The following is a 72,089-nucleotide window of genomic DNA, read 5'->3' as shown; positions in this document are numbered from 1 at the left end:
GAGGCTGTCAGACAGACAGCAAACCGGATTTTCCTGCAGAGGTCGAACCCTGAACAGTTGAGCAAGTATGGACACTACATTTAAACTTAAAACAGCTCTGAATTTGGATTGTGATTGAATATTTGACACATCATAGGTTTGTGACACAAAATGAATGTAGTCAAAGAACTGATATATTTGAAATTGGACATTTAAATACCTATTATGGTCCAATATCCAAAATCTAAGTACATATTAGAATCAGCATATCAGAGAACCCCAAGAATTCAATTTTTGATGAAATCAGACAAAAGTTTAATCTAGGACCCTTTGGACCTCAATGTGGACCAATTTGATAAAGGAGCCCACAATCCAAAATCTCTCAATACATGGTTAGATTCAGCATTTCAAAGAACCCCATAAATTCAATTTTTGTTGAATCAAACAAAGTTTAATTTTGGACCCTGATTTGGACCAATTTGAAAACTGGGCCTAAAAATCTAATATTTAAATAGAGTTTAGATTCAGCATTTGAAAGAACCCTATATATATTTTATAAAGTTTAATTTATGTTGAAATGAAACACAGGTTAATTTTATCCATAATATTTTCTGTGCAAATGGAAATAACTCAAAACTGGATAAATAGTTCTCTAAGATAAGATATGATGCAATTTTTCAAATTATAATCAATAATATAATAACAACAACCAGTGATGACTAAGTTCTCTAAAATTAGATATGATTTAACACTCAAACATTGTTAGAATCAGCATAGCAAAGCACCAAAGAATTCGATTTTTGATGAAATTAAACAAAAGTTTAATTTAGGACCCTTTGGACCTCAATGTGGTATTATCTTATTAATAATGAAAAGCTCGACCGTTTACAAGTTCTTAAATAGGAGGGGGTGGGGTGACCCAAGGGGACTCGCCTTATATTTCATTTGATTTGTTTTATTGTCCCATTCAAGAATAAATATGGTTTAGGGGTGGGGATCTCGACCATTTACAAGTTATCAAAAAGAAGGGGGATGGGGGTTACCCCAATGGACTTTCTCTATATTCCATTTGATTTGTTTTGTTGTCCCATACAAGAATATATATGGATTAGGGGTGAGGATCTCGACCGTTTACAAGTTCTCAAACAGGAGTGGGTGAGGTGACCCCAGGGGACTCGCCTTTTATTTCATTTGATTTGTTTTATTGTACCATACAAGAATATATATGGTTTTGGGGTGGGGATCTCGACCGTTTACAAGTTATCAAAAAGGGGGGTGGGGGTTCCCCCCATGGACTTCTTCTATATTTCATTTGATTTGTTTTATTGTCCCCTACACGAATATATATGGTTTCGGGGTGGGGACCTTGACCATTTACAAGTTTTCAAAAAGAAGGGGGTGGGGGTGACCCCCATGGAGTTCCCCTATATTTTCATTTGATTTGTGTTATTGTCCCATATAAGAATATATATGGTTTAGGGGTGGGGATCTCGACCGTTTACAAGTTCTCAAACAGGAGGGGGTTGGGGTGACCCCAGGGGACTCGCCTTTTACTTAATTTGATTAGTTTTATTGTCCCATACAAGAATATATATGGTTCAGGGTGGGGATCTTGACCATTTACAAGTTTTCAAAAAGAAGGGGGTGGGGTTTACCCCAGGGGACTTCCCCTCAATTTCATTTGATTTGTTTTATTGTCCCGTTCAAGAATATATATGGTTTAGGGGTGGGGATCTCGACCGTTTACAAGTTTTCAAAAAGAAGGGGGTGGGGGTGACCACACATGGACTTCCCCTATATTTCATTTGATTTGTTTTATTGACCCATACAAGAATATATATGGTTTAGGGGTGGGGATCTCGACCGTTTACAAGATAAAAGCACATTCTCAAATTGAAGAGGGGTGGGGGTAAGAATATATATGGTTTAGGGAGACTTAATTATCTACAAAATGTCTAATAATGAACAGTAAATTTTAAATTTCATTTATACAGGTCTACTAGTAAATTTCTAACTTTATATATACAGTCCTACAGATCTTATCAGGAAACAGAAATTTTTCAAATAAATCTGTCACTCCAATGATTTATATCATATTCTAAGATATAACCCAGATCTTATTAATAATTAATAATTTTAATAATTTTCAAAATGTCTAATAATGTAGCTTATAATCATCACCACTTAGGAAATAGATAATTTTCAAATAAATCTGTCACTCCAATTTTTATTGTGAGATAAGACAAGTCATAAAATGATAACAAGAGTAAAATATTTAAAAATTCTGCTTTTGGATATTAAAAATGGCGATAACTCACAAAGGAGATATACTAAAATCTTGAAAATTGAACTAGACCTTCATTAAGTCCCAGGAAACAACATATTTAAATTTGAAAAAGAATTGGTAAAGCGTTTTCATGTTATTTTGCTGACACTGTTTGGCAGCCGCCCGTAGATCCGCCCAGCCGACCGCCGTACATCACCATTTTAATAACCGATATTTCCTTCGAAAATCCGGTTAAAAACGAGGGGTCCGTGTACTCGTTTTCAAGCTAATGATTAAAATCACTCGAAAAATGCATCTTTTCTAGATATGGTCGCAGTTTGAAGTCGTGAAAAATAACATTTTACGTTAGCCACGTCATTACCTCCCCTGTAACTGTATCGTATGCCCTTAAAACAAAAATTTTATTCCTTTATTTTATTGAAAAAATAGATTATGCTAATCAAAGTCGCAAACAAATTTGTTTGTCCCGAGAGAAAAAGAAACATGTCCCACCCCCAGAAAAGATGACTGAATGGTCTGTGCCTTTAATACGATATCAGATTCAGCTCCATTACGCTCAATATAACAAAAGTGAATTAGTAATTTAAGCACTTGTGAATTTAAGTATAATATTGTCTTTTTTCAAATGAAACAAATTTCATGACAATAAAAAATGTATCCCGAATTCACATCAAGAGAAGTCACGTTATTAAATTTGATACTATACTAGTAATTTCGAGTATACACTCCTCCTTAAAGAGTTCAATCTAAAACTAAAGCCAAATACATTGTTGATTAACACTTAAAGATCTCGTTTTTCTGAATTTTGATGTTTCATTTTCACAATATTTTATACTGAGACTACTATTACACAGTTATAATAGTCTCAGTTTCATACGATGATCGATTTTAGAGCTCTATATATATTATCAGAAGTCCGTGATATTATCAGTGACTGCTGCTACTAAATATATGTTATTTCTAGAATATTTATGTAAATATGTCACAGAAAAACGCAAAAATATTTAAAATTAGACGAAAACCCCCCCAAAAAAAGGATTTTGGAAAAAAAGGGGGAGGGCCAAAAATATTGCCCTGTCCCCAAGTACCCAAGCTAATACCCGCTTTAACTCATTATGTAGGTTACTCCATCGCCAGCTATGGGACATAATCGTTACACTATGGGGAGAGTAACATACAAAGGGTTTCACTATCGTATCTAAGAAACCCAAAGGGTTGACTGGGATGTAGAAATTTGGTCATCCTTTGGTCTTTTTCTGACATATAGTAAAATTCTTGCCAAAGTGGGGCGTCCGTTAATTTTGCTGTGCGGAATGTACTAGTATATATTCGCAGTCTCGTCGGGTCGGAATGGGGACGTTAAATCTGGTGCCTCGTGTAGTGACAGTGCCATGCTCTGTGCACGTTAAGAACCATTGGAGCAACTCCTTGCGGGGTGCGAATTAGGCATGTTACAAAGCTAAATTTCTGTCCCAATCCATTATACCCTCATTTTATAGTGGCATACAAAATTTCCCACCAATCATCCCGGTCGACTCCCTATTGCAGGACTTTCCTATTGTATTTTTGTTAACTTGTTCTCGTCCTGATCATGCATGAACTATTTGCCACTGGACAATAAGCCAACAACAATCAATCAATCAATAGGATGCCGGAGTGTCTCGCTCCATGCCCGTTATAGCCTTTGCAACAACGTTCCTCATTTTCCAGTGGCAGACCAAATTTCCCGCCCTTCATACCCAAGGACCTATCTTACAGAACCTACCTATTTTGTAAATTATCAATTATGTCTTTTCGTCTTGACTTTGATAATTAACAATTCTATAAACATTGATCAGCTGAAGCACGCCTCCGGCTGCGGGATTTTATCGCTGCATGTGTTGAAGACCCATTGGTGGCCTTCGGCTGTTTTCTGCTCTTTGGTCGGGTTGTTGTCTCTATGACACATTCCCCTATCCATTTTCAATTTTATCAATTTAAATATTTTATGTGAATAATGTATTGTAAAAATTAACTTTTGATACAGCAAAAGGGCTTTCCTCCTAATTTAAACTAATAATTTTTTATCCGATTTTATGATGAATCGATAAGTCCGTTATTTTACCTATAGTGAAAATAAATTGCTTCGCCGAGCGCAGCTGGATACGACCGCAGAGGTCCAACCCTGAACAGTTGGGGCAAAAATGGACACAATATTCGCCCTTGATATAGGTCTGAATTTGGATTGTAATTCAATATTTGACACATAATAGGTTTCTGACACAGAATAACTGTAGTCAAAGAACTTAGAATTGATTATATGATTTGAATTTATATTCAATTTTTTGCTTTTGTGCAAAACACTATGCTGTTGCGAATTGACCCCCTCCATTTTTTTCAAAAAAAAAAATTTGAAGGATTTTATTTTTGATTTCTGAAATCTTCAGGAGAAAAAAATGTCCTCAAAAAACCAAAGCATTTAGAGCAAATCTGACATGGGGTTAGAGTGTTCATTAGGTGAAGTTCTATCAGCCATGAAATTTTCAGTTGAATCTGATAACCCATTTTTGGGTTGCTGCCACTAAATTGGTAATTTTAAGGAAATTTTGCAGTTTTTGGTTATTATCTTGAATACTATAATTGATAAAGATAAACTGTGAACAGCAAAAATGTTCAGCAAGGTAGATATGCAAATAAGTTCATATGATCAAAATTGTCAATTGACCCCTTAAGGAGTTATTGCCCTTTAAGGACAAGTTTACACAATTTGTTTATCATGTTTTCTAACTTAAAAAAATCTTCTTCTCGGAAACTACTGAACCAATTCCAACCAAACTTAAACTATGATTCTAAGGCTATCTAGAATAAAGTTTGTGTTTTATTTTCTGTTTCGTAAAAAAACATAGCCGCCATGGCTAATAAAATGCTTTGCTGGGCGCAGCTTGATACGACCGCAGAGGTCGAACCCTGAACAGTTGGGGCAAGTATGGACACAACATTCAAGCTTGATACAGCTCTGAATTTGGATTGTGATTAAATATTTGACACAGCATAGGTTTCTGACACGGAAAGAATGTGGTCTAAGAACTTGATTTTTTTTAATTTACCTATTATGGTCAAATGTCCAAAATCAAAATACATGGTTAGATTCAGCATATCAAAGAACCCCATATATTCAATTTTTGTTGAAATCAAACAAAGTTTAATTTTGGACTCCAACTTGGACAAACTTGAAAACTGGGCCCATAATCAAAAATCTAAACACATGTTTAGATTCAGCATATCAAAGAACCCCAAGAATTCAATTTTTGTTAAAATCAAACTAAGTTTAATTTTGGACCCTTTGGACCTTAATGTAGACCAATTTAAAAAACGGGACCCATAATTAAAAATCTAAAAACACGGTTAGTTTCGGCATATCAAAGAACCCCAATAATTCAATTTTTGATGAAATCAAACAAAGTTTAATTTTGGACCCTTTTGACCTCAATATGAACCAATTTGATAGCGGGGTCCACAAATAAAAAATCTAAATACATGGTTAGATTCCGCATATCAAAGAACCCCATTTATTCAATTTTTGTTGAAATCAAACAAAGTTTAATTTTGGACCCCAATTTGGACCAACTTGAAAACTGGGCCAAAAAATCTAAAATCTAAATACACGTTTAGATTCAGCATATCAAAGAACCCCATATATTCAATTTTTGTTGAAATCAAACAAAGTTTAATTTTGGACCCCAACTTGGACCAACTTGAAAACTGGGCCCATAATCAAAAATCTAAACACATGTTTAGATTCAGCATATCAAAGAACCCCAAGAATTCAATTTTTGTTAAAATCAAACTAAGTTTAATTTTGGACCCTTTGGACCTTAATGTAGACCAATTTAAAAAACAGGACCCAAAATTAAAAATCTAAATACACGGTTAGATTTGGCATATCAAAGAACCCCAATAATTCAATTTTTGATGAAATCAAACGAAGTTTAATTTTGGACCCTTTTGACCTCAATATGAACCAATTTGATAGCGGGGTCCACAAATAAAAAATCTAAATACATGGTTAGATTCAGAATATCAAAGAACCCCATATATTCAATTTTTGTTAAAATCAAACAAAGTTTAATTTTGGACCCTTTGGACCTTAATGTAGACCAATTTGAAAACTGGACCCAAAATTAAAAATCTAAATACACGGTTAGATTCGGCATAACAAATAAATAAATGTGGTCAAAGATTTTACAAATCTAATGCGCCATACTGTGCAATTAAATATAACTTCTTGAAATTTTTCAATATTTGAAATTTGAAAAAAAAAAAATATTTGAAGAATAATTCTTTTTAATTTCTGAAATCTGAAATGAGAAAAAATTGACCCCCACAATTTCTTTTTACCCCTCCCCCCCCTTTTTTCCCCAAAAAATTCTTTCCCTCAAGATATGGTCATAATCTCAATTCAAATTTCCAATGGAGTTTGCAACCATAATTACCCATTTAAATTTACCATAGTGCTAACTTAATCTATTTTATAATAGAATTTAAAATATAGTGTCAAATCTTTCATATGGATTTTTTTGTAAAAAAAAAAGATGCAACATTTGCAGATATTTTTACTGGTCTTCCTTTATAAATATGCATTTCTTTAAACATAATTTAAAAGCAGTGTAAGGGAAGTAACCAAAACGTTGTATTTGGATTACCTCCCTTACACTGTTTTAAATTATCTTAATTGTTCATTAACCATTACTTTATACATAATTTAAAAGCAGTTTAAGGGAGGTAATTTCAATGATGTATTTGATTTATCTCCCTTACACTGCTTTAAATTATGTTTTGTACTAAAGTATTTGTCCATTAACCAGGACAACCTTGTTTTTCCCCCTTTTTGCCCCTTATTCCTAAACGGTTTGAGCCATAACCCCCCCAAAGCAAATCCTAACCATCTCTTTGTGGTATGGAAACTTGTAGTATAATTTCAGAGAGATCTATACACCGTTCCACAGTTATTGTCTGGAAACTAGAAAATGCTTATTTTTGGCCCCTTATTCCTTAACTGTTGGTACCATAACCCCCAAAATCAATCCCAACCTTTCTTTTGTGGTATTTAACCTTATGGATAAAAGAGATCCATTCACTTAAACTAAAGTTAGAGTGCGAAAACCAATGTGTCTTCGGACGACGACGACGACGACAACGACGACGACGCCAACGTCATACCAATATACGACAGCAAACATTTTTCTTCATTAATATTTTTCAATAAAGTTTTTAGATTTCATGTATACCGTTTGACTTTTTATGTATTGTTTTTAACAACAACAAATAATGAAATAAACCAACTTGATATTTTCCGCATATGTGAAGGATTTTATAATTTGCTGTGAAAATAATTCTATCATATATGCAAAAATTTGTAATAGCACTCTTAAGACATTACTTAAGTATTGAATGTGTTAATAGCATGGTTTTAAATTAGAAACATATTATTGACGGATATACGTCATTATTTTCCCTCTGAGGGCCTCTTACATTATTTAAGTGTTCTGCTATGATGACGTTGTTGATGTTCCAATTGGGATAAAAATGTAGTATTTACCCCGGCAGTTTCCTGAATATATACCGACATCTCCGTGTTGTTATCCAATTACAAAAATTGACACATTTGTAATCCATAATATATCGTTAATAAATTGTAATATATCGATGTAAACGATGTAAACATTTTATTATATTTCAAACATTATAAATAATGTTGACACCATATCGTGCACACTACAATGCAAACGATGTAAACACGATATTGATAATACATTGTATACATCGCGATGTTAACGATGTCAACGATGTACAGTATATAAGAGTTGTTACAATGTAAACGATGTTGTCAATATATCTTGTTTACATTGTTAATATAGCAATGTAAACGATGTAAACAGTATAAAACAGATGTTACAATGTAAACGATGTAAACACGATATCTTAACAACATTGTATATATTGCGATGTTAACGATGTCAACGATGTTAACAATATATAAGAGTTCATACAATATAAACGATGTTGACACGATATCGTGTTAACATTGTAAATATCGCAATGTCGACAATATTGTTTTAACATTGTGCACTGGACATGGATGAAAATACCGAACTCCCAAGGAAAAACAGTCCTTTATCAAATGGCAAAATCAAAAGCACAAACATATCAAATGAATGGAAACAACTGTCATATTCCCGACTTGGTACAGGCATTTCATTTTGTAAAAAAATGGTGGATTACACATGGTTTTATAGCTGGCTATAGTCAGGTTTAATCATTGCTTTTATTGCGGTCTTTCTTCTCCGACAGTGAGGCCTTCAACACGCAGCAAAAAAAGAAACTTTCACATCACTGCAAGTTTAAGATTGCCACTCGCACCAGTTGAGCGGAATTCTTTGCAAACTGACGAACACGCTACAACTGTGAATTGAAGAACTAAGCCATGGGTAATAGTCAGGTTTTAATGAACTTTTCTTTTGAATTAGTGTGGTTTCACAAATAACATTACCGTCAATTTTCTGGGATTTTCGAAGATAACAGATACCTCAAAAAATTAATTTGCATATTGGTTGGAAAATTCCAAACCTATGGAACTCTTCTCGAGTGCAAATGGTAACATTCCGTGTGTAAAAATTGCTTGAAATATGAGTTTAAAGACCAATAACTCCGGATTGACAAACCAGAAAATTTTCTAATTGACAAGTACACATCACCAATCCCAAAAAGTGTTAACGATTGTAGTAAATTAACCCATGCATACTAGAATTAGTGCAGATGTATAAATTAATTGATTTATCCAAACGTCAAATCTTACAGTTAGTCAAGGAACCAACTCAGGAGCAACCAACCAGAAAATTTCATGGACACACCCCCCATTTATTTAATAAGCATCCAAGCTTCATCTGGAAATGCTACATCATGTGGCATGTTTACCTGTTTGCTGAAGACTTCTGTAAACCGTGTATATGTACCGTACTTGAAATTTTGGTCACATTTCAACATCGAGCTACTGTATAAGTTGAGAAAAAGCTTACAGAACATCTTGTTATCGACTATTTGTAGAGATTGAATTTATGATCTGAAACAGAACTTTAAAGGGCAATGTATGGAAAGGATGGTAGTTTGGCCATTTTCCTGGTAGCTTCTGATTAAAAACATTCATTTAAACATTTTATTTGCTATCATCAGACACACCAAGATGCATACAACTCAAATTCCCATGAAATTTTTTTTGCATATCATATAAAGTTATAAAGGGTCATAACTGAAGAACAGTAAAAGTGACGCTACCCAAATTTGTACTTGATCTGAGTTTTGTGGTAATAAGTATTGTGTATGTCTCATAACATTTGGTTGAGGCTAACTTAAGAGAACAGAAAAGAGAAAATTTTATGTTTATAAAGGGTTATAACTCCAGAACGGTAAAAGTGACGCCACCCAATTTCAAACTTGATCCGTATTTTGAGGTAATAAGCTATGTGTAAAAGTTTCATTACATTTGGTTGAGGTAAACTAAAGTTAGAGAACGGAAACAAAAATTCAGCAATTTTTCCATTTGTAAAGGGGCATAACTCTAGAACGGTTATAGCAACGCCACCAAAATTCAAACTTGATCTGTGTTTTGTGATCAGCATTATGTACAAGTTTCATAACATTAAGTTGAGGCAAACTTAAGTTAGAGAATGGAAATCACCTTTGGGACTGTGTACGGAAGTACAGACGGACAAGGGTAAAACTTAATGCCCCCTCCGCTACAGCGGGGGCATAAAAAGCTGAAGCCAATAGCTCCTGAGAAAATGTTTAAGAAACTGATCACCAGTGCAAAAGGATATATGTCACGAGATTTTTAATGAATGCAGCTGCAACGGACATATTGGTGCAAAGTCAAAACAGTACATCATCTTCATTTGGAGAAAAGGTATAATAAAGATGCAAGACCTTTACGTCACTGCACTTGTATTGTCTTGACTAGCTCTCCCTCAGTAGTTGGGTAAAACTTCATACCAACAGTACAATATTGCATGATAAGAACGAACCTAATTATGTCACAGTAATTTGAGCAAATGTTCCCTGTAAAAACGATCCAAGTCCCTATTGGCATATTTCTATGGTGTTGCTTTTTTATTTTCCACTATAGTAGAATATGTGTACCATTCAAATTTTGTGGGAAATACTTCCAGTAATGGAATGTGCAAATTTGATTTAATTACTGCAACAAAAAAATTAGATACCAGTTTCTTGCACAAAACCTTGAAATAATAAAATGCTCCGCAGGGCGCAGCTTGATACGACCGCAGAGGTCGAACCCTGAACAGTTGGGGGAAGTATGGACACAACATTCAAGCTTGATACAGCTTTGGATTTGGATTGTGATTAAATATTTGACACAGCATAGGTTTCTAACACAGATTGAATGTGGTCTAAGAACTTAAAAATTTTAAATTGGACATTCACCTATTATGGTCCAATATCCAAAATCTAAATACATGGTTAGATTCAGCATATCAAAGAACCCCAAGAATTCAATTTTTGATGAAATCAAACAAAGTTTAATTTTGGACCCTTTTGACCTCAATGTGGACAAAGTTGATAACGGGGCCCAAAAATCAAAAATTTAAATACATGGTTAGATTCAGCACATCAAAGAACCCCATATATTCAATTTTTGTTGAAATCAAACAAAGTTTAATTTTGGACCCCGATTTGGACCAACTTGAAAACTGGGCCCATAATCAAAAATCTAAATACATGTTTAGATTCAGCATATCAAAGAACCCTAAGAATTCAATTTTTGTTAAAATCAAACTAAGTTTAATTTTGGACCCTTTGGACCTTAATGTAGACCAATTTGAAAACGGAACCTAAATTTAAGAATCTAAATACACAGTTAGATTCAGCATATCAAAGAACCCCAATAATTCAATTTTTGATGAAATCAAACAAAGTTTAATTTTGGACCCTTTGGACCTCAATGTGGACCAATTTAAAAACGGGGCCCAAAATCCAAAAACTAAATACACGGTTAGATTCAGCATATTAAAGAACCCCATGAAATCAAGAATAAAACCCCATTGAAATTGGTCAAGAAATAAGCAATTTATAGGAAGTATCTTCTTTTGCACAATCCTGTGCTATTAAATATTTCTTGCTATTGCGCAATACTGTACAATTGACAATTTCTTGCTATTGCGCAATATTGTGCTATTGGATATTTCTTGCTATTGCGCAATACTGTGCAATTGAAGATTTCTTGCTATTGCGCAATACTGTGCAATTGAAGATTTCTTGCTATTGTGCAATACTGTGCAATTGAAAATTTCTTGCTATTGCACAATACTTATTATATAATAATTTACACATCCTGTTTGGTGTGTGTATCTCCTACCATATCATTATTATTTGATTTTAAATATAAATCAGAAATAACCAACTTAAAATGGAAAATTTTAAAAGAAACAAACTAGAGGCTCTCAAGAGCCTGTGTCGCTCACCTGTATTTACTGATGCTTTGGAAATCATGTAAAATAAGGTTAAAATCATAATTAATAGTATTAGATATTAGATATTATAATGATATCTAAGATAATAACAAAAAACTGCAAAATTTTTGTAAAATTACTAACTCAGGGGCAGCAACCCAACAACGGGTTGTCGGATTCGTCTGAAAATTTCAGGGCAGATAAATCTAAATCTGATGAACTTTTTTGCCACCAGTCAGATTTGCTCTAAATGCTTTAGTTTCAGAGATATAAACCAAAAACTGCATTTTACCCCAATGTTCTATTTTTAACCAAGTCGGCCATGATGGTTAGAAGGCGGGGTCATCGGACAAATTTTTCAAAGTAGATACCCTAATAATGATTATGGCCAAGTATGGTTATATTTGTCTCAGTAGTTTCAGAGAAGAAGATTTTTGTAAAAGATTACAAAAATTTACAAAAAATTGTTAAAAATTGACTATTAAGGGCAATAACTCCTAAAGGGGTCGACTGACAATTTTGGTCATGACAACTTATTTGTAGATCTTACTTTGCTGAACATTATTGCTGTTTACAGTTTATCTCTATCTATAATAAAATTCAAGATAATAACCAAAAACTGCAAAATTTCCTTAAAATTACCAATTCAGGGGCAGCAACCCAACAACCGGTTGTCAGATTTGTCTGAAAATTTCTGAGCATATAGATCTTGACCTGATAATCAGTTTTACCCTGTCAGATTTACTCTAAATGCTTTGGTTTCAGAGATATAAGCCAAAATCTACATTTTACCCCTATGTTCTATTTTTAGCCATGGCGACCATCTTGGTTGGTTGGTGGGGTCATCGGACACATTTTTTAAACTACATACCCTAACAATGATTGTGGCCAAGTTTGGTTAAATTTGGCCAAGTGGTTTCAGAGGAGAAGATTTTTGTAAAAAGCTAACGACGACAGAGACGACGACGACGACAGACGACGGACGCCAAGTGATGAGAAAAGCTCACTTGGCCCTTCGGGCCAGGTGAGCTAAAAACAGCAAAATTACCTTAAAATTACCAATTCAGGGGCAGCAACCCAACAACGGGTTGTCCGATTCATCTGAAAATTTCAGGGCAGATATATCTTGACCTGATAAACAATTTTACTTCATGTCAGATTTGCTTTAAATGCTTTGGTTTTTGAGTTAAAAGCCAAAAACTGAATTTTACCCCTATGTTCTATTTTTAGCCGTGGCGGCCATCTTGGTTGGTTGACCAGGTCACGCCACACATTTTTAAAACAAGATAACCAAATGATGATTGTGGCCAAGTTTGGTTTAATTTGGCCACGTAGTTTCAGAGGAGAAGATTTTTGTAAAAGATTACTAAGATTTACGAAAAATTGTTAAAAATTGACTATAAAGGGCAATAACTCCTAAAGGGGTCAACTGACCATTTCAGTCATGTTGACTTATTTGTTAATCTTACTTTGCTGAACATTATTGCTGTTTACAGTTTATCTCTATCTATAATAATATTCAAGATAATAACCAAAAACAGCAAAATTTCCTTAAAATTACCAATTCAGGGGCAGCAACCCAACAACAGGTTGTTCGATTCATCTGAAAATTTCAGGGCAGATAGATCTTGACCTAATAAACAATTTTACTTCATGTCAGATTTGCTCTAAATGCTTTGGTTTTTGAGTTATAAGCCAAAAACTGCATTTTACCCCTATGTTTTATTTTTAGCTGTGGCCGCCATCTTGGTTGGTTGGCCGGGTCACGCCACACATTTTTTAAACTAGATACCCCAATGATGATTGTGGCCAAGTTTGGTTTAGTTTGGCCCAGTTGTTTCAGAGGAGAAGATTTTTGTAAAAGATAACTAAGATTTACGAAAAATGGTTAAAAATTGACTATAAAGGGCAATTACTCCTAAAGGGGTCAACTGACCATTTTGGTTATATTGACTTATTTGTAAATCTTACTTTGCTGAACATTATTGCTGTTTACAGTTTATCTCTATCTATAATAATATTCAAGATAATAACCAAAAACAGCAAAATTTCCTTAAAATTACCAATTCAGGGGCAGCAACCCAATATCGGGTTGTCCGATTCATCTGAAAATTTCAGGGCAGATAGATCTTGACCTGATGAACAATTTTACCCTATGTCAGATTTGCTCTTAATGCTTTGGTTTTTGAGTTATAAGCTAATAAAATGCTTCGCTGGGCGCAGCTTGATACGACCGCAGAGGTCGAACCCTGAACAGTTGGGGCAAGTATGGACACAACATTCAAGCTTGATACAGCTCTGAATTTGGATTGTGATTAAATATTTGACACAGCATAGGTTTCTGACACAGAAAGAATGTGGTCTAAGAACTTCAATTTTTTTAATTTACCTATTATGGTCCAATGTCCAAAATCAAAATACATGGTTAGATTCAGCATATCAAAGAACCCCATATATTCAATTTTTGTTGAAATCAAACAAAGTTTAATTTTGGACCCCAACTTGGACAAACTTGAAAACTGGTCCCATAATCAAAAATCTAAACACATGTTTAGATTCAGCATATCAAAGTACCCCAAGAATTCAATTTTTGTTAAAATCAAACTAAGTTTAATTTTGGACCCTTTGGACCTTAATGTAGACCAATTTAAAAAACGGGACCCAAAATTAAAAATCTAAAAACACGGTTAGATTTGGCATATCAAAGAACCCCAATAATTCAATTTTTGATGAAATCAAACAAAGTTTAATTTTGGACCCTTTTGACCTCAATATGAACCAATTTGATAGCAGGCCCACAAAATAAAAAATCTAAATACATGGTAAGATTCAGCATATCAAAGAACCCCAAGAATTCAATTTTTGTTGAAATCAAACAAAGTTTAATTTTGGACCCCAATTTGGACCAACTTGAAAACTGGACCAAAAATCTAAAATCTAAATACATGTTTAGATTCAGCATATCAAAGAACCCCATATATTCAATTTTTGTTGAAATCAAACAAAGTTTAATTTTGGACCCCAACTTGGACAAACTTGAAAACTGGTCCCATAATCAAAAATCTAAACACATGTTTAGATTCAGCATATCAAAGAACCCCAAGAATTCAATTTTTGTTAAAATCAAACTAAGTTTAATTTTGGACCCTTTGGACCTTAATGTAGACCAATTTAAAAAACGGGACCCAAAATTAAAAATCTAAATACACGGTTAGATTTGGCATATCAAAGAACACCAATAATTCAATTTTTGATGAAATCAAACAAAGTTTAATTTTGGACCCTTTTGACCTCAATATGAACCAATTTGATAGCGGGCCCACAAATAAAAAATCTAAATACATGGTAAGATTCAGCATATCAAAGAACCCCATATATTCAATTTTTGTTGAAATCAAACAAAGTTTAATTTTGGACCCCAATTTGGACCAACTTGAAAACTGGGCCAAAAATCTAAAATCTAAATACATGTTTAGATTCAGCATATCAAAGAACCCCATATATTCAATTTTTGTTGAAATCAAACAAAGTTTAATTTTGGACCCCAACTTGGACCAACTTGAAAACTGGGCCCATAATCAAAAATCTAAACACATGTTTAGATTCAGCATATCAAAGAACCCCAAGAATTCAATTTTTGTTAAAATCAAACTAAGTTTAATTTTGGACCCTTTGGACCTTAATGTAGACCAATTTAAAAACGGGACCCAAAATTAAAAATCTAAATACACGGTTAGATTTGGCATATCAAAGAACCCCAATAATTCAATTTTTGATGAAATCAAACAAAGTTTAATTTTGGACCCTTTTGACCTCAATATGAACCAATTTGATAGCGGGTCCACAAATAAAAAATCTAAATACATGGTTAGATTCAGCATATCAAAGAACTCCAAGAATTCAATTTTTGATGAAATCAAACAAAGTTTAATTTTGGACCCTTTTGACCTCAATGTGGACAAAGTTGATAACGGGGCCCAAAAATCAAAAATCTAAATACATGGTTAGATTCAGCATATCAAAGAACCCCATATATTCAATTTTTGTTGAAATCAAACAAAGTTTAATTTTGGATCCCGATTTGGACCAACTTGAAAACTGGGCCCATAATCAAAAATCTAACTACATGTTTAGATTCAGCATATCAAAGTACCCTAAAAATTCAATTTTTGTTAAAATCAAACTAAGTTTAATTTTGGACCCTTTTGACCTTAATGTAGACCAATTTGAAAACAGAACCAAAAATTAAGAATCTAAATACACGGTTAGATTCGGCATATCAAAGAACCCCAATAATTCAATTTTTGATGAAATCAAACAAAGTTAAATTTTGGACCCTTTGGACCTCAATGTGGACCAATTTAAAAACGGGGCCCAAAATCCAAAAACTTAATACACGGTTAGATTCAGCATATTAAAGAACCCCAAGAATTCAAGAATAAAACCCCATTGAAATTGATCAAGAAATAAGCAATTTATACGAAGTATCTTCTTTTGCACAATACTGTGCAATTGAATATTTCTTGCTATTGTGCAATACTGTACAATTGACAATTTCTTGCTATTGCGCAATATTGTGCTATTGGATATTTCTTGCTATTGCGCAATACTGTGCAATTGAAGATTTCTTGCTATTGCGCAATACTGTGCAATTGAAGATTTCTTGCAATTGTGCAATACTGTGCAATTGAAAATTTCTTGCTATTGCACAATACTTATTATATAATAATTTACACATCCTGTTTGGTGTGTATCTCCTACCATATCATTATTATTTGCTTTTAAATATTAATCAGAAATAACCAACTTAAAATGGAAAATTTTAAAAGAAAAAAAAAAGGAAAAAAAGAAAAAAAAAGAAAAAAAAAAATCCCCCCCCCCCCAAATTTTTTGAACCCCCTTATGATTCATCACCCCCAAACTCAATCCCAGCCTTCCCTTTGTGGTATGGTACCTTGCAGTACAATTTCAGAGAGATCCATACACTTGAACACAAGTTATTGTCTGGAAACTAGAAAAATGCTTATTTTTGGCCCCTTTTTGGCCCCCAATTCCTAAACGTTTCGGGCAATTACCCCCAAACTCAATTCCAGCTTTCCCTTAGTGATATGGAACCTTGTAGTACAATTTCAGAAATATCCAAACACTTACACACAAGTTATTGTCATGAAACTAGAAAAATGCTTGTTTTTTGCCCCTTTTTTGGCCCCTAATTCCTAAAATTTTGAGGCAATTACCCCCAAAATCAATTACAGCCTTCCCTTTGTGATATGGAACCTTGTGGTACAATGTCAGAGAGATCCATACACTTACACACAAGTTATTGTCTGGAAGTTACAAAAATGCTTATTTTTGGCCCCTTTTTGGCCCCTAATTCCTTAACTGTTGGTACCATAACCCCCAAAATCAATCCCCACCTTCCTTTCGTGGTATTGAACCTTATGGTAAAATTTCATGGAGATCCATTCACTTAAACTAAAGTTAGAGTGCGAAAACCAATGTGTCTTCGGACGACGACGACGACGACAACGACGACGACGCCAACGTCATACCAATATACGACCAAAAAATTTTCAATTTTTGCGGTCGTATAAAAACTGCATTTTACCCCTATGTTCTATTTTTAGCCGTGGCAGCCATCTTGGTTGGTTGACCGGGTCACGCCACACATTTTTAAAACTAGATACCCCAATGATGATTGTGGCCAAGTTTGGTTAAATTTGGCCCAGTAGTTTCAGAGGAGAAGATTTTTGTAAAAGTTTACGGACGACGGACGCAAAGTGATGAGAAAAGCTCACTTGACCTTTCAGGTCAGGTGAGCTAAAAAGGAAAAAAAGAAAAAAAATTAAAAAAAAATAAATCCCCCCCCCAAAAATTTTTTGAACCCCCATTATGATTCATCACCCCCAAACTCAATCCCAGTCTTCCCTTTGTGGTATGGTACCTTGCAGTACAATTTCAGAGAGATCCATACACTTGAACACAAGTTATTGTCTGGAAACTAGAAAAAAATGTGTTTTTTGGCCCCTTTTTGGCCCCAAATTCCTAAAAGTTTAGGGCAATTACCCCCAAACTCAAAACCCAGCTTTCCCTTTGTGATATGGAACCTTGTAGTACAATTTCAGAAAGATCCATACACTTACACACAAGTTATTGTCATGAAACTAGAAAAATTCTTGTTTTTTTGGCCCCTAATTCCTAAAATTTGGAGGCAAATACCCCCAAAATCAATCCCAGCATTCCTTTAGTGATATGGAACCTTGTGGTACAATGTCAGAGAGATCCATACACTAACACACAAGTTATGTCTGGAAGTTACAAAAATGCTTATTTTTGGCCACTAATTCCTTTACTGTTATTACCATAACCCCCAAAATCAATCCCAACCTTCCTTTTGTGGTATTGAACCTTGTGGTAAAATTTCATAAAGATCCATTTACTTAAACTAAAGTTAGAGTGCGAAAACCAATGTGTCTTTGGACGACGACGACGACGACGCCAACGTCATACCAATATACGACCACAAAAATTTTTTTGCGGTCGTATAAAAATCTATTTTGACATTTTAAAGGATTGAAAGACTTCTGGTGATACAACTCCAGGCCACTTCATCTTTATAAAATGATTAAGTGCTGGCTGTGTTTAAGATTGTTTGTGTTAATATTTCCATAAGCAGATATTACATTAGTGAGGAGTGTGTTTGATAGAAATAACTGGCAAACATATTATACATAAGCTTTATACATTGCAAATCTTCTTCTTGGCATTTATATACATACATGAAAGACACAACTTGTTCACATTGTTTAACAAAAGGATGGCATATGTCACACTGACATGGAGGAAGATTTTCCAAAGTAACGTCAATTTATCAATGTTTACAATTTCATTTTCTTATATATTTTTATTTGCTTTGAAAACAAAATCATGAGAGCACCATCTTTTGCTCCTGTGGGTATCGCTAAAAAATTCTTTACATAGACACATCACAGCTTATTGCATACCAATCATATTGATTTTAATCAATGGGTATAAAGGACATAAAAAAACCCAAACATCTGTATTATGAAATGTCTAATGTTGGTTTGAATTTTTCTTTTCATGCGTTTTGCCTAACACAATCTGTTTGGCTTCTCTAATTAGCTTGCATTGGTCAATTGCTGTCTCATTAGTTTTTAACTCACACATCTACTTGTATATTTGATCAAAAAGCCTTCAAGCTGTTTATCAATGACACCACAAAAGTGAAGTCAATAAAACATTCAACAAGAATACAATATAAAAGTTTTACTCATGATATCTTAAGTATAATTGAATGATGTTGATGTTTTAATGACAATGGCTGGCAAATCTCCATGATGATAAAAAAAACATAGTAAAACAGATAAAATCTGGACAACAATAAAAGTCATGTTCAAGTCAATGTCTAATGATTTAGTATGGCTTTGGTCTTCTATCTCCCCTATCACCTCCAGGTCTGAAAAATTGAAAAAAAACACATCCATATTATATCAGTAAATTAAAACTATTCAGAGAATACATTTTTTTAAACAACTCATAATGAAGAGCATATGTGGTATATATTTTCCTCTGGATAACAGCATTTCAAAGCTGCTTACATTTAAGCTGAATTTATTATTTATTATCCATAATTATTTTAAACAATTTAAGATTAACAAGTCTTCCAACTTAAAAATATAAATACTATCAATTTTCCATGTGTGGTCCCAGATTCAATAACACAAAATCTGAAAATCTTTTGATTTTTCCCCATTAATTTCATGTATATCAATATTAAAACCAACATCAATTTATACATGAAATGCTTCATCTATACTTTTTTATACCACTAAAGAGCAGTTGAAACATAGAGTCATGTCTTACCTGTCAGGTCTGCCTCCTCGATCTCTTCCTCCTCCAAATCCACCGCCTCCTCTACCACCACCACCACGTCCACCTCTATCTCCTCCATAACCACCGCCCCCTCGGCCACCACCAAATCCTCCACGTCCACCTCTATCCCCACCAAATCCACCTCTACCTCGTCCTCTATCTCCACCTCTTCCACCACCGAATCCTCCTCTACCACGTCCTCGACCACCACCATCTCCACCACCCATTCCTTCTGGTCTGGCTGTGTTACATCTGTTACAACTGTCTCTCCAGGCAAAATTGTTGTTCCCACAATCACTGAAAAACATAACAGAAATATTTACATTATTTTTTTCAGCATGAATACACAAGAATGACTATTTGCACTCTTTTTGATCAATATTATATTATTTCTATGCCTTTTGCAATAGAACAAATTTTTTTTCACAAATGCATAAAATTTTCCAGGTTGGCATTGTAAGTAAATGAATATTTCAAGTAATACTTCCAACAATTTAGATTTTGCTATGTAATCACCAAAACTTCTCTGCTAGGAACAATTTCTTGTTTTTAAAATACTGTCTTCATGCACTCCAGGGATCAAATTATCACAGCACCTCCTGCATATAAATAATATCTTACCCGTTGGGACAGGTCCAGTCACCATCTCTGGAAGGTCCACCACTTCCACCTCCTCGATCACTTCCACCACCTGAATATAGACAAATCAAAGGTCACAACACATGTGATTCCCACATTTTGAGTAACTATTAGATATATCATAGAAAACTGTGTTTAATAAAATCTGTATGTGACTTGCAGCTCAAATAACCACCATTCAATCTGAGAGCTCATAGGAAACAGAACTTAAAATCTAACAGTACGATATCAGTCCTGCATAAGATTTACTGCTAATGTCATGTAATAAGAGTTGAAATACTTTTATATTCTCTCTGGGTAAGGCCTCTGCCAAATTATCCAATGAATACAATCAAATGAAGAAATTTTTTTGAAAATAATGATACTGAGGATTCATCATAATTCGTTGGTCACAAATTTTTCCTGGATTTTGTGGGTATAAACAAACCATGAATTTTCTAATGGATTATATGTAAATTTGGCAAAACCACAAAACCAATATTCACTATCATACATTTTTTCTGCAATCCCAAAAAATTGGTAGCCAACAACAATAAATTAATTCACAGAAGAATTAGTATTCAAAACCAGTAGTTTGAACTTTGGCACGTTATGATCAACACAAGAAAACAAATGACAATATTGCAGTTCTGATATACTTTACCCTTACCTCTTCCTCCTCCAAATCCACCGCCACCACCTCGGCCTCCACCTCCTGTAAATGCATATGTCTAGCATGAGGTCTAATCATACTTAATATTTCATTACAGGACTTAACTACCACAAAGTGTGTTTTAAAAGGTAAAATCCCCAAATTTGAAAAGTATCAGTGGCTTGCCCTAAACATCTTGAACCATCACATTTAGAAATCAAAAAATAGGGTTTATCATGATCAGCCTCTAATGCTAGTTATTCCCCTTGAAATTTTTGGTATTACCTGCGTCTTTAACTGTTTAATAATTCGTTCCCTAGTCATTTTATCCGTCTCTTGTATTTAATGTCCGGTAATTTGTGCAAGAATCAGTCAAGTTGCCAATTTATATATTTACAGATTTCTCATAAATAATAAACTAATATCAATTCAACTCCAGCTCAACAACTATATGTTAATAATTCATTTTTTTCTTGATTTCATGCATGATCTCAATTCATATCTTGGGACACATTTCTAGTTTTAAAAATGTCTACACTATGCCTACTTCAGAAATTCTTGCTGTTGTAATAGTTATAATACTGTTAGGATTCCAGGACTGTTTATTTCCTCACATCCAGCATCAAATATTTCATGCATATTCTGGAAGAGACAACTTCTGGATTTAATATTGAACATAAAATTTCCTACCTCTGCCTCCACCTCCACCTCTTCCACCGCCACCTCGGCCTCCTCCTCTTGTATCAAAGCTCTTCTGTACTCTTCTAGCTATTTCAACCTTGATAATACCGCCATCAAAATCTTTTTCTATAAAAGCACAATATTCATTTAAAATAAATATATTTAAAGGTGTGTTTACTGTACACAGATGGACCCTAATTTTTGAGAGCCTACACAACTTTATACAATTTGAATAACCTCCTACATCCAATATAATGAAACAGCCATGAAAAGAAAACAAATTTCAACAGAACAGTACCTAACCAAGTGTGGCATCACATCATCAAGTGCTTGGATTTTCATTAGAACTACCATGACATATCATGCAAGCGTACATGTATTAAATCAAATCTAACTTTTATCAAGGATTACTTCCTTAATGTCCACTACAAATTTCTTTAAGGGCTGTTTTAGAATTACTCATAGGGGGCATTGGACGCATTTTTTTAAAGACCGCAACCACCCATAAAATAAAAGTTTTAATTTTAAGTATAATTCTTACAAAATTCAAAATACAACCATGCATAATTAATTAATTAGAGTGCCTTTCATCTCTCAAGGATTAACTTCTATTTTATCAACTACAATCTTTCTATAAATGTTTTCAATATTCTCAAGTCAGGGATCTGCTAAAACATCTTCACTATACATTAAGATTGTTTTTTTCTCATGTTATGTATGAAGATATGAGAAATCAATCTTTTATAGAATTTTGTTCACTTAAACCTACCATTGAACCAGTTGATAGCTGCCTGTGCTGTAGCAGAATCATCATATGTGATGGTTGCTTCTCCTTTTGGTTTACCAGACATTTTATCTTTGTAGATCCATACCTTTGGTTTACCAGTTCTTTTGTCCATCTACAAAAATTATCAATCGACTATAAATTTTTACAGAAACATACAACTTGAAACTTGTATTGTTATGAAACATAGAAAATGTATGTTTCTAAAATTAAGAACACAATCAACACTTTAACAATGTTAAGTGTTGAAATCAAAAATAACATTTTCGTGAAGGACATCTTTTTTATTAGAAAGTGTCAAATAATTTAGAATTTTGACAAAAAATAAATATTTTCTTATCTAAAACCAGCAATCAAATATTATAATTTTTGGCAGGAGAACGGTGTGTTGACTTCTTTATTTTGATGTCTCTTCAGTTTTGGAAATGCGTCTTTTTATGCAACAGGTTATTTTTCATTCTTGCTTCCTTATAAACAAACATTGCATACCATGTTTCTTTGCTCTTTAGTACCTAAGTCAGTGGCAATATAATTCTATATTCACAGGTTAAGCTCAGGCAAAAACTTTGTAAATTTGCATGCATATTTTATTATACATATGCATTTAAAAGTTGTTTATAGATGTACCTTGATGACACCAATACTTCCAAAATGATTAACAAGGGCATCTTCAGTGATGGCTTCATTCAATCCAGTTACAAAAATAGTATCTATCATTTCTGTCATTTCACCAGCACCTGAAATGTAATGTAACCCAATGTAAAGTTGTTTTTCTATCAGGTGATGTAGTAAGAGATGTGCCACATTTCCAATAAGCATTTGAAAATTTAATATTAATTGCAACAAGTGGCAAATGTGGTGGGAAGCAAACTTCCACATGCCATTAAAAATTATTGGCATATAGGAAGCAGGTGTCTGATAAATCCAACAAGACACAATTTAATTGATATTCCTTTTTACCGTTTTCACAATCCTGTTTAGGACTTATTTTTAAACATTACAAAAAAATATATACTAACCTCCTCTGTCTCCACCTCTGTCACCTGAAAAACAGGTAGAATTTGATTAGCATTTTAGAATCAACTTCATTAAAACCAGTCTCAATATGCAAGTTAATTCACATGTACTTTTCTTTACTTTTTCATTTTAGTAAAACAACTCCATGATGACTATTTGGGAATTTATTGGAATATCTGAATTTAAGATATTGTTCGCTTTTTTAAAATCTTATTTCTTAAAATCAAACTGACAGGATTGTCTTGCATATTAAGACTGGTACTTAGTACTAATCTGATTGTAATAGAGATCTTGTGTCCATGCTTTGCTTACAAGGATCTGACAACATTCCTTTTTACCTTCTGTTCTGGTTATTATTACAGCAGCCAATCAATTTTTAAAAGTGTGTATCATTTTGATAAAAAAGGAGAATCTGGAAAGGTCCTTAAAACAGAAAGTAGAACTAAGCCTGGTCAGATTCAAGTAAGCTAACACTGTGCATATGATCTGTATATACATTGGATTGACTTCGTACATACATTTGTAAACAATAGATTGAACATACCAAATGAAATCTACCAAAAGATTTGACACATACATTAAATAACATTAAGTTCCATCTGGAATTTTCATTATAACATGTACCTAACAACCATTCATGGACAAGATACTTAACTCAACACAAATGTTTTATGTATGTATATAACAACTGGTTAACTCATCTCCAATTTCTGTTTAAGTCTAATTTGGAGAAAAAATGGCAATGAAAGAATGATACAAAGACATTACCAGAGGCTGGATCCCTGCAACTCACCTAATAGAGAACTAGAATGGACTATTTGCATGAGAGACTAATAATCTTGAAAAATGTCATTTAACATCATGAAACAAGTAAAATTCATTGGTACCAAAAAATCCCTGATCTTACATTTTTTTTTTTTCATTGTAAAATACGAAATCTGATAATTATCCAGGGAATACCAGATTTGATAAAACCATGGAGGTGAGTTACAGGGTATCCACATAACTAAATAATCCTCTGCAAAGTCTCTTTTTCAAGTTAATACTATAATCATGGAATTTTTTTATTAATGATCCAAATACTATACTAGCACTGAGTTCCGACAACGTCACAAGTTTTCAAATAAAAAGAGTTAACTAATCTAAATAAATAATTTGTAACATTAAAATTGACAAGTGATAGTATAATAATGGATCAGTAATCGTTTGTAGCATGTATGATGCAAGACATTATTATTTTACAGCTACTTTTTGTTTGAAAAAGAAATTTTATTTTGGTATGTTCATTATCATGTAAAAAAGTACTTATATTTACTAATTTTGACATTGTTAAAAATATAACCAAAAGCATTTCTTCACATTAATTTGTCAGATGAAAATCTGATCCTAAAATTGCAAATATCAATAAAGCAATGATTTCTTCAGAAAACAAGGAATTGAAACAAAGAAACAAAAGTACTTTTTTTTATCTTAACTTAATAATATATACACTACACATCGTTTTTATGGATTTAATATACAACAGGACAAAATGTAATAACTTTAGAACACATTAATACTCAACGGTCACACCAATACTTAACCATCTACCACACTTTATTTATGTGGTTTTATTTCATTCGGTTATATATCAAACCTGTTTAAGGATGGATATTATCACCATTTATTATTAAATCTGCCATTTTCCTACGGATTTATGTTTTATTAATACCAGGTTTAACATGATGTACACATTTATCACTTTCATATTGTAGGGCCGACATATACATATATCCAAATTGTACCATAGATTGCAGAGAGGTATACATTTCCTGAGACATATTACTCATACCATATTTTGTTCAATTTTTATCAATTCTTATTTTTATCCCATGATATATCTCAACTGAAGAACTATGTATTTTATGACAGTTGATTGTAACAACTGATATATAGTCCTTTTATATCTACATTTACATTGACAATGCTTTATATCGTGAATAGACGCCCATCTTATTTCACAGAGCTGATATTTGTTTCAATGTTGCACTCTGTAATTGATATTTCTAAATTTCTACTGGCTTCAACAGGCCACACTTTTATGATTTTTCTTAGTAGCAACATTTCGCTTTGTTCAACTTCAATCTTGATATCTATATTCCGTATTATATTATAACTGCACTTGTGTATATCAAACTTTTAACAAGTACATTACCAACACCTCAATTTTCCCACAGATTCATACATTTTCTTATGATTTCATCAACATTAACTTGAGCTGACAATTCTCTGCCATTTACACATTTTTCAAACTCTATTGCTATTTTTTGCATTGCTTTGTGATAATAATCACTTCAAGACCTCAATAAACATCTAATTAGTACTCATGATTACTATCCCACTTAATTCAAAGGAATTCTAATCATATTTGATATATTAACTATTCTCCATTAATACTTTAGCAGTTGTAGTCAATTCACCATGAATTATTATGCATTATTTTATGGTATAAATTTCTATAGCAATCATCACTTAGTTCATCATCCTCTGGGTAAAGTTCTGTCCAGTATTTTCCAATCTATTGTCAATGATTGTGACTGGTTTGAAGTAAAACATCACTTGATTCCTCCAGTAGTATTTATCAATGTCTATAATCACTTTGAATTTTAATCCACAACTTCCAGAATTTTCCACCATGATTAAATCTTGGTTCAACACAAGCAGTATTTCCCATTTTGACTGTTTCAACTTCCAACCTTCATTACTCTACTACTCAATCCATCATTTATAGTACCAAAATTCAAATTTTTATCAAATTATTTAACAAGTCATAAGTTCGTATATCAATGAAACATTTTTTGTTCCTGTCTATTGCAATGTGATCTTTTTTTTAATTTTTGAATGTTGGTACATAAATTCCTCTTTCACAAAATTAAGATTAAACAACATAAATACACAAAGTATAAAAGTCTGAGTGAATAAACTCTCAATGATTTTTTGAACAAATGAAGTCAGAAATTTTTTTCTTATAGTACATCATTTCAAATTGGTAAAAAAAAACCTGAATTAAGAAACTGAAAAAATGCACACTTTTCTAATAGCAGTGTATTCACTCAAGTTACTTCCCTTGCCCAATAAATATATTAACATATCCAACAAAACTACATTAATTATCAAGAAAACAGATGAAGCAATGCAAATGCAGCATCCATTTCTTCTAAGATAGTTGCGTGTAATTGCAACACTAAGAGAAAACTTGGAATAATGGTCAGTGACAAAAGCTTGACCTTTGAACTTACCACCACCAAAACCTCTGCTGTACCCTCCACGACTACCACTGAAATATATTGATGGGGTCAGTATCGATCACGCCCACAAGATGTGGACCGACGATACTGCCGTATCCTTGTAGATCCCAACAAGGTCTTCTTTTGGTTTTGATGCTAAACACTAAATGTAGACTGTTGCAAAACACTCCCAACCTATCTATTTTCATACTCCAAATATAACCTTTTTAATATTTGTGTAAACTTCATTTTAATGTTTATTTTAAATAATTAACCTCCATACAGTTTATATGATTTCTTGTGCATACCCTCTTCAGTGGCTCTGGTATCAGGGGAATATTTTATTGTGGTATAGTTTATTTCTTTCATAATATTTAATGAACTTTATGTTGTACTTTATGTACAAGATTTTCTTATTTTACATAACCACCTTTAGAAATTATCAGATAACTGACATTATTCTAAAGTGTTTCTAATGATTTATACACACCATATGGTACTAACTCAGATTTCATATCTTTTTTTTTAACTCATTCTCAGTTCATGAAAGAGAACAAGACCTTTACCATCCACGGGTATGTAGATCTGAAACCTTGATATGACACTTTTTTTGTTCTAACCTAATTTTGTTTACAAATAAGGAAAAATCAAATGCAAAACCGTTAAACTGAATAATAAACAATTTAACCAATTCATAAGAAAGTGAAACTTGAAGGTTAAAGATGAATTTTATTAGACATCAAAAGGAACAATCAAAATGTAAATTCTTGTAAATTTTACCAACATTACAAACATTACAAACACCTTGTGGGGCAAATATCTTTTGCTATTTTTTTTCATCCAATTATGTAAACATGCATGTTCACCAAAACACTAATGATGTGGCTGTAGCTAGGTATCTACAAAAATGTACCTTTTCTACACATTGAACTTTTTTTTTCTTTTCATTTAAAATGGAATCTTCAGAAACAAAAATTCAACCATCATTGCTTTCCAAAGGAGATTAACCTGACATGTACAGGACAATTTATGGCTTATATTTTTTATTTATTAGTTACATAACCCAATTCTTAGATAAAAAGTTTGCATTTCTAAGGTTAATTTACGGTTGTATCATGATTTACATGGTTACTTTCAGACAGTTTAAAGTAGAACCTTTTTTCAATTTACTGAATTTCTCATGACTAATTTGTAAAAGCTTAAAATTGCAATCAGCTACAATTTTCAACTGTACATGTTATTCTTTTTCATGGTAACACCATTTAATATCCCCTTTACCATGACACTATATCACTTAAAATAAAAGCCAGTATTCTCTCTTTTTTGTTAACAAAGTAGAGATACATTGGCACTTAGGCACACCTCTTGTATTGGTAAGAGTCAGTTTAAATGGATTATCTAAGCTTCAAAGGTTTTTTATAAAACCAATTTAAACATGTGGTCCACTTATCTACACTAATATCAAACTGACACTTTGAAGTTTTATTTAATTCTTATATACCAGAGCCACTTTTATATAACCTGGACTTCTTTTAACATTTTTACACCTGAACGGACTCACTGGAAATGCTAACTTCACCTCTTAATTACCCTTTTAAAAAATAGAATATTTAATAACAGTGATATACACTATTGTACCAAGTTAAAAGACAACCTCATTTCTTTTATGATCTTTCAGCATCTGCTTTTGTTTTAGGCATCATTAAATTCAAAGCATTTCATCAATACAGCCTTTTCTTTTCTTTTGTAGAGGACAGCCGATTGGCCCATAATTCGCTTTTTAATACTGATTTAGAACTAAGAATTCATGAGAGGTTCAGACAAATAAAAATGGCCATAAAATTTGACAGAAAATAGTGTTATTTAAATGGGTTTTAGGACAGATCATATATCATTTTTGATTGACTTTGCTTAATTTCAAAATCTATTTACAAAATTAAGAGAACATAACTTCATGCTGGGATATTTATTATAACAAGTCAACCTTTTTCTTTTGAGTACAGGTAGTCATTTTCCCTAAAAAATTAGCCCTTAAAAGTGTATGTAGTAAATAGATGCATACCAATAGAACTTGTGTCACAAAAAACTTACACTCTGACACTGTTCAGAAGAAATTTAAGCTTTGTTACTCATTAGCTCCAGTGAGTCATTTTAATTTCATTCACAATACTAATTTTATATCCCCCTACATTCTATGCATTTTGCAACAAAGTACACCGTTTACACAACCTTCTATGGTAAACCTGTTGAAAAGATCTTAGGAAATGGCAGAGTTATAGCATGTTTATAAATTATATTACATATATATGTGTGTGTGTGCAGTATCCTGATAAATCAACCCTCATGATATTTCACCATGTTATAAAACAACCTTTGTTAACCAGGATTTTTACCCTAATTCTGATTAATACTTTTAAAGTTTTTAATCATATCTACTACTAATAATCGCAATCAGAATCTATCAACCCAGGTAGCAGTTTAACTATTCAAGTAACCATATTATAGAGTACCCTTTGTAAATGTAAGGATTTCATACCCATACTTCTTAATATAACTATCACTGTTAACCAAATCTTCTACCAATAATCACACAAATGTGGAAAATATTAAACATCTCTTTTTTTTCTTTTCTCTTTTTAAATCTAAGTTACAAATTTGTAACATTAACTCCTTAAAAATTGCTTGTTTTTCTTTACTCTTTGAAAACCAATATTAGTTGTAACGTATACCTCACAGGACATTTATCGAATTTGTATTTTCACCAAATATTTTTGTTGTTGTTGCTTAAATGATTAAATATGAAACCTACCCTCCTCCGTATCCTCCTCCTCCTCCATCCCTGCCTCCACCGCCTCCTCCTCCTCTTCCTGTAAAACAAAGCCAATCAAAAAACATTACAAAAAGAAGAAATTACTTTTTGTTAGTTGGTGCACAATAACATAGATATTTTGCTTATAATTACAGAATAAAGAACATTTGCATTTTTTCTTCTTCAAATTTAGTAGATGGTTTTATATTATGCTGGAAGATCATTATAAACTAAGTTAACTTTTCTTGTGAGTTCTTAATTCTTTTCTACTAATTATTCAAAATGAATTTTTTTCTCAACAAAATTTATTTGATTACTGCGAAGAAGAAAGCTGTAATTATGTTCCAACAATGACCTGTATGACAAGACCTACCTCTTCCTCCACCATAACCCCCTCCTCCTCCCCCTCCACTTCCGTAGGATCCACCAGAACCCCCGTATCCACCTGATCCTCCTCCACTGCCATAAGAGCTACCACCTCCTTGTGATCCATAGTCACCACCACCACCACCACCACCACTACCCCCACCATAGCCACCAGTCTGGCCACCGTAACCACCAGACTGTTGTTCATAGCCAGTGGTAGTGGTCTGTCCTCCGTAACCTCCTGAAGACCCATATGATGAGGTATTTTGTTGGTATCCTGAAACAACAGATATGATTTTTTAGCTCCTGTTCAGTGTTACAAAACTTCGTCAAGATATCTAGGGTAGCAACAATACATTGACTTAATTGTAGTTTACTTTAAGACACACAATCAGTGTGGTTTACAATATAAAATACATTACAAAGATGGCATACTAATATAGACTGAAAATAAGCAAAGAGGACTAGCCAGCTCTCCCAGGTATAACCCTTCCATTTTATCACAGTATTGCCATACTGTAGGTCAAATTACGGAGAGAAAAAACCTGAAAAGGGTAGAGCACTGGCTAACTGATTCAAAGAAATATTAGCAAAATCTAGTTCAAAACTGACTTGTAGGTTTCAAAATATCTGGTTACAAGTGTCATTTCTATACTAATGTCTAACAACAAATGTAATTACCTTGCTGACCATACTGTGAGGCACCATCTTGTTGCTGTGTTACTCCATAAGCTGATTGATCTACAAATGTATAAACATACACACATAACAAAATCACAATATCAAATGTCTGCATAAACAAACGGTTTATTCTACTTTTTTTTTACATCAGAGTGCAGATTATGTCACATTAGTTTTATACAGGGTTCGACATTTGTTGTTTTTAATACTATAAAAATTTGACAACAGTTCTTTGTGAAGAATGAGGAAGAGGTTGATCCATTAAACTATTTCATGCTTCATTCTAAACTTCACAAATTTTCAGAAAATGTATTTCCAAAGAATTCATTTTGAAAATATTGGTTTCATAGAAAAAATCACACATTAATCACAGTGACTTAATTTCAAATCAGAAGCTTTATCAATTTGCTACGAATATTTTGTGGATCTGACATTTTTAAAACAGAAAGCGATTTTTTTTCCAAAGTTTTTTTAAATTATCAATTTTCTATCTCAATGATAAGGAATAACAAAATAATGTCGACTCTTGTATAACTTTAATTACTAAAACTAACATACAATACAATGTCCACCAGGTTTGGTTTTAACAGCCAGTTTACACCTGTTTTTCACATTATAGCTTTTATTACCTGTTGTTGCATACTGTTGTTGTCCATACCCTGCAACTCCATAAGCCTGACCACCTCCTTGTGCTGCTTGTGCTAAAACATTAATGAATACCCAGTCATTTTTATTCTTACATTTTTGTTTACCTATTGTGTACAATGAAGGTTACCTCAGCTACAGTCAACAATCACTTTCTGAAAAATTATGTTTATGAAGATTTCAAAAATACATTTCATAAGCTATCAGTTCTAGCTTTGTGGTCACACTAGTTCTACTACCAATGTATATTAGAGAATAAACTTCAGCACTAGAATTAACCAATATTTGTTTGAAAAGAAACAAACAAAAAACAAGTTTGTTATCCTAGTTAAAAAAAAAATTATCTCACATAAAATCCAGGATTATTTTGAAAATTGAGTATACATTAGATAATAACTGAAGAAAATTTTGATCTTTGCATAGTTTGCAATTAATAAATTTTGTTAAATGCAAAAATCAAAATTTAAGAATCTCAGATCATATCAAACACTGAATTTTCATTATAAAGTAACATTTGATGTGTTTAAGCAAATAAAAAGAACACTGGCATCTGGAACTTTCCTATGAAAATGCAAACAATTGCTGTAATGTGAAGACAAAATTTGATATGTATATATATACACATATTTGACAAAAGTGGATGGATATAAAAAACTAAATTTAAAAAAAAAAAGAAACGTCATTTAAAAATCCTCAAGTTTAAAAAAAGAATATAAATAAGATGGTACAAATAACTTTCATGTGTTAGTACAGCAGGGCTTCGGAATTCCCATTTCCCGTTTCCAGGGGAAAGATAAAAATCGTCAGGTAAACGAAAACGCAGGTACCAGTTTCCCATCGGATCAGTAAATCGTCTTTACATGGTACTTTCCGGTGTTTTTTCTTTGTTTGTCAAAGTCGGTTATTGGACAAAATCTAATTTAGAAACTGGTTGAGGTTCCCTGAAGTAATCACTTGTTTCCTTGCGTTTACAGCGGTAGTTAGTTATTATCAGTAAACAGTAATGTAGGTCATGAAGCCATGAGTTTGCATAAATATTTTATCCCTGCCGAAACGGAAATTATTAGACTTTTTAATTGTTCATACATCAAGCTTTTTTTTCAGACTTCAAAAAGAATGGAAAGTGCAAACTGATGCGGGAAAGTAAAATTGTAAGATAACTTTCCAATGGGTAAGTGCATTTTCAAAAAAATTCGGAAGCCCTGTACAGTAAGACCTACTAAATATTCTCGTCCAGTAAGACCTACTAAATATTCTTGTCCAGTAAGACCTACTAAATATTTTTGTCCAGTAAGACCTACTAAATATTCTTGTCCAGTAAGACCTACTAAATATTTTTGTCCAGTAAGACCTACTAAATATTTTTGTCCAGTAAGACCTACTAAATATGTCAGTACAGAAACCCGTACTAAATATGTCAGTATAACAAAACCAAATAATTATGCCAGTACAGCAACCTACCAAGCCATTTTGTAGTGAAATCAAAAGGAAAATTCTAAAATTGCTTCTCGTTTGGTTGCACTATACAGGTAGTCAAATTCAATCCTAAAATTATGTGAGGTTTGGAATACAGTAGGTTGCAGTTCACATGAAAGTTACTAGTTTGGTACAATAAGCACGTCAAAATAAATGAGCAGAAATATAATTAAATTTTTTTTGCAATTCAAACAATTTGTCTTTTATGTATAAAAGTTTTTATCAGCACAAAAACAAACTTGGAAGGCAAAAACAGCACAAAGATAAATATACATGTAATTACAGTAAAAAGCATCAATCTTTGGAAAGTAGGAAGTGATACTTTACAGGTATGTATTGCATGTTAATTAAGTTAATTATATAAAGATTGCAATTTGACCCTTACATGTAGATACAAACCCCATTGCTTTATATTAACCACAAAAAATCTCACAGAAAATAAACAATGCCTCTTTCATGATTCATTAAAGGAGACATATTGCAATCCTTAGAGAGAAGTAAAGATCTAGCTGTGTAAATCTAGTTAAAAAGAAACAAGCACAAGCAAAGATGGTCTATTATTTACCAGTTGTTTGTCCGTAAGTAGCGGTCTGTCCATAACCTGCTGCCTGAGTAGCTGCTGGTTGTGCTGTTTGTCCATAAGCACTAGCATCATATCCTGTGTAACCTGCCTGCTGGTAACCAGCCTGAAATGTACAACAAAAAGGTTTAATGTCATGTTTATGGAGGTTTAGAAATGTAAGCATTGTCCAGCAACACTGCTGTTAAAAAATATATACATATAATAAAATGCTTCGCTGGGCGCAGCTTGATACGACCGCAGAGGTCGAACCCTGAACAGTTGGGGCAAGTATGGACACAACATTCAAGCTTGATACAGCTCTGAATTTGGATTGTGATTAAATATTTGACACAGCATAGGTTTCTGACACAGAAAGAATGTGGTCTAAGAACTTCAATTTTTTTAATTTACCTATTATGGTCCAATGTCCAAAATCAAAATACATGGTTAGATTCAGCATATCAAAGAACCCCATATATTCAATTTTTGTTGAAATCAAACAAAGTTTAATTTTGGACCCCAACTTGGACAAACTTGAAAACTGGTCCCATAATCAAAAATCTAAACACATGTTTAGATTCAGCATATCAAAGTACCCCAAGAATTCAATTTTTGTTAAAATCAAACTAAGTTTAATTTTGGACCCTTTGGACCTTAATGTAGACCAATTTAAAAAACGGGACCCAAAATTAAAAATCTAAATACACGGTTAGATTTGGCATATCAAAGAACCCCAATAATTCAATTTTTGATGAAATCAAACAAAGTTTAATTTTGGACCCTTTTGACCTCAATATGAACCAATTTGATAGCGGGCCCACAAAATAAAAAACCTAAATACATGGTAAGATTCAGCATATCAAAGAACCCCATATATTCAATTTTTGTTGAAATCAAACAAAGTTAAATTTTGGACCCCAATTTGGACCAACTTGAAAACTGGGCCAAAAATCTAAAATCTAAATACATGTTTAGATTCAGCATATCAAAGAACCCCATATATTCAATTTTTGTTGAAATCAAACAAAGTTTAATTTTGGACCCCAACTTGGACCAACTTGAAAACTGGTCCCATAATCAAAAATCTAAACACATGTTTAGATTCAGCATATCAAAGAACCCCAAAAATTCATTTTTTTTTAAAATCAAACTAAGTTTAATTTTGGACCCTTTGGACCTTAATGTAAACCAATTTAAAAAACGGGACCCAAAATTAAAAATCTAAATACACGGTTAGATTTGGCATATCAAAGAACCCCAATAATTCAATTTTTGATGAAATCAAACAAAGTTTAATTTTGGACCCTTTTGACCTCAATATGAACCAATTTGATAGCGGGCCCACAAATAAAAAATCTAAATACATGGTAAGATTCAGCATATCAAAGAACCCCATATATTAAATTTTTGTTGAAATCAAACAAAGTTTAATTTTGGACCCCAATTTGGACCAACTTGAAAACTGGGCCAAAAATCTAAAATCTAAATACATGTTTGGATTCAGCATATCAAAGAACCCCATATATTCAATTTTTGTTGAAATCAAACAAAGTTTAATTTTGGACCCCAACTTGGACCAACTTGAAAACTGGGCCCATAATCAAAAATCTAAACACATGTTTAGATTCAGCATATCAAAGAACCCCAAGAATTCAATTTTTGTTAAAATCAAACTAAGTTTAATTTTGGACCCTTTGGACCTTAATGTAGACCAATTTTAAAAACAGGACCCAAAATTAAAAATCTAAATACACGGTTAGATTTGGCATATCAAAGAACCCCAATAATTCAATTTTTGATGAAATCAAACAAAGTTTAATTTTTGACCCTTTTGACCTCAATATGAACCAATTTGATAGGGGGTCCACAAATAAAAAATCTAAATACATGGTTAGATTCAGCATATCAAAGAACCCCATATATTCAATTTTTGTTGAAATCAAACAAAGTTTAATTTTGGACCCCAATTTGGACCAACTTGAAAACTGAGCCAAAAATCTAAAATCTAAATACATGTTTAGATTCAGCATATCAAAGAACCCCATATATTCAATTTTTGTTGAAATCAAACAAAGTTTAATTTTGGACCCCAACTTGGACCAACTTGAAAACTGGGCCCATAATCAAAAATCTAAACACATGTTTAGATTCAGCATATCAAAGAACCCCAATAATTCAATTTTTGTTAAAATCAAACTAAGTTTAATTTTGGACCCTTTGGACCTTAATGTAGACCAATTTAAAAACAGGACCCAAAATTAAAAATCTAAATACACGGTTAGATTTGGCATATCAAAGAACCCCAACAATTCAATTTTTGATGAAATCAAACAAAGTTTAATTTTGGACCCTTTTGACCTCAATGTGGACAAAGTTGATAACGGGGCCCAAAAATCAAAAATCTAAATACATGGTTAGATTCAGCATATCAAAGAACCCCATATATTCAATTTTTGTTGAAATCAAACAAAGTTTAATTTTGGACCCCGATTTGGACCAACTTGAAAACTGGGCCCATAATCAAAAATCTAAATACAAGTTTAGATTCAGCATATCAAAGTACCCTAAAAATTCAATTTTTGTTAAAATCAAACTAAGTTTAATTTTGGACCCTTTTGACCTTAATGTAGACCAATTTGAAAACGGAACCAAAATTTAAGAATCTAAATACACGGTTAGATTCGGCATATCAAAGAACCCCAATAATTCAATTTTTGATGAAATCAAACAAAGTTAAATTTTGGACCCTTTGGACCTCAATGTGGACCAATTTAAAAACGGGGCCCAAAATCCAAAAACTTAATACATGGTTAGATTCAGCATATTAAAGAACCCCAAGAATTCAAGAATAAAACCCCATTGAAATTGATCAAGAAATAAGCAATTTATACGAAGTATCTTCTTTTGCACAATACTGTGCAATTGAATATTTCTTGCTATTGTGCAATACTGTACAATTGACAATTTCTTGCTATTGCGCAATATTGTGCTATTGGATATTTCTTGCTATTGCGCAATACTGTGCAATTGAAGATTTCTTGCTATTGCGCAATACTGTGCAATTGAAGATTTCTTGCAATTGTGCAATACTGTGCAATTGAAAATTTCTTGCTATTGCACAATACTTATTATATAATAATTTACACATCCTGTTTGGTGTGTATCTCCTACCATATCATTATTATTTGCTTTTAAATATTAATCAGAAATAACCAACTTAAAATGGAAAATTTTAAAAGAAAAAAAAAAGGAAAAAAAGAAAAAAAAAAAAATCCCCCCCCCCAAATTTTTTGAACCCCCTTATGATTCATCACCCCCAAACTCAATCCCAGCCTTCCCTTTGTGGTATGGTACCTTGCAGTACAATTTCAGAGAGATCCATACACTTGAACACAAGTTATTGTCTGGAAACTAGAAAAATGCTTATTTTTGGCCCCTTTTTGGCCCCCAATTCCTAAACGTTTCGGGCAATTACCCCCAAACTCAATTCCAGCTTTCCCTTTGTGATATGGAACCTTGTATTACAATTTCAGAAATATCCAAACACTTACACACAAGTTATTGTCATGAAACTAGAAAAATGCTTGTTTTTTGCCCCTTTTTTGGCCCCTAATTCCTAAAATTTTGAGGCAATTACCCCCAAAATCAATTACAGCCTTCCCTTTGTGATATGGAACCTTGTGGTACAATGTCAGAGAGATCCATACACTTACACACAAGTTATTGTCTGGAAGTTACAAAAATACTTATTTTTGGCCCCTTTTTGGCCCCTAATTCCTTAACTGTTGGTACCATAACCCCCAAAATCAATCCCCACCTTCCTTTCGTGGTATTGAACCTTATGGTAAAATTTCATGGAGATCCATTCACTTAAACTAAAGTTAGAGTGCGAAAACCAATGTGTCTTCGGACGACGCCAGACGACGACGACGATGACGACGCCAACGTCATACCAATATACGACCAAAAAATTTTCAATTTTTGCGGTCGTATAAAAATAAGTAGATGTGGTATGATTGCCAATGAGACAACTCTTCATCAAAGACCAAATGACACAGAAGTTAAAAATCATAGATCACTGTACAGCCTTCAACAATGAACAAAACCCACACCGCATTGTCAGCTATATTAGGGCCAGAAAAGACAAATGTAAAACAAATAGGATATACAGCATGTATGCTTTGTGTATTGTGTAAAAGCCAAACATAATTTTACCTCCCAAGGTCAGAAAGACTGTTCAAACCTAGTCTTCTACCATTTGTTAGCATATATAAGTAAGTATTCTACAATATTTTATTAAAAGCTTGCTTAACATATATTACTGGATTATTTAAAACAATTCAAGCTTAAAGCTATAAATCAGCAACAAAAAAATAGATTCGATAGTTACCAGTCTTGGATGAACCAATTGACTGGTGTTTATAGTCTAATCACAATACATTTACATACCGGTTGTGTTGGTGGTTGTTGTGTCTGACCATACTGTTGATATGTAGCTGTTGAGTCGGCTGCTGTTGCTCCGTAACTACCATAGTTGTAGCTGTAAAATATGTCAAATTAGATGATTGCGAGAACTACTGTAAAATATGTTCAACTAGAAGATTGTGAAAACTATTCTAAAAAGATGTTTTGTTCCTTTGCATAGTTATCTTTAAATGTTATTTGACCATTCTAAACCGCTCTAAGTAAGGACAATTGATAACAGATTACATTGTAAGTGAAGATATTGGCATAACTGTCCGAATATTCTGAAACTTTTATATTTTTATCTAAACTCAAAAGTTGCCATTGCAAACTACTTTCAAATTTTTCTCTAAAAAAACAGTTTTTTTGTCCAAGCTACATGTACTTTGAATGATGTAAATCAGTGACATGTCACCGGTCAATACATTTTCACTTTCCAGATCTAATTTTCAAATTTGGAAACTGTTTGAATGAATCACTAAGGATAAGTTAATCTTGGCCATGGACTAGTTGATTTCCTTTATCAATAGCCCATAGAGCTGGTGAAAATCAGTTACTGCATAAAAATGAACTGTTTATAAGAGAAAATTGTTGTTGCAATGGATACATAATCAACCTTGAACAAAACTTACTTTGGTGCTCCTCCAGCTGAATAATTATATTCTGCAAATAGAAATAAATACATAAATGAATAAAAAATCACAACTTTTCCTTAATTTTAAATAGTTTCATTTGACCAACAAGTCATCCCCAAGATAACTTTACCACTAGTCAAAATGGAAATATGTATTTTTATAACTTTAATGTCAAGAGTACAACCCTAAAATTTGGTGAAATTCTTAACTAAGTTTGAACTTTGTATGGCATTTTTTATGAATGAGTTACCCTGGTTGACCCAGGCAAGGTCAATCAGCGTAAATGACATTATTGTATGATAGACTCTCAGTCTTCACAATGAACTTTAAAATCTACAGGCCCGGAGCTCAATTTTTGGAAAACTTTAGTTAGATTCTGTTGGCCTGTAAACATGATTTTTACAGGCCCGAGAGCAATTTTACAAGCCTGGGCTGCTGGGCCTGTGGTTCAGCGTGAAGACTGGACTCGTACTACTGTGATGTAAAAACATCAGCATTATGTCATCAGAAATGTACGGGAAATACAGTAAGTGAAACATCTAAAGCTTGATATATTCTATAGGGTATCAGGTCTTATCGCCCTCATTTTCTATACAACTGAACTACATCTTTAGTATAAGATGGTACATGTATTTAGTTTTTATACATTCATGTATTTTAGGTATTCAAGCTAATACAAGGTTTGACATTTTAAGGTTCATCATAACAAATGGACAATAAAATGCTCCGCTGGGGCGCAGCTTGATACGACCACAGAGGTCAAACCCTGAACAGTTGGGGCAAGTATGGACACAACATTCAAGCTTGATACAGCACTGAATTTGGATTGTAATTAAATATTTGACACAGCATAGGTTTCTGACACAGAATGAAAGTGGTCTAAGAAGTTAAAAAATTTTAATTTACCTATTCAAACCATATCATTATTATTTGCTTTTATATATAAATCAGAAATAACCAATTTAAAATGGAAAATTTTTCAAGAAAAAAAATCCCCCCCCCCCAAATTTTTTGAACCCCCTTATGATTCATCACCCCCAAACTCAATCCCAGCTTTCCCTTTGTGGTATGGTACCTTGCAGTACAATTTCAGAGAGATCCATACACTTGAACACAAGTTATTGTCTGGAAACAAGAAAAATGCTTATTTTTGGCCCCTTATTCCTAAACTTTTTGGGCAATTACCCTAAAACTCAATTCCAGCTTTCCCTTTGTGATATGGAACCTTGTAGTACAATTTCATAAAGATCCATACGCTTACACACAAGTTATTGTCATGAAACTAGAAAAATGCTTGTTTTTTGCCCCTAATTCCTAAAATTTGGAGGCAACTACCCCCAAAATCAGTCCCAGCATTCCCTTTCAGATATGGAACCTTGTGAAACAATGTCAGAGAGATCCATAAACTTACAAGTTATGTCTGGAAGTTACAAAAATGCTTATTTTTTGCCCCTTTTTGGCTCCTAATTCCTTAACTGTTGGTACCATAACCCCCAAAATCAATCCCAACCTTCCTTTTGTGGTATTGAACCTTAAGGTAAAATTTCATTGAGATCCATTCACTTAAAGTTAGAGTGCGAAAACTAATATGTCTTCGGATGACGACGACGACATCGTCATACCAATATACGACCACAAAAATTTTTTTGCGGTTGTATAAAAATGGCTGTATTTCCACCTCAAAAACTACTCTGAGTACAGACTTACCTGTCTAGTTGGAAAAGTTTAAATGCCTGGCATCCACTAGATATATAAAAGTTAAATGCATTTTGTGTTTCAGAAAGATAAAATCTTTTTTGGATTTTGATGGACATTTTTTTTCCTTTCTGCAGAAGGTGTAAAAATAAACTAAGTTGGGATAAAACTTTGAGATGCTCCCTCTCAGGTAAAAACTGTATTGTATTGTATTGATTGTCCTTGATTGACACGGACAAAAGACAGACAATCACAATCGCTATCTACACAATTATAGGTGAGTTAAAGGGTTTAACTGAGTGGACAGTATCAAAGCAATTCAGGTGTTTGTTTATGTTTACACCTTCTGCAGAGAGGAAAAAAAATGCCCATCAAAATCCAAAAGTGATTATATCTTTCTGAAACAAAAAATGCATTTAACTTTTATGTATCTAGTGGATGCCAGGCCTTAAAACTTTCCAAACTGGACAGGTAAGTCTGTACACAGAGTAGTTATTGAGGTGTAAATACAGCCATTTTTGTCCATTTGTTATGATGAACCTTAATCAAATAATAATCATATATAGGATTCACTACGTAAATCTGCTCAAATAAGGCTTTGATCATTAATTATATACAAGTTGTTTTAAATTTAATATAAATCGATTCACTAACAACTCAATTTTGAGTAGTTATCTCATTTCCCTAAAAAATATCTGAAATAAATTTTAAAATCAACAAAACAAGTTGGTAATCTGTGTTTTTATTGGAAAGGTGTTTGACCGATAAATCTGCCCATGTGCAGTAAATATGTATGGAGTGCCAGTTTATCACATATTTATGAAAGGAAAATGGTGATTTATTAATAGACCACTTAAAAAGGGATTCCGACAATCTAAAGAAAAAATAAATTTCAAGTCAGAAGTGAGTTTTGTAAGCAATAATATGTTTCTTGCTAGCTTTGGGAACTGTATTACATATATCACTCGATATTTTCCTAATAAAGGATTTTTCTTTAAAAGTTTACAAGCAGTGAGGATAAGTACAGTTCCTATGAATAAAATAGCAGATGATTATTCACGGAAGTGACAATTACAGAAGTAAATAGGAGTGGGCAGGTTTACCATACAGGCGGAATTACCGGACACTACTGTATGCATTTCATCTCATTTTTTGAAATTGCATTGAAAAGTTCCAGAGAAAAAATAATGTGTTACTATTTAATAAACATTACGATAATTTCAGGATATGATACATGGACAGTGAAACAGAAAGCCCTTCTAACATGCAAAAAAAAATCTTGCTTGTTCTTTTAAGCCCATTTTTGCAAAACCTCATTCACAACTTACTGCTACCCCAATATCAAATCCGACAAAAATTATGTCGATTGATAGGCTGAATATTGTTTCTTTACAATCTTATCGTCATTGTTTCAATTCATTCTTTTTCTTTTTTAGCCGGCTTTCCAGATTTTCTACTAGATCTAGGTCCTTCAAAGCTTCATACTTTATCATAATGCAAATTAATCACTTTACAAATGCTGCCGTCTACTTCCTGAAACCTAACATTTATGGAAAACACTGTTTCCAAAGGGCTTCATTAACCCCCAAATCCCGGCATCTTTGACTGCGATTTAAGATTTGTTACGGAAATTTAACCATGATTTGTGCAAACTACTGGTTACACCCAATAAAATTAGTTATATCATCGTCTTACAACACAAAAAGTTGACACAGAGTTTACTTTTCAAACCATTTCTTGAGTTAAAACACTAATGTAATGGTAAAATAGAATGTTTTCTTACGACTTGCATCCGCCATTGTCTGTTCGTTTATGTGCAAGAGTCACGTGGTAAAAACCGCGTGTCTTTCAGGAACCATGTGACCATACCATTTGAAGAACATTTTTCTTTTTATTTTGAAAAATGTATATACTTTACATACCGACGGGTAATGTTTAACATGTGCTCTTCAGTAATTATATTTATACAATTTAATTGGCAACAATTATAAAGCAATGCAACAGCAGAAACGTAATAGTCTGTACATTTATCTTTTCATTGTCCTGTTGGGTCCCTCATTTTTTTATAATGAGCATGCGCAACTGGTTCCTAATTAAATTGCAAGCAACAAAGCATAGGAAAAAAATCCAGTTTAATTAAATAGGGGTGTCATGAGGGTATGTGGTAAGAACTGATGCACAGGAAATTGTTTGTAGTAATTCATTTGATAGATTACTATCTATATCAGAAGAGCCCGGAGAAAAAAATTTTTTGTAAGACTTTTTTAAAATAAATATGAAAAACAAGTAAATGCAAAAGAGATTCTCTTTAATAGTGCATCAATTTAATTGCCTATTGCAAGGATTTGTATAGTGAGAAGGATTGGAATCTCGTGGACTATTTGCATTGCCTGTATTGAAATAAGCTGCGTATGATGAGATTTTGTGAGATTTACCATGATGCATCTCGTGGTAAACGGACAGAAAGTTACAGGACAAAAAGTCACAGGACATAAAGTCACAAATTGGATAGGACAAAAAGTCACAGGACAAAAAGTCACAAATAATTTGTTGACAATTGTTTGAATATATAAGAGAAAGATCTTCAAATTATTTCTTTTTTTACATTTATTCATTTTTAAGTATAGGAAATTGTTCATAAGCCTTGATAAATGAAAAAATATTAAATTTTAATCATGCAAATCAAGGATACAAATCCTTGGCATAACTTTTGGTGATAATTTATACCTATTAAAAGTCTCTATGCAATAAAAAAAAATTAATAAAAACGGACACTTTGCGAACGCCTAATTTGACTTTTACTATCTTTTTTTTTCTGCTTCTGGCGCACACATAATTACAACATTACCGTAACAGAGAGAAAAACAGAACAATTTGATCATCAATAATTAGAAATTTATATTTTCAATCATGATTAAAAAGTAGTTTTATTTAAATGAAAAAATGCAGAAAGCGGTCTATTAAATTTATTCATCAGACAAACCAAATATGTATGGTGACAATCCGATCGGTATTGTCTGAAAAATCGTCGTTTTTGGACTCTTCACATGAAGAATTAATCATAACCAGAAATTAGTAGTACTTTTGCTAATTAATATTCATAATATGTAAATGAGAATTGTACCACGTGATAATAGTTTGAACTGGACTGGCTTGATATCATTAAAATCTTTAAAACACGGATATTATAAGTTGACCGTCACAGAGTCCTTGTTTATAGTCACTCTGATATTTCCGTAAAGTTGTCAGGCGGTCAAAATCAAAACAATGAACGCGAATTTAGTGAATTTTTTCGTGTTTTCGTGAGTTTATTCTTCTTGAAATAGAGGCATTTTAACTTTACGTGGGAACCTAGAGTTCAACGACTACACATACAAGGTTTGGACTTGCTTATTCTTTGGACATTCAAGTTTCAAGTTTCACCCCGGCAACCTGTATTTCTAATGACCTTGTTAGCCAATTTTCAACATAAAGTTTGCAAATTTGACGTTTCAGCCATTTTAGCCTGTATTTTATACTGCAATGTTAAAAGCCTCTCGCTTCGATTTTTAAAATAGCTCAGGAACCTTGATTTTTGCAACGACAGTCATTATATTTCGTTTAAATGGTGTATATTGTTGTGTATATTTATTTTCTGCCCCGGCAACCTGTCTATCACTTAAATCAAAGTTAAAACAGACATTTTTTCTAAATTCCCTATCATTTCAATATAATTTCCGTGACCCGTTTCCGATTTCTTTAGTATAATATTCAAATAAGCAAAGTGGCGTTGATTTCTGGATATGTATCCTTTTCTTGGTTATGTTTCACACACAATGTCTTTATAGTTTGTCAGTAATCTGGAAAAGTGCTGTCAATACCTTCCATAGTGTATCGACATCGTCCAGTTAAGAGACATTTTCCCAGCTTGTAACCACTGACGTAAGCACGATCACGTGATCGTTATCTAATTAAAAATCATTCTTAATGACAAGCGCTTGATTCTTTGACCAGAAAAATGCTGATTTTTCAGGTTTTGCAGGGCTCGACAATAACGCTTGTCCGATTGTCCGGTACCAGAGGAAAAAAAGGTCGGACAAGTAAAAGCTATATCAAGCTTGTCCGACGGGACAAGTAAGATTATTCTGCAGAAAATAAATTTAATCCAACTTTGATGAACAAAGTAATTATAAACAAAAAACAAGAAAAGAAGATAAAAACAAGTATTAATTTGACATGTTTACTTGCAATCGATAATTTAAAACTGGTTCTTTGTCAGGTACTTTTTAACAGGTAAGAGGGATACTATTCTCGGAAACCAGTCTTATTGATCCGAATCAGCGATGCGCTTTGTAGATAAGGTAACTTTACAAGACAGTTCGTCATTAGCTCAGAAACGATTCGGCTCCAAGTTTATTAGACAGTTTGGCACCGTAGGAGACATATTTAATAGACATGATTAATAGATAGATTTGTACCGCAGGAGACTTTTCGGGACCGAGACAAATTAGTACCTGGTTTTCCTACCTTATTCCGTTGCTTTATAATAAATACCATACCGGTAATTTTTTTCCACAAAACTATTTTTAAATAAAAATGAAGAAATTATTTACCACATAATTCACAAAACTATTTTTCATCATATGTAGAAAAAAACAATACTTGCAATACGGTGACCTATAGTTGTTAATTTCTGTGTCATTTGGTCCCTTGCAGAGAGTTGTCTAATTGGCAATCATACCTCATCTTCTTTTTATTATTGAGTTTGAATAAACTTTTTTCAACCTAAAAAAAACAGTATACAAATCCAATGAGTCCAATTGACAGGCCTATCAGACGGTGCCTCATGTGCAGAGTCTGATGAGACTTTTGCATTGATAATAACTAGAACCTAAGTCCTGTATGTCTAGATTCAGTTGTTCTCGACTCATATTTTTGAAAAGTATTTCCAAAGATATAAATCAAATTCTGTTCTATTGTTTCAATTCATTTTGTTCCTTGAATCAACTTAAAATGCAAAAAAAGGTTATTATTAAGATTTTTTTTGGACAAGTTACAATTTCATTCGGACAAGTAAATTTTGGTATGTACTTGTCCTACTGGACAAGTTGAAAAAAAAGTTATTGTAGAGGCCTGTTTTGACCAGCAAAATTGTACAAAACATGTTTTAAGACAAATATTTATTAATTTAAGAAAAGAAAAAAAAAAAAAAAAAATCGTGTCATGTCTCCTTTAACATTAAGTAAAGAAAGTTCAGTGAAAATGGACTTCACACTAAACTCCAAAACATATGAATAAACTAAAGTTAAAAAGCATACAAGACTAACAAAGGCCAGAAGCTCCTGACTTGGGACAGGAGCAAAAATGCGGCGGGGTTAAACATATATTGTGAGATCTCAACCTAGCCAATGTAGAATAAAGAATACGATATATGCAAAATATACAAGTGTTCTAAGTCTAGACCACACAAGCGGCCACCAAAGACACCGGTCATCGTTAATTGATGTAAAAAAGGGAGAAATAGAAACCATTTCATCCAAAAGGTATAAAATAAGAGAGTTTATCATAAATACATTTTTCAAGGCCATACATTTCACGGCATGATGATACACTTTTATTACAGTTACTTATCGGGGTTATCTAGACGGCAACAGGTATATTTTTCATTTTCATCAAACAGCCCAACGAAACATATTCCCAAAAGACAGCTGTACCGTCCTTTTTTACTGCACCTTTTTTATTGCACCATGTGCACTTTTTGTTCCTCATAGCAATTTAAGATTCGTATAAAGTTGAAGAACATTTCTGTAGATGCTTTGTTTTTGTCCAAAATAAAATTTGATAAAGCAAAGCATATACTGACATTTCTGAAATAGAGATTTAAAAAAATATTATTTCCTTACAAAAAAATGATTATAAGGTCCTTTGTGGTCCTATGTGCTACATTGTGCTTTTTTTTTGCTCAAAGGAGGTCCTTTGTGGTGTTAAAGAGACAACAAAAAACATGCTGTCATAGTGAATTGGAATTTAGAAAAATAAGTCTCAGAAAAAATAACTGTGTAAGATATTTTTTAGTAAATTTGGTTTATAATTTTTAAATGTATAAATGATTTGGTCCATAATAGAGGTCATGCATAACTCTACCTCTACCTCTATAACATGGCCCATGTGGTGAATCACTCACTTTGGCCAGCAGGTGATAGTTCATGTGGTCTTTGTGACAAACCAGACACCTCCTACCATATGCTTCAAAACTTTTACAGGTCTAGTGCTATGGGTAATTTTAGAGACCATGCCTACCTCTACTTCTGGTAACCGTGGGCCACATGGAAAATATCTTAGTTTGGCCAGCGGGGAATAGGAAAGTTGGCATATTTGCCATACCAGGATACCCAAACTCCCATTCTTTGCTGTATCATAAATACATTTTTCAAGGCCATACATTTCACGGCATGATGATACACTTTTATTACAGTTACTTATCGGGGTTATCTAGACGGCAACAGGTATATTTTTCATTTTCATCAAACAGCCCAACGAAACATATTCCCAAAAGACAGTTGTACCGTCCTTTTTTACTGCACCTTTTTTATTGCACCATGTGCACTTTTTGTTCCTCATAGCAATTTAAGATTCGTATAAAGTTGAAGAACATTTTTGTAGATGCTTTGTTTTTGTCCAAAATAAAATTTGATAAAGCAAAGCATATACTGACATTTCTGAAATAGAGATTTAAAAAAATATTATTTCCTTACAAAAAAATGATTATAAGGTCCTTTGTGGTCCTATGTGCTACATTGTGCTTTTTTTTTTGCTCAAAGGAGGTCCTTTGTGGTGTTAAAGAGACAACAAAAAACATGCTGTCATAGTGAATTGGAATGTAGAAAAATAAGTCTCAGAAAAAATAACTGTGTAAGATATTTTTTAGTAAATTTGGTTTATAATTTTTAAATGTATAAATGATTTGGTCCATAATAGAGGTCATGCATAACTCTACCTCTACCTCTATAACATGGCCCATGTGGTGAATCACTTACTTTGGCCAGCAGGTGATAGTTCATGTGGTCTTTGTGACAAACCAGACACCTCCTACCATATGCTTCAAAACTTTTACAGGTCTAGTGCTATGGGTAATTTTAGAGACCATGCCTACCTCTACTTCTGGTAACCGTGGGCCACATGGAAAATATCTTAGTTTGGCCAGCGGGGAATAGGAAAGTTGGCATATTTGCCATACCAGGATACCCAAACTCCCATTCTTTGCTGACACACACGTATGGGTCTAAGCTTTAATTGCTTTGAGACATGCCAACCTCTACCTCTATTCCCATGGCACACGTAGAAAATCTCTTAGTTTGGTCAGCAGGCAATATAAAAGTTGGACTATGTAACATTCCGGGTCCCCATTAACCTTTGCTGACAAACTCGTACAGTTGTAGGGTTTTAAATGCTATATTCCATTTTAGAGACCATTACCATTTTCTAGTACCATGGCCCCAATGGAGAATCTCTTAGTTTTCCCAGCGGGCAATAGTAGAGATAAAACAAGAATATGTCCATAGTACACGGATGCCCAACTCGCATTATCATTTCTATGTTCAGTGGACCGTGAAATTGGGGTAAAATCCCTAATTTGGCATTAAAATTATAGATCATATCATAGGGAACATGTGTACTGAGTTTCAAGTTGATTGGACTTCACCTTCATCAAAAACTACCTTGACCAAAAACTTTAACCTGAAGCTGGACGGACGAACGGACGGACAAACGGACGGACAAACGGACAAACGGACGCACAGACCAGAAAAAATAATGCCCCTCTACTATCGTAGGTGGGGCGTAAAAATAAATTGAGGATGGAAATGGGGAAAATGTCAAAGAGACAACAGCCCGACCATAGAGCAGAAAACAGCCGAAGGCCACCAATGGGTCTTCAACACAGCGAGAAAATCCCCCTTCAGCTATATGCCATACAAGAATACCCCAATCCCCTTCTCTTTCCTGACACACTCCTAAGGGTATAAGTGCTATGGAACATTTAAGAGGCCATACCTACCTTTATTTCTGGTACCTGCTATAACTATAGGACATTCAACAAGTACCTGCCATGACTATATGGTATTCAACAAGTACCTGCTATAACTTTAGGACATTCAATAAATACCTGCTATAACTATAGGACATTCAACTAGTACCTGCTATGACTATAAGACATTCAACAAGTACCTGCTATAGCAATAGGATATCCAACAAGTACCTGCTATAACTATAGGACATTCAACAAGTACCTGCCATGACTATATGATATTCAACAAGTATCCGCTATAACTTTAGGACATTCAATAAGTACCTGCTATAACTATAGGACATTCAACAAATACCTGCTATGACTATAAGACATTCAACAAGTACCTGCTATGTATATAGGATATTCAACACGTAACTCCTAAATATATAGGCTATTCAACAACTACCTACTATACCAATATGATTTTCAACAAGTACTTGCTATAAATATAGGATATTCAACAAGTACCTGTTATAACTATAGGACATTCAACAAGTACCTGCTATAACTATAAGACATTCAACAAGTACCTGCTATAACTATAAGACATTCAACCAGTACCTGCTGTATCTATATGATATTCCACTAGAACATACTATACCAATAGAATATTCAACACTTACCTATTATAGCTATATAACATTCAACAAGTATTTGTTATATCTATAGGACATTCAACAAGTACCTGCTATATTTATAGGATATTCAACTAGAACCTACTTTACCAATAGGATATTCAATAAGTACCTGCTATAACTATAGGACATTCAACAAATACCTGATATAACTATAGGACATTCAACAAGTACCTACTATATCTGTAGGACATTCAATAAGAACCTAGTATACCGATAGGATATTCAACAAGTACCTGCTATAGCTATAGGACATTCAATACTATAAAAAAAAAGCATATTCAACACGTAACTGCTATATGTCTAGGACATTCAACAAGAGCCTACTATACCGATAGGATATTCAAAAAGTACCTGCTATAGATATAGGAAATTCATCGAGTACCTGCTATAACTATAAGACATTCAACAAGTACCTGCTATATGTATAGGACATTCAAAAGGTTCCTACTATAACAATAAGAAATTCAATACGTACCTGCTATATATATATGAAATTCAACAAGTACCTGCTATAGCTATAGTATAATCAACAGGTACCTGCTATATGTAAAGAACATTCATCAACTACCTAGTAATAATATTGGACATTCATCAACTACCTAGTAATAATATTGGACATTCATCAACTACCTAGTAATAATATTGGACATTCATCAACTACCTAGTCATAATATTGGACATTTATCAATTACCGACTAGAACTATGATATTCAACAAGTTCCTACTATAACAAAAGGAAATTCAACACGTACCTGCTATATATATAGGACATTCTATGAGTACCTACTTAACCAATAGGATATTCAACAGGTACCTGCTAAAACTATATGACATTCAACAAGTACCTGCTATAGCAATATGACATTCAACAGATTCCTGTTATAACTATAGGACATTCAACAAGTGCCTTCTACAACTAAAGGACATTCAAAAAGAACCTGCTATTACTATAAGACATTCAACAAGTACCTGCTATATTTATAGGATATTCAACTACAACATACTATACCAATAGGATATTCAACATTTGCCTATTATAGCTATTGAAAATTCAACAAGTATGTGCTTTATCTATAGGACATTCAACAAGTACTTGCTATATTTATAGGACATTCAACTAGAACCTACTTTAACAATAGGACATTCAACAAGTACTTGCTATATTTATAGGACATTCAACTAGAACCTACTTTAACAATAGGATATTCAACAAGTACCTGCTATTAATACAGGACATTCAACAGATACCTGTTATAACTATAGGACATTCAACAAGTACCTGCTAAAACTATATGACATTCAACAAGTACCTGCTATAGCAATATGACATCCAACAGATACCTGTTATAATCATAGGACATTCAACAAGTACCTTCTACAACTATAGGACATTCAAAAAGCTCCGGCTATAACTATAAGACATTCAACATGTACCTGCTATATTTATAGGATATTCAACTACAACATAGTACCTGCCATGACTATATGATATTCAACAAGTACCTGCTGTAACTGTTGGACATTCAACAAGTAACTGCTTTAACTATAGGACATTCAACAAGTTTCTGCTATAACTATAGGACATTCAACAAGTACCTGCTATAACTATAGGACATTCAACAAGTACCTGCTATGACTATAAGACAAGACATTAAACAAGTAACTGCTATATCTATGGGATATTCAACACGTGACTCCTAAATCTATAGGCCATTCAACAAGAACCTACTATATCAATAGGATTTTCAACAAGTACTTGCTATAAATATAGGACATTCAACAAGTTCCTTTTATAACTAAATGACATTAAACAAGTTCATACTATAAAGAGCAAATTCAACACGTAACTACTATATGTCTAGGACATTCAACAAGAGCCTACTATACCGATAGGATATTCAAAAAGTACCTGCTATAGATATAGGAAATTCATCGAGTACCTGCTATAACTTTAGGACATTCAACAAGTAATGCTATAACTAAAGGACATTCAACAAGTACCTGCTATAACTATAGGACATTCCAAAAGTACCTGCTATGACTATAAGACATTCAACAAGTACCTGCTATATCCATAGGATATTCAACACGTTACTCCTAAATCTATAGGCCATTCAACAAGAACCTACTATACCAATAGGATTTTCAACAAGTACTTGCTATAAATATAGGACATTCAACAAGTGACTGTTATAACTAAATGACATACAACAAGTTCATACTAAAAAAAAAGCAAATTCAACACGTAACTGCTATGTGTCTAAGACATTCAACAAGAGCCTACTTAACCGATAGGATATTCAAAAAGTACCTGCTATAGATATAGGAAATTCATCGAGTACCTGCTATAACTTTAGGACATTCAACAGTGGCGGATCCAGAACTTTTCATAAGGGGGGCCCGCTGACTGACCTAAAAGGGGGGGGGGCGCTCCAGTCATGCTTCAGTGATTCCCTATATAATCAACCAAAATTTTCCCACGAAAGGGGGAGGGCGGGCCCCCCAGGGCCCCCCGGATCCGCCTATGATTCAACAAGTAACTGCTATAACTATATGACATTCAGCAAGTACCTACTATATGTTTAGGACATTCAAAAGGTACCTGCTATGACTACAAGACATTCAACAAGTACCTGCTTTATCTATAGGATATTCAACACGTAACTCCTAAATCTATAGGCCATTCAACAAGAACCTACTATACCAATAGGATTCTCAACAAGTACTTGCTATAAATATAGGACATTCAACAAGTACCTGTTATAACTAAATGACATTCAACAAGTTCATACTAAAAAAAAGCAAATTCAACACGTAACTGCTATATGTTTGGGACATTCAACAAGAGCCTACTATACCGATATTCAAAAAGTACCTGCTATAGATATAGGAATTTCATCGAGTACCTGCTATAACTTTAGGACATTCAACAAGTACCTGCTATAACTATAGGATATTCAACAAGTAACTGCTTTAACTATAGGACATTCAACAAGTTTCTGCTATAACTATAGGACATTCAACAAGTACCTGCTATGACTATAAGACAAGATATTAAACAGGTAACTGCTATATCTATAGGATATTCAACACGTGACTCCTAAATCTATAGGCCATTCAACAAGAACCTACTATATCAATAGGATTTTCAACAAGTACTTGCTATAAATATACCTGATATGACTATAAGACATTCAACAAGTACCTGCTACATCTATAGGATATTCAACACGTAACTCCTAAATATATAGGCCATTCAACAAGAACCTACTATACCAATAGGATTTTCAACAAGTACTTGCTATAAATATAGGACATTCAACAAGTGACTGTTATAACTAAATGACATACAACAAGTTCATACTATAAAAAAGCAAATTCAACACGTAACTGATATGTGTCTAAGACATTCAACAAGAGCCTACTTAACCGATAGGATATTCAAAAAGTACCTGCTATAGATATAGGAAATTCATCGAGTACCTGCTATAACTTTAGGACATTCAATAGTGGCGGATCCAGGACTTTTCATAAGGGGGACCGCTGCCTGACCTAAGGGGGGCCCGCTCCAGTCATGCTTCAGTGATTCCCTATATAATCAACCAAAATTTTCCCACGAAAGGGGGGGGGGGGTGGCAAGGCCCCCAAGGCCCCCCCCCCCCCCCCCCCCGGTTCCGCCTATGATTCAGCAAGTAACTGCTATAACTATATGACATTCAGCAAGTACCTGCTATATCTTTAGGACATTCAAAAAGTACCTGCTATGACTACAAGACATTCAACAAGTACCTACTTTATCTATAGGATATTCAACACGTAACTCCTAAATCTATAGGCCATTCAACAAGAACCTACTATATACCAATAGGATTCTCAACAAGTACTTGCTATAAATATAGGACATTCAACAAGTACCTGTTATAACTAAATGACATGTAACAAGTTCATACTAAAAAAAGCAAATTCAACACGTAACTGCTATATGTTTAGGACATTCAACAAGAGCCTACTATACCGATATTCAAAAAGTACCTGCTATAGATATAGGAATTTCATCGAGTACCTGCTATAACTTTAGGACATTCAACAAGTACCTGCTATAACTAATGGACATTCAACAAGTTCATACTATAAAAAAAGCAAATACAACTGTAACTGCTATATGTTTAGGACATTCAACAAGAGCCTACTATACCGATATTCAACAAGTACCTGCTATATCTATAGGATATTCAACACGTAACTCCTAAATCTATAGGCCATTCAACAAGAACCTACTACACCAATAGGATTTTCGACAAGTACTTGATTTAAATATAGGACATTCAACAAGTACTTGTTATAACTAAATGACATTCAACAAGTTCATACTATAAAAAAACAAATTCAAGACGTAACTGCTATATGTCTAGGACATTCAACAAGAGCCTACTATACCGATAGGATATTCAAAAAGTACCTGCTATAGATATAGGAAATTCATCGAGTACCTGCTATATCTATATGAAATTCAACAAGTACCTGCTATAGCTATACTATAATCAACAGGTACCTGCTATACGTAAAGAACATTCATCAACTACCTAGTAATTATATTGGACATTCATCAACTACCGGCTAGAACTATGATATTCAACAAGTTCCTACTGTAACAAAAGGAAATTCAACACGTACCTGATATATATATATATAGGACATTCAATGAGTACCTACCTACTTTACCAATAGGATATTCAACAGGTACCTGCTAAAGCTATATGATATTCAAAAAGTACCTGCTATAGCAATAGGACATTCAACGAGTACCTGTTATAACTATAGGACATTCAACAAGAACCTTCTATACCAATAGGATATTCATCAATTACCTATTAAAGATATAGAACATTCAACAAGTACCTGCTTTATCTGTAGGACATTCAACAAGAACCTACTATACCAATAGGATATTCAACAAATACCTGCTATAACTATAGGACATTCAACAAATACCTGATATAACTAGATGACAATCAACAAGTTCCTACTATTATTACTGTAGGACATTCAACAAGAACATATTTTACCAATAGGACATTCAACAAGTACCTGCTTTAACTATAGGACATTCAACAAGTACCTGCTATAACTATAAGACATTCAACAAGTACCTGCTATAACTATAAGACATTCAACCAGTACCTGCTGTATCTATATGATATTCCACTAGAACATACTATACCAATAGAATATTCAACACTTACCTATTATAGCTATATAACATTCAACAAGTATTTGTTATATCTATAGGACATTCAACAAGTACCTGCTATATTTATAGGATATTCAACTAGAACCTACTTTACCAATAGGATATTCAATAAGTACCTGCTATAACTATAGGACATTCAACAAATACCTGATATAACTATAGGACATTCAACAAGTACCTACTATATCTGTAGGACATTCAATAAGAACCTAGTATACCGATAGGATATTCAACAAGTACCTGCTATAGCTATAGGACATTCAACAAGTACTTGATATAACTATAGGACATTCATCAAGGACCTGCTACAAATATTGGAAATTATCGAATACCTTCTTTTAATTGAGGATATTTAACAAGTACCTCATTTGACTATAAGACATTTAACAAGTACCTAGACTTTATATACACTGGTATAGGTGGTTATAATAGACCCCGCCATGAAAAATGAAACAAAGTTACTTAGAAAACTAACGGCTCTTTACGAAATAAAATATCATGACAGACAGGAACCAACGACAACCACTGAACTACGGCTCATGACTTAGACAATGTACCGGAGTAAAACATTAAACATGTATGTGAGAACCCATTAACCCATTAACCTTTGACAGTGGTATAACGGCACAACATAAGAACAAAATATATAAACTCTTGTTTAATCAATCATTATTATATTTGTTTATGATGATAACGCTGTGTATCACACACTATAATCAGCATCCACTTTACAAGGGTTTTTTTCTGGGTATGAATTAAGTTTTATGATAAACTTGATGAAATTTGGATACTACGGAATCATATTTGGGACAAACTAGAATTAAAATTGGCATTGAACTTTTGTTTCAAATTCGAAATTTTGACAAATCAAATCTTATTGAAACATCGAATTTTCAACTTTTCAAATATCGAAATTTTGACTTTAATTGGAAATTTTATCTATTAGAAATTTTGAAATTTTGGCTTTTAGAAAGTTGAAAGTTTTGACTTTTTGAAAAGTCGAAATTTCAGCTTTATAAAGTCAAAATTTAGACTTTAAACTCAAAATTTCAAGTTTTAGAATCTGGAAATTTCAACTTCTCAGTATTTATATGTTTATATGTTCTAAAACTAGAAAACTGAGGAGCTCATGAGTCGTCCTGAATATGCATGGCATATTTTGCCACTTGATTTACCATTGTTTCAACAAGGCAAAGTCGTTGACCTGCTTTTGGGATACCGAACAGGACTTTTAACCCAATCATAAAACATAGGATGCAAAATGTCCTTAGATGTGACGACCCTACGACAGAGTCGTGGACACTAAAACATGGAATATGGGAAAATAACATTTTTTTTTCTGTCAACACGCATGCTCCTTCCGAATTAAACTCTTCAATCTTAAATGTTAATCCATATCATTATTAAAGAGAACAAAACTATTTCTGAATATAAATTGACAAAATGTTTGGATGACGCTTTATTCATTTATTTGCGTCCATGTCATCTCCTTCTAAAATTGTAATAGCTGTGTTTGAATACTTATATTAAAGTTGTAATACTTTTTAAAAAAGTCGATATTTCAAGATTTCAAAAGTCAAAATTTCAGATTACAGTCAAAATTTCGAGATTTGAAAAGTCAAAAATTTGAGTTAAAGTCGAAATTTTTAGATTTGACATGTCAAAAGTTCGACTTCGAAACAAATGTGCCCATTTTATTTTTTACTATGTCCCTATATTTTTCTTATTGTTGATGGACGAACAGTTGTCTATAATTGCTTACACCCAATTCATTTGAACTTTGGTGGAATAGTTGTCTTATTGGCAATCATATATTACCACATAACACCTCCTTATTCTTTATACTGCTATAAAGAAATATCGTGTCACTGTACTACTAGTTTAACCTAAACACGTTTCAAATTTTTGACAGAAGAAACCAGGTAACTGTATGCAAGGGACTAAAAGTTTGTATGTTTGCTTAGTCCAGACTCCAGGTTACGGAAATCGTATTACAGATATTTGAAATGTAAAAAATGGAAGGGTTGAAATTCCGTGTCCTATTTGACTAACAAAAAAATACCTACAAATCGCTTATGTTGGCCCAAGTAAATAAATCGATCGAGAATTTAGTCAGTGGTAAACATGAATGTGACACTATGTTTTGATTTTTTCATGAACTTAAATATTGATATGAATAGATCTTTTCACTGTTGCAAGCTCTGATAGGGACAATGCAGAATATTTAACCACGTGGCTATCACCAGAAGAGTAAAAAATTTACATTCAGAGTGGTACACTGAATAAATTCCACAACGGCTTGCCATACGAAAGAGTGGCTTAGTCTATATGTTTGCCAAATATTGGTCAATGCTAATTTGTTTTGTTCCTAATACGCTTCCGTAGGATTGAGTCCATTCACATGGATCAAATTATAATTTGAAATTATTTTGGCAAATTTAATGCACGATTTTAAAAGAAAATTTAATTCAAAATTCAATATTTAATGGTTTATAATCATTAAATAGTTCGAACTTTCCTTAATTACTTGTCTGGGTCGATATAAGATGGTCCGAGTTGACTTAACATAGTCGGTCCAAAATTTCTCCGGACCGACTTGTCCAATAATCATCATTGAAGCGTTTGACAGATAAATGATTGGTTTGCCTTATATTAAACGCTAAGGTAACATTGATGTCGATTTTTTAATATTAAAAAATCAACGTATTATTTAATATTAAAAATTCATTTATTAATATTAAAATATCAGACTGAATATTTAATATTAAAAAATGATTTTTTAATATTAATAAATGATTTTTTAATATTAAATATTCATTTATTAATATTAAAAAATGACAGTATTTTTTAATATTAAAAAATCGATTTATTAATATTAAAAAATGATTTTGTAATATTAATAAATGATTTATTAATATTAATAAATAGGGAATAAATTCCACAACGGCTTGCCATAGATTGGCATTAATTAGCTACGATTTAGAAAAAAATAGGGCAGTATTTTTTTTTGTTCCAAACATATTATTAGCAGCCAGTTCGGTTAAATTTTCTGTGTGTGTGGGAAAGGGGGGGGGGGATCACGGTCTTGCAATAATTGTCTTGTGGTGCTGGGTCTGCCAACTTGTGACCATTCCGGAGCACCTATATATATCCTTATTCTCGTAAACCAAAGTACAATGGTATGGAGACATATACAAATAAATTAACATACATAGTATAAATTTTAAATACAAATGTAAAGTAGAGACATAAAGTGGTTACCCAGGAGATTCTAAGCATTTAATAATTATTCTTATATATATATACTTGCACAGCTTGTTTAGTTCAGACGGGTTGTTGCTATTCATTAGACCTTGAAATTTTAAAATATTTGGTCTGTTTACAAGATGATGCTTTAGTAGTATTTGTCTACTTTCGTCTAATGCCGAACATTCTAAAATATAATGGAACTCGTCGCCAATATCACCGGAATTACACAAAGTACAAATACGATTTTCTCACCATAGCCAGAAATTAGTAGTACTTTTGCTAATCAATATTCATAATATGGAAATGAGAATTGTACCACGTGATAATAGTTTGAACTGGACTGGATTGATATCATTAAAATCTTTAAAACACGGATATTATAAGTTGCCCGTCACAGCGGTCCTACTAAAAAGCGCCCGGGAGAATAAAATAATAATATTTTATAACAATAAATGTTTTCCTGAATAAAAAAAAATAATCATTGCTTGTTTTGTCCTTAATATAAATGGGGATATGTACGATGCTACAAATGCCCAAATTGTTGATGATATCAAGGGAATGGTAAAGACACAGAATTGCAGGGAAATTTATACCGATCAAGCGTTAGATGATTCAATGGAAGCCCAAAGTGACTGAAAACAGATGCAAAATTTCAAGTACAACGAGAAGAAAAAGGAACGACCGCACCAACAGAAGGCATCTAATAATGCCGACGACATACAAACATTAATGAGTATGAAACATGGTCACCCATTCATTAAAGAAATTGTCCAACTCTCCGGCAAACCTCCATCAGTAGTAGTGTATACTGATGAACAGCTTCTCGATCTGAAAAAATTCTGCTCATCAGAATCTAAACATATCATTGGTGTGGACCGCAATTTTAATTGGGGGGCTGCATATGTTACTGTTACAGTGTTCCACAACCATAACTTAATAAGAAAGGTTTCAAACACTCCAGCGCCAATCATGCTTGGGCCATGCTACCTCCACTGGGACGGTAGCTTCCACACGTACCACCGATTTTTTAGCCACATCCAGTGCTTTTTGGACGATATTCCTGGAACACAGATTAGTGGCAAAAGCCTTGTTTTTGGCTCGGACGAGGAAAAGGCTTTGACGAAAGCAATACACAAGTGCTTTCCAGATTCCCAGCAAATTCTTTGCACACGTTACATTGAGGAAAATTTAAAGAGACATTTGCGGGAAGTCATTGGCGAAAAAGACCCAAATTACAACACTGTGCTCAACGATGTTTTTGGCGTAGATGGTCTCCTCTCTTCTCAAGATGATGTTGAGTTTGACCTAAAGGTAATGGAATTGGAAGCGAAGTATGAGCACAGTGTTCCCGCGTTTCAACGTTATTTTAGCAGTAATACATCATCTCTGAAGAGCTATGTCTGGGAACCGACACAAAAAGACATTGCACCAATTAACTGGAAGAACAATTCATGCGAATCCATGAATAATATTTTAAAACTATCGACAAATTGGAAAGCCGTTAAGCTCCGAGACCTTCTAGACAAACTACACAAAATTGTTCAATTACAATATCGAGATATACGCCGAGCATTACATGGCCAGGGGGGAACTATGCGTTGGCTCCTTGGACTAAAAAAACTTCAAGTAACAGAAGTGGTATGGTCGTCGAAATGTGCAAAAGAAAAGGACGCCTTTATCAGAAAGTTTATGAATCTAAGCAAACCGAGAGACAATTTTGTGGAATCATCTGACGGAAAATTAAAGATTCCTAAAACTCCAACCACCGCAAGGAAGCCAAACCAAAAGAAGCGTATTCGTAGCAACAAGACCACTACCTTGAAATTTTCAACATAACTTTTAATGTACATTGTATTATATTTGTTATGAACAGTAATGTAGTTGACAGTTTGTATGAATAGGTGGAAAGACGCATAGTGCTTTACTTTTAGTTGTTTTTTAACCATAGTAAATGTTTTATATGCAGATGCTGATATAGATTTATTATATCTTTTTATAAAACTGAAATTGTTTTAAATGGCTATGCTAATCAGTGTTTTAATATTTACTTTTTACTTTTAGTGCTTTTTTAACCATAGTAAATGTTTTATATGCCGATGCTGATTTAGTGAATTTTTCGCGTTTTCGTGAGTTTATTCTTCTTGAAATAGGGGCATTTTAACTTTACGTGGGAACCTAGAGTTCAACGACTACACATACAAGATTTGGACTTGCTTATTCTTTGGACATTCAAGTTTCAAGTTTCATCCCGGCAACCTGTTTTTGTAATGACCTTGTTAGCCAATTTTTAACACGAAGTTTACAAATTTGACGTTTTCAGCTATTTTAAAATTGAGAATGGAAATGGGGAATGTGTCAAAGAGACAACAACCCGACCATAGAACAGACAACAGCAGAAGGTCACCAACAGGTCTTCAATGCAGCGAGAAATTCCCGCACCTGGAGGCGTCCTTCAGCTGGCCCCTAAACAAATATATATACTAGTTCAGTGATAATGAACGCCATACTAAACTCCAAATTGTACACAAGAAACTAAAATTAAAAATAATACAAGACTAACAAAGGCTAGAGGCTCCTGACTTGGGACAGGCGCAAAAATGCGGCGGGGTTAAACATGTTTATGAGATCTCAACCCTCCCCCTATACCTCTAGCCAATGTAGAAAAGTAAACGCATAACAATACGAACATTAAAATTCAGTTCAAGAGAAGTCCGAGTCTGATGTCAGAAGATGTAACCAAAGAAAATAAACAAAATGACAATAATACATAAATAACAACAGACTACTAGCAGTTAACTGACATGCCAGCTCCAGACTTCAATTAAACTGATTGAAAGATTATGTCTTCATCATATGAATATCAGGCACAATCCTTCCCGTTAGGGGTTTAGTATCATACCATCATAACATATATGAGAAGAACATAACCCGTGTCATTCCAACAACTGGTTTTTAAATAAATGTGTTTAGTGCCGATGCAAAGACCCTATAAGTGAATCAATATTAACGCCAAAATATGCAATCTTTAATGACCTGACAACAGTATCGTAACTATATCCCTTCTTAATAAGTCTATTTAAAGGTTTTGTTAGCTTCAGAGGTGAATACTGACATTTTTGTGCTTTATAAAGAATATTTCCATAAAAAATTGGATGTGAAATACCTGAACGTATAAGAAGTCTGCATGTTGAGCTATATTTACGAATGATGTCCTTATACCGATGATAAAATTTAGTAAATGTTTTGACTAGTTTGTGATATCGGAAACCCTGGTGTAATAATTTTTCAGTAATACATAAATTTCTCTCGTTAAAATCTAAAACATTGTTACATACACGAGCGAATCGTACAAGTTGAGATATATAAACACCGTAAGATGGTGACAAGGGAACGTCACCATCTAAAAATGGATAATTAACGATAGGAAATGAAAAATCATCTCTTTTATCATATATTTTAGTATTAAGCTTTCCATTAATGATATAGATATCAAGATCGAGGAAAGGGCAGTGGTCATTGTTAGTATTAGCTTTATTTAAAGTAAGTTCAACAGGATAAATTTCTTTAGTATACATACTGAAGTCGTCATTATTGAGAGCCAAAATATCATCCAAATATCTAAAAGTATTATTAAATTTGTGTATCAGATGTTGTTTCGATGGGTCTTTGCTGATTTTTGTCATAAATTGTAACTCATAGCAATACAAAAAAAGGTCCGCAATAAGTGGTGCACAGTTAGTCCCCATTGGAATTCCGATAACCTGACGATATGCGGAATCTCCAAAGCGAACAAAAATGTTATCTAGTAAAAATTCAAGGGCATATATAGTATCAAAGCATGTCCAATTGACATAGTTTTTTTGTTTATTGCTACTAAAAAATGACCTAAAAGAGTTTGAACATATATATTCACATTCTGACTTTTTAAATGCCCATTTAATTAGGTGTGTGAATTTTTTCTTAATGAGAATGTGAGGCAATGTGGTATATAGGGTAGAAAAATCAAAACTTTGAACAGATTCTTCCAACGAGTTCTTGACACTCCAAAAGTAATTATTTCCACTATTTTCGAAGGCCTTATTTGAACAATTTATTATCAGGTTTTTGATTGTACCAAGTGTACTGGTAAGAAGAATAGACAATTTAGTAGTGGAACAATGGCTTGAAGACGAAATGAATCTATATTTGTAAGGTGTTTTGTGTAGCTTTGGAAGCCAATACATAGTTGGGACTTTCATTGTATTTGGTTCTGCTTGTAGCTAAAAGTTTATGTTTGTTACAGATGTCGTTTTCTGAAAATGGAGTCAGTTGGAATGTTGGTGAATTGGTGATTTCTTTTTTCAGAACCTCAATGTAAAATTTACGTCAAACAATAATAATATTATTAGCAGCTTTATCGGCCGGGACAAAAACAAATTCCTTGGCTAGTTCTTTTAGTTTATGTTTGATACGAGAAATAGGTTTATTGTGGTTATTGTTAAGAGTAAAATGTTCTTTAAAATGTTGAATACGTATATCAACTATGTTCATTACTGAATTAAAAAAAGAGTCCAAAGATTTTTTGTCAGCTTTTTCCCGTTTTATCCATTTCAAACAGTAAGTATGGAGTGAGTCGTGGATGATATTACGACACTCATTCCAATTAATACTTGACGGGGGACGATATTTAGGTCCTTTACTGAGGAATGATTTTAACTCTCGGTCTTGAACGATGTTAAGATCTCCTGTTATAACATGGGAAATGGGTCCATAAATGTATTCGGAATTACTGCAATTACATGAAGTGGGTGTATTTTCACTGATATTAACATCTTTACACAATTGGCTATAATTAAACACAAATTTCCGGGTAGATTTCTTGTAAATATAACAAATAAGAGGGAGCTCAGTATTATCAAAATATCCCGGAATTTGTTCTTTAACAGAATGGTCGTTAAAAATACCGGCAATATTTACAAAATCAAAACCTTTATTGACATACTTTATTTTAATAAACTGTTTTTTATGATCTTCAGGGCGATCAATTTTGGGAAACAGTTTAGAATAACAATATGCCATTATAATTTGAACGATTTCATACTTAGGACTGCTATATGAAATTGTGTTGCAATCCTCTAAAATTTTATTTAACTTATTAACCGGTAATGCACAGAGCTTTGTTAACAGATAATGTCTGCCGTTGTTTTTTGAAATAGAAATTAGGTCCGAAATATTGGTATGATTGGTCCGAAATTTTCTTTGATTGCGATTTTTTCTACGACCATGAGAACGGTTTTTACGAACAGTTTTAGAAACTATATCCAAAATGTTAACAGAATCGGTTCTTGATATATTACCAATTCCCATGATATTATCATTAAGACTCTGTGATTCTGTTGGCTTGTAGAGAAGAATTTCACAAGCCCGAGAGTAATTTTACAAGCCAATATGCCGTAGGACTTGTGGTTAAATCTCACTGATTGTTGTAGTTATTGTTTTTGATGGATTAATAATGAAATTGTTTTTTTTTTTTAAATAAACAAGTCAGCTTGGAATGAGTTAAAACAATGATGTAAGAATTGTAAGACATTAAAGGGAAATTGTTTTCGCCGCTTGGCTTCTTTGATCTCAAGGTGTTGAGTGAGTTGGATCAAGACTGTGAACACGGTCTATATAACCGAGGTGTTACCCATTCCCCAGACTTCACACCCGTACAATAATATTGGCTTAACTACTTTGTCAAATAATTCTAGTTGACATTTAATGTTTAAATTATGTAATCTCCCCTTTTTTAGAATATCGAACATAGCCCTTATTGCTTTCTCAGCTTGTGCCTTTTTTGCTTTTGTGAAACTTCCTGTTCTAGAAAATAATACACCAAGATATGTAAATTCTTCAACAATATCTAACTCAATATCAGCATATTTAAAAATAACATTTTGTAGTGGTCTACCTTTAGAAAAAATTACTATTTTGCTATTTGGGACATTGACTTTCAATTTCCATTTATCACAATATTCCTTTAAAGCGTCTAAATGTTTTTGTAGATCTGCTTGTGTTTCTGACATAAGTACAGTGTCGTCTGCGTACAATACAACAAACAGTTTTAAATACATATTTAGCTCGTTCTCTATTTGATCTGATAAAGATTTCAAACCATTTATATTTTTGTTCTGAAAAAAGCTTTCCAAATCATTTAAATAAATAGAGAAAAGTATAGGAGATAAATTGTCTCCCTGTCTTACACCTACATTACATGGAGAGTAATCTGAATATTCACCATCACTGAAAATTTGTGATTTGACATTTTTATACATATTAAATATAGTATTATACATCTTCCCATTCACTGTATGTAAAATGAGTTTTGACCAAAGACCAGATCTCCAAACTGTATCTAATGCTTTAGCAAAATCAATAAAAGCACAAAAAAGTTTTTTTCTTTTTTTGTCTCAGTAGTTCAAATAAAATATGCAGAGTAAATATGCTGTCTAGATAGTGGAATAGCCCTTTCTGAAACCAAACTGGTTTTCATTTAACAACAACTATTCTTCCAAAAAATTACTAAGTCTTAAATTCAAAATTGACGTGAAAAGTTTACCCATACAGCTTAATATAGTTATTGGTCTGTAGTTTTGAGGATCTGATTGGTCACCTTTGTTTTTATAAAAAGGTATAAAATTACCAACAAGCCAAAGTTCAAGCACTTTTCCAGTATCAAATACAATATTGAACAGTTTTACATAGATTGGCATGAAAATCTGAATGGTGCTCTTAATATATTCATTTATAATGAAGTCATCACCACAAGCTTTGCCATTCTTAAGATTTTTAATGCATTTAAAAATTTCATTTTCCGTAATAGGACCGTTTAATAGTGAATTAAGTTCGTTATTCTCATCTGGAATAGTTTCTTCACCAGCGTCAGAATCTGACGAATTTAAATTTTTGAAAAATTCAAAAAGTATATCAACAGGAATATTAATCCTTTTTTTTTTCTTTATTCGAGTTCAATATCTTCCAAAATTCCTAAGAATTACTATTTTTTAAAACACTCATCTTTTTTCTAATGGCTTTTTTATGCCTATTAATAGAAGTGTTCATTTACCTCTTATATTCACGTTCTGTATTCTCTTCATCTTCTCTCTTTTTAAACATGTTTTATTGTATTCATAATTTTTATCTTCTTTTTGCTATTCGAAAGCACCGCCTTTTTTCCCAACATATTTGGTCAAACCAAGGTTTAACAACTTTTCTTCGACATTTTTTTTTCATGTCGTTTATAACATAATGATCCAAACACCTTTTCGGCTGAATCCAGCATTAAGCCATTTACAGATTCAACTATTTTATTAATATTTTCTTGAGCCAGTATACTGGTATTCAACATAGTTAAATAATTATTTAATTGATCGATTTTATTTCCAGCGATATTTCTCAGAAATTCGGCTTCTTTTTCACGATCCCATTTTTTGAAGCCCTTTCTTTCATGGCATGCCAAATCGTTTATTAAAATGTCATCGCATTCATCGACATTATCAATCGAATTGAAGACTAGCTTACAGTTCAGTGGCGAATGAACATAGGAAAAAAGAACAGAAAAAAATCAAGTACAGACATATTTACAACACATGATAACAAATTATATGTACATATAAAATAGTCAACCACACTAGACTGGCAACAAGTAAATAAGCCTTCTTTATTGCCATCAACCCTACCATTTAAAATAATCAGATTGTTATTTCTACACATTTCTAAAAGTAGATTTCCAAAGTGGTTTTTGTATTGTCGCAACTATTTCTAATAAGTGACATATGAAACTGAGATCACCTGTTTTGGTGGGTTCGTGTTGCTCACCCTTTAGTTTTCTTTGTTGTGTTTTGTGTACTGTTGTTTGTCTGTTTGTCTTTTTCTTTGTTTGCCATAGCATTGTCAGTTTCTTTTCGACTTATGAGTTTGCATGTCCTTTTGATATCTTCTGCTTCTATTTTGCAAAATAATTATTTGACCCCATTTGGGTCTGTATGCATGCAACCTGAATCAAATCCTTTTTGGAGATGGATTGCCCATGTGCTTACCATGTTAAGATCAACATAAAAAATAACGTCAAAATCGGAAAGTGCATAACAAGTAAGGGAGTCACCAGGAATAACCATTTTGTTGACTGATTCAGCCCACAAAAGTTCGTTCATACACAGGCTATACACTAACACATTCTTTCAATCTATTGCACGAAATCAAACAGAATATGTACGGATGTTTTTCAAGGAGGGGGCGGAGGAGGGGGGGAGGGGGTTGTCACCAGTACGAACTTTTAAAACTTCTCAAATTGTCAGGTACATTGAACTCAGTATATTTGACAGACGAAAGCTGACATTCTCAACTGAATTACTGTTTACACTTATCGAGCAGACAGTTTTAAGAATGACAAAGATATTTGGAAAGTTAAACTCGTGCGTTTATTGATGCTTTGAAATTGCTGACTTTGGCAATGTTTCTTCATTATTTAGCTAGAAATACAAACCAATATTTGCTTCGAACGAATGCCAACCTGGCCTCGGGTATTCGTAAAGGAGGGTGACAGTAGGATTTTTTACGGATTGAATATTCGTCTGTTGTTATACGCATGCTTATTCTTTTTATTTTCTGTTAATTCTTACCATGCAGGTCACTCAGGATATTTATTTTACTGTAAATCCTCCTGCCCACCCCCGAAAATCAAACGGTCCTCCCCTAAAGAAGTCCGAATTATAAATATGAAGACTGTGACGGTTAATTAAGGTTTTTGATCATAAGACGTGGGTTCAGTCTGATTAAAATCATACCTCTAACTTGCTATCGTTTATATATATGTCACACGCAACATACCAGGAAACGGGAGCGCTGAGATTGATTGATTGATTGATTGATGTATAGCACTATTGTGCTATTTCATGGCGGTCAGTTTGTATTGGTGGAGGAAGCCGGAGTGCCAGGAGAGAATCACCGACCTTCGGTAGGAAAACTGACAATCCTAGTTAATTAATATTGGAGTCGAGCTCATGCACCTGCCACGTGCGGGATTCGAACTCACAACCACATGGGTGACAGGCTAGTGATACAGTAGTTCGACTGCTTTGACCACTCAGCCACTGATGCCCCTGGAGCGCTGAGAGGATTTATTTTTATCAGACTGACGTGGGTTTGGGTTGTGGGTATCCCGCATCTCCGAAAGACCAAAAGCCATGACATGCTAGGTACACAAAGAGTTATCGGTACTTCAGAGTTGGGCTGATTTGTGTTGTTTTTTCTGAAGAAATGGGGACAAAATTTTCTAAACACGTACAAAGGTCAAAATGTGTAGGAAATTTATATATAGGTATAGGGAAAAGGAATTACAGTTAAAGATTTACATCTCTGAAAAGCCAAAAATTCCTAGAATTAAACTTTTTTTCTTAACCTGATTTTTGGGTTTATATGACAGAAGAAAGTAATGGTTGAGTTCCGCAATAGCCGTTCCGGGTTTTTTTCCGTTTAAGTTCCGACCATTAGAATTTACAGATTTTCACTTCCGGGACGTTCACAACCATTTTACGCAGGAAAAATCATATGGTGGTGCACTTCTTATTTTGCTCAGGCCATTTGAAAGTACCCCATTTTTAATGATTATCCCATTTTTGGGCTCTCATAATTCTTAATAGAATGGCGCTTGTATATGTTTTGGTATTTAAGCTAATGATACTTTACTGTTAGTTTTAATATACTATATGTTTTATATATGTTTTCCAATATTTTATGTTATACGCAATGTTTTATATGTATATTGGAATGTATAATGTTATACAAGTAGTGAGACTTTAATAAAATATTGAATCTTGAATCTTAACAAAATCACAGTTTCACGATTAAACTTTTTTTCATACTTTCACTAAAGATGAAGTAGACCAATCTGAATAAATTTAAGTTAAAAACTGTTTTTCATACTTTCACTTAAGATGAAGTGGCCCAATCTGAATAAATTCAAGTTAAAAAAAACTATAAGTTGGTGTTAATATTTGAAAGTTTTATAGATTTTGTTGCTTTTCATTTTCAAATTCACCTTACAGTCAATTTTGTAAATTTGGGATTTTTCTCTGTCTTTTTTTTTAGAACAAAAAGCATATCATTTCAACTTCTATATATGTTATAAAATACATATCAAAGAATTTTGAACAAAAAAATGTATATGGGATGTACACATTTTTGGTAAAATCATTTCTTTGTACCCCTCACCCATTTTCTCAACATTTTGGCACATGACAATGTACGGATTGGTTATAAAATTTTGAAAATTCTATTACTCAAAACCTACTTATAGTAAGTTTACATTTTTTTCACAAAGTTTAGTTTGATTATAATATTTTTTAAATTCATTGATATTTTCCACTTTTATCACATGTTTTGGAAAACATTCCCAAACGGAATTCCAACGAGACTGAAACATCAAAAGAATACATCCTTAAGATGTTAGTAATAATCAAACCGAATGATCACTCTTTGGATTTACAGTAGCAAAGTAATAATCAAACTGAATGATCACTCTTTGGATTTACAGTAGCAAAGTAATAATCAAACCGAATGGCCACTCTTTGGATTTACAGTAGCAAATTAATAATATTCGAGAAAAGTTTATAAGTAATAACGTTAAAACTTTAGAACATACTCACCCATTATCGGGCTACGCCTCGGGATTAATTAATTGAATATTCCTAAAACATGACCAACAACCTATACTTTGAATATAAATAAACTTACTTTAAAACGTGAAAAACGTTTAAAATTGGGAATTGTCTTTCTTTATTACACATCAACATCAAAGGAACCGAATTAGTAATTAACGATCGGTAATTATATGTTTATTGGATAAACATGTCTTTTTGCCTATGGTAACTCTATTGTAATTGTAAATAAAATGACAATATAAAAATAAGATGTGGTATGAATGCCAATGAGACAACTCTCCCCCAGAGACCAAATAACATAGAAGTTTTAAAATAACCATAGGTCACCGTACGGCCTTCAACAATGAGCAAAATCCATACCGCATATTATTATTATTTTTATTAGCACTGTCAAAAGGGCTATAATCAATTTTCTCTGATTAGTTTTGAAAAGGTATCAATTGCGCCACTCTCTATTTTTCTTATGGTATTAATTGCACCAATAAATAGAATCAAATTGCGTCACATTTACCTCTATATATTTTACCTATATTTTACATGTAACACGTACTATAAATAACCTATCGACTTTTTAAACAGAACACTCACCAAAATTAAGAAAACTCTCCAATAAATAAATTGTTCAGTAATAGAATAGTTTTTCATGTAAAGATGTCTGATATATTGTTCAAGAAAATAGAGTCTGATAGAGGGAACCTATCATCGTTGTAGAAGATCACATATTTCGTCAGGCATTTATAAAGAAATATGGAGAAATTAGATGGAGATTTACAGCTAAGTCCTGTTATGCTAGTCTACATGTATTTACAGATGAATCTTGTACAGTTATTTTGAGTGGGGCATTAGACCATATAGATGAAAGTGATACTCAGAAACTAGAAAGATAGATTTTAAGAACAGCATGCAAACGTAAAGCAACTGATATGTTATCTAAGCGACCTTCTAAAATAACTTGATGTTGTAGATACATATAAATAAAAATAAATAAATTGAAAAAAATGGTGCAATTGTATGATTGATTTGTTGGCGCAAATGGATATCGGCCGTCAAAAGGGGCTGGTAGAGCACATGGAAAAACAATTTGTAACATTCACTCATTTAAAGAGATTGGAATTAAGTCATTTGAAAAACTTTTTTATTCATGTGTTGTGCCTATAGTCATGATTTTTTACAAATGCTAAAAGAAAAAAATATAGGACAAAATTCAAATGTTCCCTCCATGTCGTTTTATACGGAAGCCGATAAGGGTCATTCAAAAAAAAAATTATGTCGTAATTACGACATAGCATGTCGTAATAACGACATCGCTATATATATATATAAAATAGTATGTATTATGATTGCCAAGAGACTATATGACACAGAAATTAACAACTATAGGTCATCATAATGCCTTCAAAAATGAGAAAAGCCCCCACATAGTCAGCTATAAAAGGCCCCGAAATGACAAATGTTAAACAATTTAATTCAGACGAGAAAACTAACGGCTTTATACATGTACAAAAAATGGAAATAAAACAAATATGTTACACAGCAACAAACGACAACCACCGAATTACAGGCTCCTGATCGCTATGTCATAATTATGTTTGGCATGTACAGATTCGTGTAAAATATGACTGCATTTCTATTGCAGATTCTGAAGAAGATGAATTTTTAGCTTTTCCAAATAAAGACTGTTAAACTTTGGACTCCTAGTCCTCAGACCCATGGAACTCTGTACCTTCATTTGTACACAATGGCCTACTGATGCTTGATGCAAATTATAACTGCATTGCTACTGTTGGTTCTTCATGAAATTCTTACAGCGTCCTCCCCATTGAAGCCTGTATTAAACGTTGGACCCCAAGTTCTTTAAACCAATGTCCCCCAGGAAAACTATTCCTACAAACTTAGGGGAGGGTTAGGTTCCCGCTAACATGTTTAACCCCGCCACATTCTGTATGTATGTGCCTGTCCCAAGTCAGGAGCCTGTAATTTAGTAGTTGTTGCTTGTTGATGTGTTACATATTTGTTTTTCGTTTATTTTTTGTACATAAATTAGGCCGTTAGTTTTCTCGTTTGAACTGTTTTACATTTCTTATTTCGGAGCCTTTTATAGCTGACTATGTGGCATGGGCTTTGCTCATTGTTAAAGGCTGTACGGTGACCTATAGTTGTTAATTTCTGTGGCATTTGGTTTCTTGTGGCAATCATACCACATCTTCTTTTTTTATATTTAATCCTCATCATATAAGGATCATCTATTCTCTAAGATTGATCCAATATGGCCTGTAGTTCTGAATGAGAAGATTTTCAAAGCTTTTTCCATTGGAGTGCTTTGATTTTTTACTCCTTAAAACACAGCCGCTGTTATTAACTTGAAAATATAGGACATAATGGTCACACATTAGTTTTTTGATAATGTCTCGAATATCGTTACATTTATCTCAAATCTGTTGAGGGTTCATCATGACAAAATGGACCTATGCCGAAAATTTCAGAAAGATCAGTTTGACCCATATCTAAGTTGTGTCCTCTAAAACATTTTTTGGGGATAGCTACATGTATTGTCATCACTTGAAGTCCGTCGATTTTGACCGGCAACTAACAGCATGGACACTAAATAAAGGCAACAGTAATATCCTGGTGTTCAAAGGTCATAAATCGATTGAGAGAAAACAAATCCGGGTAACAAACTAAAACCGAGGGAAACATATCAACTGTAAGAGGAAAATAAACGAACAACAGGAACACTAAAGTGAACAAAAATAAACCCTTAACATACATAGAAAGAACTATTTGATAACAACTGTCATATTCCTGAATTGGTACAGGCCATTTTAAGAACAAATGGTGGGTTGAACTTGGTTTAATGGCTAGCCAAACCTCCCGCTTTATGACAATGTTAAAAATGGCGCTGAAATGATAACACTACGTGACAGAAATACAGATCAAAAACACGCAAGACCATATATCACAGAGAAACGCACAAACATATAATATACTACAGTGTAGTAATAGTCGCAAAACATGTAAACTGCAGAACAACAGCGAACATATTTCATCAACGACAAACACCACAGGATATAAAAAACAGTTAAGCGCTTATGTAACTCACATGCAATTATTTCCACAATACTATACAAAAAGACCACATAGCGAAATAGCAGATTTTTACCTCGCCTGCGACGAACGTCATAAATAGCGAAACTTTAGGAATTGATTTTGCGGCGACGGCGGCTAAACTTTTATCAACATTTTGTGATTTTTGTAATCTTTAATAAAAATTTAACGGTAAATACAGACGACGACGGACGACAAACGATTGCAATAGCACACATAATCCTTCTGGTACTTAACACATCTTCTTGATGTGATCTACATAAATGCCAAATATAAATTTAGAGGCTCCAACAAGCCTGAATCGTTCACCATTTCAATGGGTCCCATTAGACTTGATTATGAAATAAAGTTCTATTATGTGCAGACATATAGCGTAACTAACTTTAATATTAATTAAGCTTGATTAAATTCAGTGTTTATCATTCTCAAAAATGAATATTTTTACGATAGGGTTTTGATACAAACTTTGCCCTCACTGGCGGCCATTTTTAACTTCGGATCAGATCAAAACGTAAAAACTCTTTTTAAGGACCTGGATACTATTTACACATTGTATATTTATACTAAGTTTAAGCTCAGTCATTTCAACGATCTTGAGAAGCAGATTTTGAACATTGATTTTTTCGAAGTCCCTTGACGGTCATGTGTTTTAACCAATGTGTAACTAAGTAATAACACTTGAATAGGACCTTATAGTGCACACGTATATCAAGTTTGATTCAATTCTGATAAGAAGTTCTTAAAATAAAGATGAAAATGTTGTTTCCCATAGTGTTTCGATGCTCACAAAGTAGCAATGTTAAGGTTGTTGTTATAGAGGATATAGATAATATGTCGTAATTACGATATAGCGATGTCGTTATTTCCACATAATATGTCGTTATTACGACATATCGATGTCGTTATTTTCACATATTATGTCGTTATTACGACATAGCGATGTCGTTATTTTCACATAATATGTCGTTATTACGACATAGCGATGTCGTTATTTCCACATAATATGTCGTTATTACGACATAGCGATGTCGTTATTACGACATATTATGTCGTAATTACGACATAATTTTTTTTTTGAATGACCCTTATAGGAATTTTGGATTACGT

General features: G+C 33.2%; 1 protein-coding gene across 3 annotated transcripts; it reads right to left on the bottom strand.

The window, feature by feature from the left end:
• Window positions 1–19,038: 19,038 nt before the first annotated feature.
• LOC127712727 (TATA-binding protein-associated factor 2N-like) lies at window positions 19,039–41,851 on the bottom strand. 3 transcript variants are annotated; one of them, XM_052219333.1, is made up of 17 exons: window positions 41,794–41,851; window positions 38,313–38,343; window positions 37,666–37,756; window positions 33,220–33,340; window positions 31,163–31,234; window positions 30,534–30,593; window positions 29,860–30,129; window positions 29,487–29,544; window positions 26,690–26,727; window positions 23,414–23,437; window positions 23,022–23,131; window positions 22,380–22,509; window positions 21,620–21,736; window positions 20,948–20,992; window positions 20,281–20,350; window positions 19,651–19,956; window positions 19,039–19,243 (listed from the first exon to the last, which is right to left on the bottom strand). In XM_052219333.1, the coding sequence occupies exons 1-17, from the start codon at window positions 41,807–41,809 to the stop codon at window positions 19,201–19,203; spliced, it is 1,602 nt and encodes a 533-aa protein (XP_052075293.1). In that variant the 5' UTR covers window positions 41,810–41,851; the 3' UTR covers window positions 19,039–19,200. The 3 variants fall into 3 exon arrangements, with proteins under 3 accessions (XP_052075293.1, XP_052075295.1, XP_052075296.1); XM_052219335.1 differs by lacking the exon at window positions 20,948–20,992; XM_052219336.1 differs by lacking the exon at window positions 31,163–31,234.
• Window positions 41,852–72,089: the final 30,238 nt, after the last annotated feature.

This window comes from Mytilus californianus, unplaced genomic scaffold, assembly GCF_021869535.1.
Source record: "Mytilus californianus isolate M0D057914Y unplaced genomic scaffold, xbMytCali1.0.p SCAF_8, whole genome shotgun sequence".
NCBI lineage: Eukaryota > Metazoa > Mollusca > Bivalvia > Mytilida > Mytilidae > Mytilus > Mytilus californianus.
This window is presented reverse-complemented; position numbering and strand designations above follow the sequence as displayed.

Coding starts and splice junctions, on each gene's coding strand:
- LOC127712727 (XM_052219333.1), bottom strand. Junction 22,510..23,021: donor GAAGTATTGGTGTCATCAAG/GTACATCTATAA, acceptor TAATTTTTGTAG/ATGGACAAAAGAACTGGTAA. Junction 20,351..20,947: donor TGGATTTGGAGGAGGAAGAG/GTAAGGGTAAAG, acceptor GTCTATATTCAG/GTGGTGGAAGTGATCGAGGA.